The sequence below is a fragment of the Aythya ferina genome (genome assembly GCF_964211825.1).
Source record: "Aythya ferina genome assembly, chromosome: 7".
Taxonomy (NCBI): Eukaryota; Metazoa; Chordata; class Aves; order Anseriformes; family Anatidae; genus Aythya; species Aythya ferina.
Genome location: NC_140302.1, coordinates 18,637,889 through 18,691,949, shown reverse-complemented (window position 1 = coordinate 18,691,949; position 54,061 = coordinate 18,637,889). Strand labels below are relative to the sequence as shown.

At 41.5% G+C, this 54,061-nt stretch overlaps 2 protein-coding genes and 1 long non-coding RNA gene across 3 annotated transcripts; 2 read left to right on the top strand and 1 right to left on the bottom strand.

Annotated features, from left to right (window-relative positions):
* Positions 1–1,436: 1,436 nt before the first annotated feature.
* Positions 1,437–18,213, top strand: LOC311439867 (annexin A8-like). Its single transcript, XM_084526098.1, has 14 exons — positions 1,437–1,593; positions 5,185–5,269; positions 5,396–5,442; positions 9,043–9,133; positions 9,398–9,492; positions 10,698–10,811; positions 11,658–11,748; positions 12,336–12,415; positions 13,008–13,067; positions 13,600–13,693; positions 15,540–15,635; positions 15,868–15,926; positions 16,623–16,745; positions 17,933–18,213. The coding sequence occupies exons 3-14, from the start codon at positions 5,422–5,424 to the stop codon at positions 17,987–17,989; spliced, it is 981 nt and encodes a 326-aa protein (XP_084382224.1). The 5' UTR covers positions 1,437–1,593; positions 5,185–5,269; positions 5,396–5,421; the 3' UTR covers positions 17,990–18,213.
* Positions 18,214–20,895: 2,682 nt separating this feature from the next.
* Positions 20,896–25,780, top strand: LOC311439866. The gene is made up of 3 exons (XR_014695048.1): positions 20,896–21,308; positions 21,405–21,543; positions 25,135–25,780. It is a non-coding gene; the product is annotated as an uncharacterized lncRNA (long non-coding RNA).
* Positions 25,781–40,939: 15,159 nt separating this feature from the next.
* Positions 40,940–53,593, bottom strand: NPY4R2 (neuropeptide Y receptor Y4-2). The gene is made up of 2 exons (XM_084526092.1): positions 53,460–53,593; positions 40,940–46,039 (listed from the first exon to the last, which is right to left on the bottom strand). Exon 2 carries the CDS (start codon positions 45,913–45,915, stop codon positions 44,782–44,784), a length of 1,134 nt encoding a protein of 377 aa, XP_084382218.1. The 5' UTR covers positions 45,916–46,039; positions 53,460–53,593; the 3' UTR covers positions 40,940–44,781.
* Between the last annotated feature and the right edge of the window lie 468 nt (positions 53,594–54,061).

Sequence of the window (54,061 nt, the reverse complement as noted above, 5' to 3'; positions counted from 1 at the left end):
AAAAAGTAGTATTATGTCTAATTTTACCAACAAACCAGAAGTGACACTGTGTTCTCTTGTTTTCAAATTTAACCTCCCTTAACATAGATCACTCCAATCACTCCACAATGCTTGAACTCTGTGGCTCTTGAGCCATCCAGATGCAGCTGCTACTGATGGGAAAGCACCACATCATCAGCATCAGAGTGAGCCTGATGTGGGGCTGCTGGCTCAATCCCTGCTGCAGAGTGAAGCACGTCAGCAGGGGCATGGCAGGTGGCATCAAGGGGTTATCCTTAGGCAGCTCTGTGTACATCCTTCTCCATTGCAGGGCTGATTCAAACAGCAGGTCTGTCTTTAATTGTGTACAGGCCCCTGTACTTGTTCCATCAAGGACTCTGTAAAAAAATAATCCCTGTAGAGGTGACTGGGGATGTGCACAAAATATTTCACACACAAGCACCCGATGCATCCTGAATGCTGCCTCACACCCACTGCTGGCATTTGAACTCCTGGCATCTGTCATGTCCCCATCAGACCCAAATGAGCTGCCTTTGCCCGTTTTGATTCAGAGGGTGCTTTCTTTGTTGGCCTTTGGGGTTAAACATGAGCAGCAGTTGCCTGTTTTGTGTGGGGAATGGTTGTTAGGGCAACTGGGAAGAATTCCTTGGCACCAGCACTAGTGCAAGAAAGGAATGAGCAGAAAAATGCTCAGCCAGAGTCAGAGCAGAGCCAAAGCAAGCCAAGCTCTGCTCTGTTTGTGTCAGTGCCTCACCCTGGCTGTCCTACCAGTAGCCAAGGGGCCCTGTGTGGCAAAGGTGAAGCTGACACACCCTTTGCTAACCTGCAAACAGCTCTGTGCACTGTCCCCTGTGGCACTGGCTGCCCCAGTGACCCTGGGGCTAGTCCTCCTGGTGCAGACACAATCAGGTCCTGAGATTTTACACTGTCGCTGCTTGAACATCCCCTGAAACATATAGGCATGGGTTTTCTCTTATGATACTTGGCACAAAGCTGCTTGTGGTAATAAAGGAAACTTGGAAAATGAAGCTGAGCTAGTGAATTCCAAATGGAAATAATCCTATTTTGGGATCATTTTCACTTTGAAAGATGGTTCAAAGTCACAGGAGGAAAGGGCAGGGTGAGCAGTGAGCTGCCAGGTATGTGAGTATAATTTTTTTAGACTTTAGTGATTTTATTTTTGTATTGCAGATACTCTTCTTTTGAAAACTACTGCCTTTCCCATCTGCTCGTTTACCCCAGCTCACACCTCTTTCATAAACAGACAATAACTTTTTGCTTGGATTGGCCTGCTAGCAAATTTACACAGCCTTCCCGTATAATGATCTGATTTCAGGTGATAGTGAGCTGGTTAGTAGATGAAAGGGCATTTGCTCTTAACCCTGATGGTAGTCAGCTGATAGTATCTATTTAAATAGCAATACACAGAAGGGGAAAAAAGGAATGGAGTAGTAGAATCAAGACTTAGTGCTTGATTTGTGGAGTTGTTTGCACATTGATTTAAAATCTGCAGGATGAGACGGGTTATGTTTGTACAGTGAGGGAGTGTAACCTGGTCTGCAAACATGGCAGCTGTTAGGGCAAGAGACTGATGTAAGTCACTGGAAGGTAGGGCAAAGTGTTGTCAGTAATGGGTCTGGAGCTAGAAGACTAAAAAGTGAGGGGGTAATGACCTGTTCTGGAAAGCATAGGACTGGAAGAGATATTAAGAGATATTTGCTGAAATTAGTCCTCATCAGAGCTGTGATTCTATACAGTGTTACTTAAAAACTGGGCTGGAAAATGTTGTTTATCTTCTTTCTTTGCAGCAGAATACTTTTCTCCTGCTTGGTCTGAGGGGTGTGCTCTATCTTCCTCAAATTTTCGTAGTAAAATATTTCATGATTATGAAATTATTGGTTTGAATCAAGTATCAATGTGTTTTTGGTCTGCTGTTTCCAGAATGATTAAGCTCCTGGCTTTAAAAAAAAAAAAAATATATATATATATATATATATATATATATATTTAGGGGTGAAATTCCCAATAGGCTGTTCTGTTCTTGTCATGCTGCAGAAAGTTCTAGTAGCAGTGAAAAGCCATGGGGTAAGTAAAATTGCTGGACAGTTGAAGACCTGTTTTGCATGAGCTCTCATGTTCCAAAGCAGTCAGCTCCCGGCCTCAAACTTTCCAGGCACAGGGCCAGACTTTACTAACCTACAAATAGGGAAGGGGAGAAAGGGGCTACACTCTAAAAGTCTTCTGCTACCCTCCATCTATGTTAGAGCATCCTTTAAGCTTTTGTCCAACCTAAAACAGAGCAGTCAGAGCTTACTGGGTGGTACATTCTTGAAGCAATGTAAGTAATGAACCTTTTGAAGGCTATCAGCACTCTTTATTTTTTAATACTTCAGGTCTTTTATGGGCTTGAACAAGGTTGAGCAAAATCCAGTCCTGCTCATGAATTCTTTTATAGCATTCCTTACACTGGCTTGGTATGTACTGAGGTAGCTCCAATGTCCCCAGTTCAAGCTTGGAAAGTCCCAAGTGCGGTGTGAAGAAAAAGCTAAGTGCAGAGCACCTTCTTCGTTACGTCTAGCTGAAAATGGGTTTGGATTGAGTGGCCTAAAGACACACAAACCAAACCTAGTTATGGTGCTTGTGCTGCTTCTTCTGGAGGTTTCTGACCGCTTTTGGTGGCTGATAGCTGTGCCAACAGCTGACCTGGCCAGGCACACTGGCAGAAGCAGGGACTTGCTGAAAGCTTGGAGGTGTTCAGGGCTGAGGCTTGAGAGACCTTCACTGTGGAGACACTTTGTGGATGTCTGTACCCACAATATGACTGACCCACCACTCAGATGACACTCTTGCAGATGGCTTAGAGATGACTGTTTTGTGGTGGTACCACAGTGCAAACAAGCAGGATCATGAGGTCAAATTTTAACCACCTTAATGTATTGCTGGGCAGTGTTCTCCTGACAGTATTTCTAGTGAATTTGGAGTTCACTTTATCAGAGATGCAGAAATGACTTCTCTGTGTGTGTGTGAGACAGTGAGGCTTGGGGGAACCTGTGTATTGTCTTCTACCCCTTTTGGGAATTTTGCACGATCCTGTGGATAATCACTGCACTATGTGAGGTTCTACTGCTGCTGTAAAAGGTGTGTGTGTGTTCCTGGTACATAACAGTAAAGTACATGAACCACAGGCAAGTTCACTCACATGCACAACATGTATGGTATGGGAGGGCCAAGATGTGTAGATGAGTATGTAAACCTAAGCTGTTCAAAACAAAAACTCTGCCCAAGCAAAAAGGGCATTGGACTGCAGTGTGTGCCTCCTGCTGTGCTGGCCTGAGAGCATTGACTGCTCTCATGTGCATGAAGCTTGTGCAGCGCTGCTCTGAGCCTTACTGCATTGAAGCTGCATCCATCATGAACTGAGACAATACTGCAATAGAGTTCAACTCACAGCTGACAAAGTGATCAATTCTTACAGGATAAACCACAATGAATGAAGAGCAGGAATCAGTTCAGAGCAATAGCACCATACCTGAAGAGGGATTGCTCAGGGTTCAGTTTCTCCAGACCTTACCTAGCCCATTCATATTGATTTCTTAAAATCTGGCCACTGTTCCTCTGCGTTAAATTCCAATTCCCCTGTTAAAATCCCTTCTAATGTCCCTTTACAGCCTTTTTAGTTTGTGCTGGCAAAAATGACTGGTTGGACGTTTTCCCATTTTCTCTCTGGTTTGGTCTCTGCTCCCCTCTGTGACTTTCTGTCTAGAAGGGTTTCTTTGTCCATGGAGTCCTCAAGAAAGCTGACCTTCATGGCAAGCTGACCTAATTAAATCCCAACACAGGGAAAAGGCATATGTAAGCAGCCAGGCACAGCCCTGAGATCCAGCAAAAGCAAATCTATCCTGCTCTGACCACCCTTCCTGTGAAGGAGGGGGAATGAAGGACCACTCATGAACCCTCCTTGCTGTGTGCTGTTGATGACCCTGCCTCTTAAACATGACTGGAAACCAAGCTGGTGTGGACCCTAGTTGCACACTTTCTACGCCAAGGACAGTGCCTCCTCCTCCATGACTTGCCCTCCCTGTGTGATGGATGGGTTTGAGGCAGGAGGAGCTGGCAGAGCTCGTTCCAGTGGGAATAACCAGAGCAGCTTCCCAGGCCATGGGGACCCAGCTGGGTTAAGTGAAATAACAGCATGTGGGAAGGAAGTAAGAGGCCCATGGTTTGGTGTTTACCCAGGGTCCTGTGTGGGCTTGTAAATGTGAGAGGGGACAGAGTTCCTCTATAGCAAGGGTTAAGATATAGCTGATGGGAATGCTTCCATCAGGGCAGCTTTCCATTTAAAAACAAATAAATAATACGGGCGTGATGGGTTCTGACAAAAGTCTAGACAGGAAAATATTGCTACGGCCGTAAGATATTTCAGCTGGTTTCACAGAAACACTTCTCTAAATTTAAGTATTAAGAGCCTTTTGGCTCCTACTATGAACACAAAAAGGAAAAAATATTCACGTTGCACTAAGCGTTAACGTGTAATAGCAAGCCTTACGGTAACCTTGCTGGAACTGACATTGCTGAGAGCAGTTAGCCTGAAATGTGCTGGTTCTGTGTTAGCCTAGAGATGCTTCTTGCTCACGCTGTGTGAGTCCAGGTTACATGACAGGGAGAGACCTCCCGAGTCAGTATACAGTCTGCTGCTGTACTGAGCTTTGCTATGACATGTAGGGCATGTTTGGGTGTTGACTTAGTGTTTTTTTAATAGTTTTTTTTGAAAGAAGGGATGTAGGTGAGCATTTGTTAAGTTTTGAGAGTCCTGTTTTGCTGTCATCCAGATTGGTAGAAATAGAAAGAGTCCTTAATAACGTGAGAGTGGTTTATTTCATTGTAGCAGAACTCACTGGGTCTTAGTGGAGTTTAATGCCAAGAAACTACCTGGCTTTAATTTGCATGTCATGTCAGTGCCAGAGGCTAAAATGTTAGCGGGTTAGGGTGTGGGGGAGAAGCAGTGGAAAAATTACAATGAGCATTAGTCAACTGAGGTTGAATGTAGGGCTCCTCACAGGGGAAGCCTGGTTTATTAAGCAACTCGATCTCTCCCTGTGAGATCATACATGCAAAACAGGTTAAGCAGTGTCTGCGGGCGTTGCCCCATGGAATTTGTAGATAAGGATGGGTTATACCTGCCAGTTCTCAGCACAGACTCCAGTTACATTCTGCTGCTTCCAGAGGGAATAAGCCTCCTGAGGAACACAGTTATTCTAATTTTCTTGTGGTAAGTCTATTGAAAAAAATAATTATATATATATATATATATATTCCTCTTTTTTCCCCCCACCCTCTTCAAATCTCAGATTCCCTAACTGTGAGGTGTGATGCGTGTGGTTTTCTTCATCAACAGGCCCAGGTATCACTACTGACACTGCAATGGCATGGTGGAAGGCTTGGGTAAGTAGAGGAAATAGTGAAGTGAAACACCTTGACTTCTTTGGCAATATAATAAGTTAACTTGCTAGCTCTATCAGGCACTGTGTGGGAATGAAATGTTTCCCTTTAAAGATCATCCAAACTTGTTTACTGATTTTCTGACTATAAAATAGTTTTCAGCACTTCCATAACCTTAATTAAAGAAGGTGTTAATATGCATGCTGGCTTCAAGAAGACCAGACTCTCCCTGCCCCTTCAGTTGAGTGGTGCAGAGGGATAATTATGTGTACATGGGGATATGGTACCGGGGATCAGCAAAGCTGCACAGCAGAGGTCTGCATTAGGTATGAACGCTGCAGTCTCCTTGTCCCTTCCTTCACCTCTGGCAGTGGGTTCAGGGCACTGGCCTGTCCCCAGCGTGCTGGCAGGCTGTGGTCATGGAGGGAGGTATAGTTTGTCAAGCCACAGTGTCTTTCTTTTCTGGGTTTTGAATATTGCTGCAACGCTGTGGACTTGGACGCCCTGCCTGTCTGCTACAAGCCAGAAATGCTGTTTGTTCTCTTTTAAACTCTTGTGGCTTTGGGAGTTGTGGGGTGCCCTGAAGCAGCCTCCACATACAGTTCAGTGGCAGCTCTCCCATTAGCTTTTATGGAAGGCTAGGTTTCCCCAGGGACTTTATCTCTAGATATCTACAAGCTAAGGCCTAGAAGATAGCTGCTGGAGAATGGCATGTGTTGGAGTACTGGTGGAAAAGTCTCTCCCTGCCCGGTCACCACCCTTTTGGAAGTTAGTATAGTAAAATGGATTTTTTTTTTTCAAAGCTTGGAGGAACTCTCACTTTAATTTTTCCCTTTATGTTGATCTGTTGCCTCCACCCTCCAAGCTGGAAATCATTTAGAAACGTAGTGAGAAAAGGAGGAAAAGTCATTGAAAGCTCTAGAGGACTCTTATCTGTTGGTGTTGTAGGGGTGGAGGTATGAAGACAGGCAGGCAGTGGAGGAGTAGCTAAAAACAAATTGTTTTTCAAAATCCTCCATAAAAATACAACTCAAATGCAAACTATGAAAAATATGAAACACTCTCAGAAATTTTCCACTGAAAAACAATAACCCCACCTGTAACCCACATTTCAGGATTTTGATGAACTACTCCTTAGGTTAGAAAACACTTTGATAGGATATATATTTTGATACATTTTAAATCCCCTTACCCTTAATTTATAAGTAGAATGCTTTTCACATCATCAGCTGCAGGGTACACGGATTACATTGCTTTTGCACTAGTTATTCATCTTACCAGGAGATTTGCATGGATGCTTTGAGTAGTTTCAGTTAGGTAATTATAGCATCAATTCATCTGGAAAACAAGACCAAACTGAATAGTGTTTCTCTGGAAACTGACTGTGATTGTACCTGTGCTGGAACACAGAGAATCAAGCCTATGAGTGAGTCATGAGTAAGCTACTTGAAAGAGGATGGTCCGTGTTTCTTGGAATTAATACCAAAAAGGGCCATTGTTTGATTTGTTACTGCTGCCTCCAAATGAAAGCTGAGCACTGCCTCTTACCCTGAGTCACCAGGCATAGATCCAGAGCATTTCTTTCACATGAGCCTTTGAGTGCAGCTAGAGAGGACTGTCCATCTATTTCAGAGCAAAATCAGACAGATAAGTGTATCTTGCTTTCTGGGGAAGTTTTGCTGGTACTGGCTGACTTCACAGGGGAGCAGAAAAGGAGTGTTTGCTCTGATCCTGCCCAACAGCCCGGCCAGGCCTCCTGTTCCAGGCTGATGGCAAGCCTTTGGGGGTGGCTCTGCAGTGACAGCTTCACCACAGCCTTAAACTTGCTGCTCAGTAATCACTGGGACGTAATCGAAGTTGCATCTAGTGAGAAGTTTCCCATTGATTCAGTCCCTTCCTCAGCTGCTCTCCCTACCTGGAGCAGGGTGTGGTGGCACAGGATTCTGTTGCTGTACTGGCTGTGAAGCAAACTTCAGCAAACACGAGTTCTTCCAGATCTTGCTGTCTGCTGAACATACAGCTTCTGTTGAAGCTCATCATTTTTTGGTTGTTTGATACTGTTCCCAGAGCTTGGCTGGCATGAAAACACCTGCCAGCTATGTCTCCCAGTAGAGCACTGGACAAGAACACCTGAACGAGCTTGCCCTGAGCCAGCCTGAGTATCTGTGCAGCATGGCATGGCTATGCCTCAGCTGTGGTGCTGGGCTAGGCCTAGTGTTTCTTGGCTGTGTGCTCAGGAGCGTGACATTAATCTTCCAGACTCTTACTTAAAAATAAAAAATGCCAGCAATGCAGGTCCTGCAGGGAATTTCCACAAACCTTTCTACCTGGCAAAGATTGCTTGAAGGTTAGCTCTGGGAAGGATTTTTCTCTGGGGAGGGCATGAATGACCTGAGATGGTGCAATGAGAAGGGGGGGAAGATCCCTCTGTCACAAAGGAAAGAGGAGCAAAAGGAATTTACACCAGAGCAGGAGGCTGCTGGGTGGCACTTGGAGGTCTATATTATGCAAGTCATATGGGACAGCATTAGTGATTACTTATGCTCCATAAGCTCTGGATTGAAGGTGCTTTTTACCTGACTGTGAGGCCACCCCCTTAGAAAAAATCCATCAAGTCATGCTGATATCATTAGTTTGATATTAATCATATCCCTACAAGTCCATTTATGAGAATACAGCAGTTTCCTGGGAAAGCTTAAATCTCTCTGCTGCTAAGGAAAAGAAAATTGCAGTTATTGGAATAAAGTGGTGATGACTCTTTATGACTAACCATTCACAGACTTCCCTGTTGATAGGACATTATTGTTGGAAATGTCAGCGTGTTCAAGCCAATTCCCTTGCCTAACAGCTTTGGTTAAGCAGAAGCTCTTAAGCCTGTGTTCTGGTTGATGTCCTTACTATCTTAGGGTGACTGGAGTAAATCCCAGTGCGTCTTTCTGCCCTATTACTCTGATGCTGGCTGTGCCTTACGGGTCTGACTGGAGAATTGCTGTGTAGTTGGCTCTCAGCTCAGAGAAGAACATTGTAACTGCACTTCTCCAGATGGATCTGTTCCTTCAAAGTAGCCTCTTGGCCCAAATCCTTCCCAAGGAGGTGCTTCCTTATGTGAAACTAGTTGTACTTGAGTGAAGCAGCAGCAGAATAAAGCTGCTAACTAGAAACATGGTTTGTGAGAGCATATGTATTCCATGAAACTGAAATGCTATGTATAAAACCACTCTGTACCAAAGCACTGGAAACTGTGGCACTTAATAGCAGTATGATATGACAGCATACGTGCTCTTAAGCATTGTAGAAAGGCTTGAATGGGAAAGTCCAGGCTACTCAGCTTTTTCTGCCAGACCACCTGCACCTAATGACTTCTGCAACAGTGCTTGACCTCGTTTTTCTGCCTGGACCCAGAGGCTGGCACAGGCAAGTGGAGGGAAAAAAACTTGTGTTGTCTTCTGAGCTTTGCTCTGAAGAATGCCTTGAACCAATCCCTCAACTTTTCTGTCTTCCACATGTGTAAGCAGTGGATAATATTAATTTACTTTCCAAAATACCCTTTCTTGAGCTGACAAAATGCAGGAATGAAGTGTTGTATTTTTTCTTATTTTTCAGAGTGAAGCAGAGGGTGTGTCTGTGACAGGTGCTTTAAACTTTGACCCTGTACCTGATGCTCAAACTCTGTACAAGGCCATGAAGGGGCTTGGTGAGTTGACTCCATCCATATGTGTAAATTCTATGTTGCATTTATAGTTGCTCAGTTAAAAGCCATTCCTGAAGAAAATTGCAGCTAGAGATGGTTTTTTATTTATTTTAATGTGGATAATTCAAAATCCACATTTCTGCAAGACGTAATTGAATTTCTACATCATGAAGGCAATAAACTAGGGGAGGTTGTCTCATTACTTGAATTGCGATTATTATTATTATTCTGTGCACTGTGTTTATGGCTTTTTGTTGCTCTCCATAGGGACTGATGAACAAGCTATAATTGATGTCCTAACTAAGAGGAGCAATATGCAGCGTCAACTGATTGCCAAATCCTTCAAAGGACAGTTTGGAAAGGTTCTTCCAAAACAAAGCCATATTCAGTCACTGTTTCACTGCGTGTGGGATGTAGTTAATGGGTGTACAGTTCATCCTGCAAGCATGGTGTAAACAATATGCAGGTCTTTTGCAAACAGACAGGTTAATATTTGATAATAAGGCCTGGGGTGAATATGGGAAATTAATTTGTGGTGGGATAAACTGGTTTTTGTCTAGTGATTGTAATTTTCTTTCTAAAAGGCATTTTGACCAGAAATACTTTTTAAAAATCCATTTTGTCTTAAAGTGTAATTCCTTATTGTTTTTGAAGCTATAACAAAGTTATACTTTTCTAAGTAGCCTTTTGAGTAAATTATTGGGCTGGTGTGGGGCTCTTCTAAGTGATAAAGTTCAATTTAAATACTTATTTCATTACATTTATTTGGAAATTCTAAAAATGAAAACAAACTGCAATTGTTGACAATCATGTTTTTATGTGGCTATCTTTCTGTCTTTGATAAAATCTTACTCTCATTAGAAACACTTGTGCTGCAAACTCTTCCACCAGCCCAATGGTGTAGCCAGATGTGTGAGAGTAGCATCTAAAAGTGTGGGGGAAGGAAAGTTATTAGCAATGAGCAATATAGGCTCTTGGGTCAATATAGAAACAGGAAATCTTCAAAAAACCCTGATGGAACAGGAACTGCCTTGAAAGAACCTAAGAAAGGGAAGCAAATGTGTATGGGACAATGAATAGAATGGTTTCATTCCATATACCCACTGAAACAGGGCAAGGCATACCCTAAAAAAGCTATATGATAATGAGAGGAAGGTTTGAAGCCTGTCTTTAAACAGACTGCATGCCTGATTCTGCAGAAGTCCTATGTGTGTGTGCATGTGTAGGCTTTGGATATTGGTTGTATCCTTCACTTAGTTCAAGGCCTTCAGCTCCTGGTTCTGCTCCCTGTCTAAAACAGGTTGGAGGAAGATGTTTATCTTCCCTGCTCTGCTGCAAAATTATTACCTGGGGGAAGCTTGGTACTGGGGAACAAAGGAAGTGGAAGGACCTAGACAAAATCCATTTTGGAGTTAGGTGCCTTTTCCAGCCCCCAGGACCTTTTCTAATAAACTGTCAACACAATGATGTCACTCAGCTTCACGGCTGTAGGCCATGGGGATAGAAACTGGGCAGGAAAGAGAACCTTTGAGGCTTTGTATGTGATAAGCATGGTGATGTTCTACAGGATCTGATTGAAAGCCTGAAGTCTGAACTGAGTGGCGACTTTGAGAGGCTCATTGTGGCTCTTATGTATCCCCCGTACAAGTATGATGCAAAGGAGCTGTATGATGCCATGAAGGTAAGCAAACTGCATGTTGCTATTTTAGTAGCATAGGTCCAAAGTTCATTTCCTGTAACTTTGCCTATTAATGAAAAGTGATAGTAACTGGGCTAGTGGATGATTATTAAGTTCATTATTAACAGTACCCTTTGAGAAATATTTAGTTGTGCTATCAGCGTATGTTGGGGGGGAGGGGAATGCTGCTGTAATATTTATATGTAATATGTATATGAGTTTCTGTATGTATGTGTCTCAAAGCCTGGGGAAGGTAACAGTGGATCCAAAATTGCCTTTGGCAACAGATAAACATCCACAGATGAGTTTCTAATGTGTAGTTGTAGAATCTCTTCAATGCTTTCTGTAGTGCATCTTGTGAATGGAGCTCAATGACCTTGGGCCAAAGTTGCTGCTATGACACCCCACCTGAACAGTGAAACCTTTAAAAAAAATCAAAGAAATTAATGAGTGTTGGTGCAAGGCCCAATCTGGGGTTGACTGGCATCCTGCCTGTTGATATAGTATTTTTTTAATGGTACAAAGTACTGACTAGACAAACATTAGTGCCCCCACATCCCTCTGATACTGTCCACCAAAGATCCAGATCCAAAAATGCATTGCAGAAGTGCAGGGTTACACACAATCATCCTTTACAAATTGGGCATCTCAGTAAATGAATCCACACTCAAACCAAACATGCTTTGTGTCTACAGTTTTCATCTTGACAGTTTCTCACAGCTCAGCACACAGCCTCGCCCTTTGCTGCCGTAAGACTCCTCGTTTGACCATACTTTTCTAGCAGTAAATTTCACTGCATCATTAGATATCTTTCTCTACCTTTTTTTTCCACTATGTTTTCCATCAAAGGGTGTGGGAACAAGTGAAGGTGTTATCATAGAGATCCTGGCATCACGAACAAAGGCGCAGATCAGAGAGATAATCAAGGCGTACAAAGAAGGTAAAGTGCCTGGGGCTCTGGTTTGTGTGGTCAGAGCAATGTGCCACTGCATGACTGCACAGCGGAATGGTGTTACCAGCTAACACTGTCAGCAGGAAAAGGGGATTGTAGAAGCAAGAAGGTGCAGCCTAACTCCACCTGGCAAACAGAACTGAGTGAATTTGAAAAATCCCTCTCTAGCTTTCTTCCAGTCAGAGGAAAAGGCCAGCAAATCACAAATTTAGTCTGTGGTGCCCAGCACAACCATTGCCAGAAGGCAAATAAAGCTACAGCTGTACACTTGGCTTTTTCTCTCCCTTAAATGTGCTGTACATGGGAATCTGTCAAATATATTTGTAACTATTTCTTTGGTCCCTCAAACTACATCCCTAACATTAGCCATGGATTTATGCCTTTGTCATTGGAGCTAGTGGTACACTCGGTCAGATGGGAGTGCCTGTCTGGGTATCACTGAGAGGGTATGCTGACCTCAGCCCACCTTTTTTCACTAGTGACCTTGATTAGTGTATGTCCTCAGGTGACTTGTGATATCCTGATCATAACATCCAAATAAATACTCCCATTGTTCTTCTCTTTCTCTTGTGTAGAATACGGTTCTGATCTGGAAGAAGACATAAAATCAGAAACAAGTGGATATTTTGAACAGATTCTAGTTTGCCTTCTTCAGGTAATGTTAGAGAAAAGAGGATACAAAGATCTTCATTTTTCTATTACTTTTTGGAGAAGACGTGCGATAGAAGGGACAATGCAGTCACAATTACCACAAACTACAGTGACAAACACATCGCTTGAACTGGATTTCTGTTTTCAGCTTTGATGTGACTGAGGCAGGGAACCCTCCCTCAGCAGCAGTAAGAGAGCTGGGAACAGTCAGCTCTGCTGCACGGAAACATCTCACTTTTACATGCATGTGTCACTACACTGTATAGGAGTCTTTAAAAAAAATCTCAACAATGATTCAACCCTATTCTAGAGTCTGTCACCTAAATGCTGAGAGCACATTTGGATTTATTTATCCTACTGAATTTTCTCAATTTTCTTGCCAAGAAGCAGAATAACTTACCAACTTCTTGGCTCCACTTCACATTACTGATTTCAGTCAAGGAGTTAGTTCTTGTGTTGCCTGAAACATTACTGACTGAGTACTCTGCAAAAATAACTGAGGAGGAGAATTGTTCTTTGTCTAGCATGTACTCTGTGATCCCCGTGTGGAAAATAATTCATGAGAGCAAATGGTGTCTGTCTTTTTCTTCTCATAGGGTGAGAGGGACAATGCTACTCTCTACGTGGATACTGCATTGGCTCTCCAGGATGCACAGGTACTCTCAAATGCCCATGATCAGTGATATGCTTGCATCCTGCCTATCTTGAATTTCAGGATCCTTGGATAGGAGAGTCCAGGTCAGCATGGGGTTGGAGCCATAACAGTTTCAGGAGGGGCCTTCTTGAAGCAGAAGCAGCTTGGAGTTCTTCAGTTTTGCCTGCACTGCTGAGTCTTGCTGTTCCAAACAGGAAGGATGAGAAGTGGGCTCAGGCTCCACTGCTTTTTACATGTAGAAATATATAGACATTGTGGAGAGGTACACTGAAGAATAGGGAAGAAACCTCAGTAGCACTGTTGGCTGCTCCAGCTGCTTCAGGAGGGATAGAAAGGGTGGAGATAGTTACTGCCCCAATTTCACTAGAAGACACAATCAAGGGTCTACACAGTCAACTACTCCAGTAGAGTCTAGTTCATACAGTACTTTAGGTTACTTTGAGACCTGTTACCCAAGCAGTACCTCAAGCCAAATGCTGTTCCTTTACCAGCTGCATGCACAGAAAATCTAACAATAGTGTGTTAAATTTCAGACTCTCTATGCAGCTGGGGAGAAGATACGGGGCACCGATGAGATACAGTTCATCACCATCCTGTGCACGAGGAGTGCCACACACCTGATGAAAGGTATGAAGCAGTCCATGTTCGTAAGCATCTGAAATGAGAAATCATCCTACCAAAAAAGAAGAGGCAGGGATACAGATGTCAAAGCTCAGGTGATCAGAAATAAACATCAAAGTTTGCCTACTAATCCTTGCCCAATCAGTGCCCAAAAGCTGCCAGCAGCTTTGAAGCTTATGTAGATTCAGTGCAACTGAAAATCAGACTGCTTATACAGGAGTCCTGATACAGCAGTGATGGCTAGATGGTATAGCTATTTTTATAAGCCTAGGGGGAGAGAGTCCCTTCCTAACTGGATAGAAGTGTGCAGTCTACAGGCTCATGACTCCTTGGACATGGGTTTCTTTTGGAAAAAAATCACTGACAATGCCAGTGCTGGAGAACCACAGGGAGACTCTTCCAGTTTTGGCCTAGGTTCTTTTGAGAGCATTGGAGGCTGCTTGGGAGGGGAGATGATAACCCAGCTCCAGCTAAGGGTGCCCTCAGCTCCCCAAAGCATGAAGCAGCAGAGACCTGGCCTTGTCATCTCAAGACTTTTGAAGCAGTCCAAGGCTCTGACTAACAGATGTTATGTTGTCCCTGATCCAAGCACATCAAGTAGTGTGTGAATTCACTGGAGCTCAGTTGATAAATTTAGCTGTTGATGACCTAGGTGTGCCTGAACTTTTTCAAGCTGAAGTCTTTGGAGACTATTTTCAAGGCCCTTGGAGGCCAGCTCCCCCTTGTGTTTTTAAACTTAATCTCCCAACAGCACTTAGAAACAAACAAAACAAAACAAAAAAGCTGACTCTAGTCTTTGGCCATGTCTGTCTTTAAAAACTTAATTGCAGCAGTTGGTCTGGATGTAAACAATCTTTGGGACATACTAAATTATCAAGGAAATGAATCTGATTTCCTCTGCACTAAAGCAGATTGTAATAGTTTATTTTTAAAAAACTTACATGTATTTGTTGCAACTAATTTTTTTTAACATGGAGAATAGGTCTGAGTTGAGAAGGTTTGTATCCATTTGTCTGTTCTGTAGTAGTACCTTTCACCAAAATATCTGTGTGTTAATGTTTAGGGGTATGATCCTGAATGCTGTGCAAACTTCAGTATGATATACATTGTGTTACATAGCAAGTTTCCTTTTTTGTTAGTGTAAAAGCTAGGAATCAAAACAGGGATCTGTAGTTTGGAACCAGAATCTGTATCCAGAGTATATAAAGGGAACAATGACTCTGCTGATATTTTATGTGGGAGTTTATATAGCTTGCAATCTGCATCTGTTTACTATGGTTTTTTTGTTTGTTTGTTTGTTTGTTTGTTTGTTGTTTTGTTTTTGTTTTTCTGAGTTGTTTTTAAATTGTGGTTGAGATAAGTTTTCCCAAACTGTTGTCATCATTTAAATGTCCAAGGGCCATGAGCATAGTTCTAGACTTAATTTGATTCTATTTTGGCTCCTGAAGCTAGTGACAGCAACAGGACCAAATGATAGTTGTGCTTATCCTTCTGGAGCCTACTTCATTTGTGTGGTTAAATGCAGTGATGAAGACACAGATTTCCAAATGAATGTGAGGTTGACTGAACTTGCTCTTACAAATTAAGACAGGGAATTAAGCCCCTTCTGATCAATTAGTTGCTTTGTGTACATACAGATACTTCTTTCTTGGAGATAGGTTTTTGTGAAGCTGTTTTTTGTAGCTGATTTCTGGACTTGACTAATGCTTACTGAAGTTGTTTCAAATGTGGTCATTGCTTTAGTGGGATATTCATTTTCATATCACCACACAAGCAATACCTGTGAATGTTGGGTACAAAATGTCTGAGCAATTGCTTGGTGAAAATTCAAAGTGCTTTCTGTTTCAAACAGTGTTTGAAGAATACCAGAAACTTGCTGGTAAAAGCATAGAAGACAGCATCAGGAGTGAGACTAGTGGCTCACTAGAGGATGCTATGCTGGCTATTGGTAAGTGTCTCATTTCCCTTTCTTTTGCCTAAGTTTCTTGTCTTTCCTCCTGCAGCAGTTGACTGTCATGGGATGGATCTGCTTTATAAAGATCTCTGGTAGGAAGTAAAGGATACTTAGTTCATGTCCTAGGGGCAGACTTCTTGAGTGAATGGAAAAGCTGAATCTGTTGAGCCTGCTGCCCTGGACTGCAATTATCATTGATTCTTACTGAATCTTTTTATATGCCTAGTGAAATGCACGAGGAACATCCATTGCTACTTTGCAGAGAGGCTATACCATGCTTTAAAGGTAAGACATTTATTGCAGTGTATTTTTTTTTTTTTTTTGGAAGAAGCTTTTTGAGGAGGTTGGTCACAGTGGGATTTTGCCCATAATGTTAACTTAATGGACTGGGCCATGATATTTTCTTTTTAGGAAGCAATGCTCTTAATAAAACAGTTAAAACAAACAAACCAAAAAAAAAAAAAAAAAAAAAGTTCAAATGGCGATATGTAAGACAACCGCAGACAAATGTCCCTATAATTTTTAACTGATATATAAAATATGTCCGCTCTCCCAACTTGGTGGAAAACTGAGTTGATTGTTTATTTTCTTATTCCCCCAAAGGTTTTTGTTATTGAAGTGAATTTTATTTTCCTGTGACTGATTAAACAATACTGGTTGAAGGCAGGTGCCTTCACAATACTGGTTGTATGGGTGCTGCTGCAGAAGGGCAGTATGTATTCATTGCCCTCTTTCAGTCCTGGAAATGCTTTTGCATTTGACATGTGCAAAGGCTCATGGCACTCTGAGACAGAAGGCTTGTAGTAAGGACAGTGGCCCTTGGTGGTGGGGATGTTGCATCTTCAGAAGGAAAAGCAGATTGCTGCAGAATGTGTGCCAAGTGATGTCTGAAAGCTAATGTACCCAGTTCCAGACCAGTTCACAACAGCTTATCCCTTGAATGCCCACTAACACTGCAGACTGATATATCTGTTATTTCAGGGGGCTGGCACCCGTGATGGGACCCTTATAAGGGTGATTGTTTCTCGAAGTGAAGTTGACTTAAATCTTATCAAGGCTGAATTCAAGCGGATTGCAGGACAGTCTCTCTCCAGCATGATTGTGGTAAGCAGCATCTTGATATAATAGCTCTTAGTCATTATGTGCATTCCTAACCTGCCCAGAAAAATGTGACGTGGGCAAAACCAAACCTGATGAGAGACTGCTCTAGGCTTTTCATGTGTTCTTCGTGATCTCCTAAATGAATCTAGATGCATTAAATTATCCCTGTTACACATTTCCCATGCTGTGCCATCTTCTCTTTTCTGCTGTCCTTTACTACCTAGAACTAGTGCCATGTAAATCAAAGCAGTTGTGTTTTTATTTATTTATTTTAAACTGACTTATCCCAAATGAAGGCCTGGTCCATGCTGTGGTGAGTTAAGTTTATAAACTGAACCTTGTCAAATCTTACTGTATTTCTTGGTGCTTGAGTCTCAGCACTGGACAAAGGACCCTCCCCTAGCAAAAAGCCATGTTTTCTATTAGGTCTGAAAAGCTGGGTTTTATAATTTGTTGTTTAAGGTCTCTGGGGCATCCCTTTCCCCTAGTGCAAATGGCACAAAAGCCCTATGCTTATCAGTCCCCATGGGACGTCTCATTCTGTAATGAGGGCCCTTTCTTCTAATTGACACTGTCAGTGTCTGTCATGTTGATTAATGATCAGTCTTCGAGGGTCTGTATGGAATATTCATTCCTCTGAGAAGTGGAAATGCCTTTATACCTGTCATCACAAAATATTCAAAGGGAGTAAAATTTCTGTCTCAGGATGTTCTCTGTAGTTCTTCTCTAGACCAAAATGACCATATTTGTGGCTTTCTTAAAAACATCCTTTGTCAGGGCTAACTGCTCATTCCCTTCCTGTAAGGGAGGGAACACTACACAAATACTAGGGATGTAAAATCTGAACACAACAGTATTGGTTTCTCTTGTTCATGCTGACTTTTTGTGCCACTCTGTGGGATGGAGCCCTGATCAGTTACTCATTGGGATTCCAAAGAAAAGAATTGGACTTGATAAATTTTGTTTCAGGTGGAAGCTATGGGCTTTGTTTCTGTTCACTTTTGATGGTTTCAGCTGGCAGTGACCCTGCTGAAATCTGGCTTGATCTTTCCAAAGTGTTTTTGTTGTGGGGGTATATCCCATCCACTGACAAAGGCAGCAGCCAGTTTATAAAAACGGACTTCTATACTCACCTTTTTTTTTTTTTTTTTTTTTTTTTTTTTTTTTTTTTTTAATTTTCCCCCTATCAGGATGACACCAGCGGTGATTACAAGACAGCCTTGCTAAATCTCTGTGGCAGTGACTGACGAAATCTAGGAGGAAGATGCTGAAATGGATACAGAAAGCAAATTTGGAGAATAAGTGCCTGAAAATGCACACACAGAACATCCTTCCATTAATTCAAGGAGGGCGAGGGGGTGGAAGGGAGATGGGGTAGGTGAGATCAATTTAGTAAAAATTTCCAAAGCTCCCTGGGAAACATGGATGCTTAGTACACATTAAAAACTGTTTACTTCCATAATGGTTTTTAAAAAACTTCCGTTTGTGTTTGTTTTTTTGCTTCCATTTCATTTTTTGCAATTTCTCTTCTTTTAATGCATTGTGAAGGGCAGAAATCTCTGATTCTTTAAGTGCTTGTTTCTAGCAATTTCCCAATTTCTCACCTGGACTAAAAAGTGACTAAGAGGGGCTCTTTGCTCAGTCTTTGTGGGGTGTGGGAGAGCTGCACAGCTAGATGATGCCCCCCAGTCAGGGGAACGTCCTGCTGTGGTGGCATGCCATTGCCAGGTCCTCTGGACTTCCTGCAGTTCATGAGCCCCGGGCTTCTTCACCTGTCAAGAACTGATGAACACAATCTTAACACAGAAACTGAGGTTTAAGCAACCTTTAGGTGAGATACAAATCATAAGCTCCTGGGCATGTTTCTCAAATACCACCCAAACATCCTGAGGCACAGCAGAATCAAGACTTCGTAGTAGCATGTATCAGACTCACTACACTTGGTCTCGGCTCTTTTATCCACTTTCCACATTGTGCCTGAACAAGCAATTCTGGCACAGGGACAGATTTCTTTTATGAACTCTTGACAGTGCCTGGTACGATAATACCCTGATATCTGACTATTGGTCAGCCCTAAAGACATAGAGATGAGGAAAATCTTATTATGATTAATAAGGAGATTTCTGGGGACATAAATGTTTTTCTTTTAAATGGGGATGATGCATATCTTTCTAGTTGCAGGGAGGGATCTATTTTCAGTAAATAGAAAGGCTGTCTTTTCAAAACAAAAATGACTTCTAAAAATAACATTAAGTAAAATACAAAAGTTGTCACTGAAATATATTTTCAACCATACTTTTCAGTGGCCTGGGTTGCAGATTTCATGCTCTTTCTGCTAAGTCTCTTCCTCACCCCTAAAATCAGAAGCTTCTTATGCAAATGTTCTAAATGGAAAAACTGTGGGTTTGTTTTTTTCTTATTTTTTCCTGGGAAAATATTCACCCAAGTTGAGTCATAAATGTCCTGGTTGCTACTGGTGAATAACTAGATTTTCGGTTGTTTTTACAGACATTAGTGAGAGAGAAAATTGCCTTCATTACATATTTCTGAACTTCCTGATAGTTTCATATTGTGGTTGATTTTTTATTTTTAACCTCAGTTTATCTACGCTGAGTTTATCTATTCGTTCCCCCTGTAACTGCTAGGTCTATTAGTATGTATCACCTAACCTCTCACCAAAAATTTTTAATTCCCAGGCCTTTTAATATCTCCCACAGGCTCACTTTTTGGGGGGGTCTGTCCCAGTTCTTCTAACGGGACAGAGGTGCTGCAAGCACTCATGCAGCACCACTGAGGTGCTGCGGGTGGTGCAGAGCTGTAGCCTGGCTGCCACCCGCCTCTGCCCAGGCATGGTGGCCTGCTCCAGGCACCACAGCCCAGGGTCCTCCAGGTTTTCAGGACACCAGCTCCCAGCCGGCCCTGGCAGCACCCCCAAAGGAGCCGCTGCAGGGAAAGCCGTGCCGGCACCACCACCTGCTGGGGGCCGGCCGCGCTGCACCCCGCCGGGCGGGACCAGGCCTCAGCGCCCGGCGGCGGGAGGGATGCGGGGCGAGGAGGAGGACGAGGCCCTGCTCCACGTCGAGCATGGCGTGGTTGACCTCTCGGCTGGTCTAAATCCTGTGGTGTGTCCTCTGGCCGTGTCCCCCTCCTGACACTGCACTTCTGCTTCGGTCCGCTGACTCTCACCCTGCAGCTGCATGCCTCCATGTGGCACAGGGGCTCTGCAGAACTGCTGGCTTCTAACCAGATCCCTATGATGAGGCATTAGTAAAAATAGGAGCCAGAGCCTCTATGTTTTGGGTGTTTTGTAGGACAGGCCAGAAGGGAATTTGGAACTGCCAAAGCAGGGAGTGTGAATGATGTAAATAGTTTGTACCCACAATGTCTGCATTTCTGGAGGCTGGGCAGGCAGTAAAACCAGTGACCCCAGCTGCAAGGGATCATAGAATCATTAAAGTTGGAAACGGCCTTCAAGATCACCTGGTCCAGCCATCTCCCTACCACCAATATCACCCATTTTCCTTTCTGAGCAATGTACCTATAGAACTTGAACCATCCCTGCCCTACTAGCCATCTTCCTACATCCCCTTACCAACCAATCCACACAAACATAGCATTCACCCCTTGCCTTAACTCTCAGGAATCACAATCTATCCTCAATAACAACACAGAGGCCAGCTAGGATGTTGCCAGTTTCTTCTTCGTCACCTGAAAAGAGGAGTCACCCAGAGGCAGACCAATAGACCACTAAACAAAACAAAACAAAAAAAAACCATCCCTTTTCTGTGGGCTTCAGTGAAACTTTTGTACTTAAATCATCCTGAAGCCCCTGTACCTGGTTACTGAGGCCAGAGGCTGGCTTTCTGTGCTGATTGGCACGTGCCTAGTGCAGTGGTCTTGGGTGTGATGGTGGTGCCCACATACCTACAACAGGCCAGGAGGTGTTAGGTGAGGTGCCCCAGGGCTCACAGGTGATGGGATCAGCTGGGGAAGGAGGAACAACTGAGAGAAGCTGATTCTATCAACATAATTGCTGGGAAACAAAGCAATTGTAAAACATCAATAAAGATTTAATTACATATTGATTGCTGCTAAAATGTTCCCCGGGTGAACAGGTGCTTTAATAAAGCGGAATCAATTCCTAAGCTGTTCTAACCAGTCTTTTCCAAATGCAAATGTTGACTTAGGGCCTTTCTATTCATCCACAGTTTAATTAACATGATTTTATTGCACAAAAATCAAGATAAACTCTTGGCAAAGCAAAAGGCAACACAGACTCTGACGGGGGCACTGCAAGAAATGCTTGAGACTGGTGCATGCCTTCTGCCACCCATGCGCTAGCCCTTTTCCAGCCCTGCTGGTCCAGCCCTGCTGGCTGCCTGTGCTGCGGTCAGAGCTGTGCATGTGGTGCTGCGGAGCTGCCCTGCTGCACCTTGCTGTGCCCCCTGGCTGGCTGCAGGTACTGCATCTCTGCTCAGTTCATGACTGGGTGTATGTGGTGATGGTTGAATCTAGCTACTATCTCTGTTTGTGATCCAGAGGAAAACTCGCAAAAATCTGTTCAAGGTATGATGTCAATGCATGTAAATTAAAATACGTTTAACCCCAAAGGCTCCAGTTCCAGAGACAGGTGGTGAGGTAGGAATTGTTTGATTCTTCCAGCATCCCAGTGCAGACATTGCCTAGAACACCAAAGAATGACCACAGGATCCCTAGGCAGTGGCCAGCCATGGGCAAGAGAAGGACCTGCAGAAGAGGTGTCTCATTGCTGGTACTTCTGGAGAGCAGAGGAAAAAATTGGGTAGGCCTGGGTTCATTTGCATTTCTGTTTTGCAATAGTTTGCAGTCATCTGAGGGTAAAGTGTATTTAAGTGTGTAAATTGAGGTTAGTAAAGCCATTGATCCTGCTGGGAAGTGAAAGAAGACAACAGCAAATATCTGAGACAAAGCGGGAGGTCTCTTTCCCATCTCCCCACCCTTAAGAATTGTTTTTGTGGAAGAAAACATGAAAATGATGTTCAATCTTCCTGGCTCCCTGTGTTTTCCCCAGCTGTGCATGGAAGTACCCCTGGGTGGTGTATGGTGTTGAGCTGGAGCTGGGGGGTCTGGGGAAAGAGTTCCACGTGAGGCACGAGAGCTGGCACTGGGGGATCTGTGGGGCAGCCCAGACAGCAGTCCTCCTCTTCAGAGCAGAGGGTGGGTTTGCTAAAATGAAGGACAGCATGGTGTGCAGGGAGCTCCATAGGGAGGTGGGTTATGCTACTGTGTACAGTCCCATTGGTCACTCTGTGATGGGCAGAAGGGAGACCCAAGGGAGGAGCATCCTCCATGCTGGGCAGATGGAAGCCTTACTGGATGGAATTGTAGGCTTTTTTATTGTTAAATTCATAAATTAATGGTGAATTAGTGTCAATTTGTTATTGTAATGTGCTGTGGTGAGGAAGTACTGCCTGCCACAGGCATCCAGATGAAATAAGAGAGTCTTCCAGTGTTGAGGGTTATCATCTGGCTTTCTTGAAGGAGCCCATTTTTTGGCAAGGTCATAATCTCTTGCATCTGTTGACAAAACTGGAGGTCTTCCTTGTGGCCTATTGGATGGTGTCTTCCCTGCAAGGGAAGGCAGTAGAACCTGTGAGATGCAACGGTGTGATTATGCCAAAGACATAGCATGTTTTCCTTCAACTTCTGCCCTGAACCTGAATGCCCAAGCTGACTTCAAAACTTTTCAGTCTTGTAGTGGTCAGGGTCAGTAAGTGCAGCACTTCCCCGTGCCTGGGATACCACAGCAGCACAGAGATGTTTTGTTCAATGCAGTGCAGTGACCTCTTCTCATGACCACATGTAAACAAGGTCACTCCATCATTCCCATCACTGCAAACAATACTGGGCTTATAAGTAGTGGTCGTTCAGTCTTCTAGTGTCATATATTTGAACTCAAAGGACTCGTTCCTGAGTTTCCAAGAAGTTATCAGTAGAGAATTTGTTGTTTACTAAATAAACTTATGTTAAGCTGCAGAAAAATAATAAATAAAAAATCATAGTTTGGGATTTATATTCGACTGTCCTCCCAGAAGATGATAGAAACAGTCAGCCTTGGGGACCTGGGCTCCTGTCTATTTGGCAGAAAGTATGATATGTTCAAGCTGTGCTTCTGTTTTCCCAATATCCCTTCCTGTTCCAAATCTCAATTAGTCACAGTGCGTCTGCATCGTGCTTTGGACTGCTCACGTCTGTTGAAGGCTTAGGACTGGCATTTATGTCAGAAAGTCGTGTACCTGAGACCGAAGGGTGGTGTTGGTATGGGAGTTCAAGTCTCCTGGATACTATTCATTACGCTTAGAATTTCTTTGAAACTTGAAGAATGTATATGGTGGTATTTTTCTATGGTGTGTAAGGCATGTAGATACTCCCAATGGTTTTATAATCCTGAGAAACTTTTTCTGCATTACTGGCTAGATAAAAGTACTTACTACAAAAGAAATGCAGGCTTCTTTAGACTGTGCATGCAGGAATCTAACATTTGGAGAAATAAATAGCTCTGGATCCCACAGAGGAACCAGTACTGTTCTCTCTGTGGTAATGAAGAACAGGATATGTTGTAGGCACAATATTATTAATAAATAGTGAGCAATGCAATACAACTCTGTAATTCAATTAAGGATTTCAGCTGAAATTGCTCTTTGGAGTTATAGATGACAGTAAGCTTTGAAATTGAGTTACAGTCCAAGCAGGAACTGAGTCATGTGTGGCCATGTTCAAGAGTAGGATCACAATCAGGACTGGGCAAAATGTCACTGACAGTAGTGTATTCACTGAAAAATGGCATCTGGGGGACATAAATTAAATTAAACTAGGCTTATAAATAAATGTCAGACAGCAAAATAGGGAAAAATCAAAGTCAACATTTCTATGTATTGATTTTAAAATGGCAATTTTATTTAAAAAAAAAAAACATTTCATGTTGAAAAACAATTGTTTAAAGGTTTCATTAATCTGAACCCGAGACATGACATTTTGGAGGGGAAAATGCTTAATGTTTCAGTTTGCATCAGAATATATATTTTTTAACTTTCCTATATATCTCCTAAATTTGTATTTTAGTTTAAGCCAACCAACCTGTTTCCCCTTCAGTTTTGCGGTTCAGCCACTGAGCTGAAGATCCCTTTTTCTTTTAGCCATAATAAAAGCTGATGTCCTTTATAAGGGAGGAAAGACTGATTGCTTTAAACTTCACGAGCTGTCCTCTCTAACAGAAAAGACCGGTGTAGTGAGAGCTAAATTCTGCATGAGTTTAACAGGAAAAACAACTCACAGAAGAGCTAGACAAGAAGAGAAGAGTACAGCTGATGCCAACCTCTACTTTTGCCAGAGCTCTCAGATCAAAGGTTATGAAGCATATCATAAGCACCAAGCAGCTCTTCTGCCCTCGTCTGTTAGTTGGTTTTCCTTTACTTTCCAGGTTTTTTGCCCTAGCCTTCATTACTCTGCTAGGAAGCAACAGACAAGATGACAAATATTTTTTTAAGAAATACCAAGTCATGGTCAGCTTTCTAGTTTGCAGCAGGAAAGGAGCAAAAGGAAGGTGTAGAAATGTATTCACTCTCTGTGCCAAGCAACTACAAATGCAGCTTATTGTTCAGAAGCTATTCAGTGCCATTTTTTCCTAAGCTAAGATAATATTAGTTCAATACTCTGCTATCCTATAATCAAAAATAATAATAATAATTAAAAAAATCCTTCATAAATAAATAGAGATACCACTTTTCCTAAGATCAATCATTCCTATTAATTCAAGCAATTACTGCTTAGATACAACAAGATCTCATAGCTTTTTCCCATACCATCATCATCTCAGCCTTAGCTCTTTTCTTGCAGGCAAGGCAGACAAGGGTTTCGAGTCCCCACATCACACATTAGTGTCAGCGTCCAGGGCTGAAATGAAGAATGTTCTGCAGTGTTTGAAAATCATTATACAAATCCATTTACTTCTTACTGCTTCTCATGATTTTGGGACTGAAAAAAAATAAAAAATCCCTACACAAGGCAGTTTTTTGCTCTGCAGATTTGATAGCTCTGTATTTTTAAAGCACAGCTGTGTTGCCATGAGTAATGTGCTAACTGTAAAAGCCACATAGAGATACATCTTCTTGGAACTGCCTTTAACGAGGTTAAATCAATTAATTTCAGGAAAGTGTTCATATGCCATGATAAAAGCTGTTAAATAAATAGGATTTTCAAGCAGTAAAGAACAAGATCTGTTTCTTCTGAAGCACTGGATATTGCCTAGAGTAAGAAACTGGTGATCCAATAAGATACAGTTTGTAAGCACTGAATTAAGTCTCTAGTTCAGTTCTCTTCCTCTTTTTTTTTTTTTTTTTTTTTTTTTGACTAGATCATCCTGTAAGAAATCACAGCCACACTACTTACCTTTTTTCCTGCCAAGTAATCTGGAAAAGCTTGTCAGACAACATAGGACCCTGAAATTCAAGGCTAAATTCAAAGAGCTTGACAAGATCATCTATCTTCATGTACATAATCAACTGTCTTACAGCTGCTTCCCAAAGGAAATGAGACCTGGCAACAAGCTGGAAGAGCTGTGGGTGTGTTTTTGTTATTGTTGTTGTTGTTTTTGGTGAAGGATAGGGAGAGAAGTCTCTTCTTAAACGAGCCAAGCACCAAGTAGGCATTATTACTTTTTTCCGGTTCCCTAGTGAACTTTTCACATGTTCTAATGGCAGGTCATAGCCACTTCGTTAAATGTTTTAGTGACAGTAAATACAGCAAAAATAATTGTCATGAATGCATTATGCCTTAAAGCTCTCTCACTAGGTTAGGAAAATTGTGGTTAAAAACTGTGGCATTTGGATGACCTTCCTTTTGCTGTTCTTCCAGCTAATACTAATACTCAATTCTAATATAAATAGAGGCAAACATTTGTGATAATAAACTTTCAACCTCAGTCACTGACTTGTTTATAGTGAGGTTGGTACTTGAGGGATCCAGTGTAATTTAAAAGGCAATAAATTGAAACAAACTCACTCCGTTTTGGAGGCTGCTTATGAACTCTTTTAATTTGGTGTCATATTTATTTGGGGAGAATCAGATTATCCTATTCATTAGATGCAGTGGCTGGTGATGAATGGAACAACATTCCCCATCAATGGCATTAATTGAATCCTTGCAAGCACGGATAATATCCCTGCAGGAAACAGGAGAAGATGGAAAAGTTCTCCAAAGGTCTGCAAATACTACAGCAAAGAGGGAGCACTACTGGGCAGCTGTGGTTGTTGGCAGCAGTTGAATTCTTTTCATTTTTTGTGAGACTACTTAACAAGTAGTTATGATCTCTAGGCATACAACGAAGACCAGATCCCGTGCAGCGAGGCATTGCATGAGTGCATGTTAAGGGGAAGCTCCTGCTTCAAGGCTGAGTTTAAATAGAAAGATCCCCCAACGTATGGGACAGGTGGTAGAGTTAGCCACACAGAAAGTAAGGGGTTTAAGATGTGGTTTGATGATCCAGTTTAGCTGCTGTGGTAGCTTCCTTCACTCCGTCACTTCCCTGAGTTGGCGATGAGCTGGTTCTGGGGACAAACCAGCAGAGAACCTCTCTCAAGATCTGTAGCCAAAGGATGCAGATTTGTTCCAAGGGGCTGCTTGAACCACCTGAGGCAGAACCAAGGAGAGAGCACAGCTCTCCTGAGCTGCAGGTTAGTGCCATAGCTAAATCCTTTGCCTTGGGGGAAATGTACTTTATCTCAGAGGGAAGCCATAATCAGAAAGACTGGCAGACCTTCAATAAAAACACTTCAAACCTCATGTTTTGTAACCAGACCCAGACTATTTTCTCCTAGCTCATCAGTAATACATGCTTGGGTCTGTTGAAAATTTCTCAGAAATGTGTCATCCTTCCAGGGAGCATGTCCTATTGATGGAACCATTAGCCAGTGACAATCAATTAGGGCATAATTCAGTATTCAAAAATGAGCAGGAGCTATCTGATTCATGTCCTTGTTCAGATTAGAAGTTGTTTGTTACTAGCAAATTACTTTATTGTCAATGAAAGGTGAAAACCAGTCTGAAATATTGATGGGCTTAGGTGCAAAAAGGGAATCCAGACTTTACTAACTTGTGAGTTTCCTGGTTGCTTCCTATGGAAGAGATTCTGCTCCCTTACATCCCAATGGCACAAAGCAGTGAACAAAGGCAAAGTGAAAGAACTCTTCCCTGGGAGTATAGGACCCCCAGAGATCCCCGATGTGCCCCATGAAGCCTGTCCCTGTATTCTGGCCAGATCCTTGCCATCACTGGCATGCTTCCAGTTCTGGGGTCTGCAGGCAAAGGGCAGTGTGTGCCCTAAGCTGCGTGTGCACCAGAACGGTTCTCTTGGGGAATTCAGGGGCAGCAGGTGGAGGCATTTTTCCTGAATGATTTGAACACGTGCCCAAAACCCTCCTGGAGAGTAACTGAAAGGGGCAAGGAAGCACTTGTCAGGACAGATGAGTACTCATGCAAATAGGAGATGCCAGAGCTGGTCACCAGGATCACTGATGACACTGAGGTCTCCCATTGCATGTCCTCATCTAGGGACAGACATAGAAATGGAGACAAGTGACAGGAAGCAGTGGATTAGACCACAGATCATCAGAGCCCCAGGGAAATCATCCACCCAGGGATGTCACCTTTTCTCTCCACTTGCGCTGGACTGTATTTCTTTCTGACATGCTCCTTCAATAACACAGTCCTGAGAAGATTCTCTCAGCCAAGGTCTCGAAGAGGTTAAAGCAGTAATAGCCACAGAGGGAGCAACATAGGCATCTATAAAACTAACCATTTCAGAGCACTAATTTCATCAGCAAGCTAATTGCAAATATTGTATCTAAGAACATTTCCAGCCATCTGCAGGAAGGGAATGTCATAGTGCTTGGAAGGCATGATGTTTTTATGATTGTGTCTTGCTGATAAATAAATGTGGTGCAGTGAGTTTTGGATGTCACGATGATAATCATGTAGAGCAAACATCTCTTGCTGTTAGCTGGAGGTGTTTACATAACACCTTTACTGTGGTATCTGAATACTTCCTGGTGTGTGTTTGTCCTCCCAATACTTCTGTTACATTTTACTTCTGTTTTAGAGCATAGAACTAAGTGGATGTGGGGACTGTTGCTACTCCCTACATTAGGGCTTGGCTGTACCTGTTGTCACATGGGAAACCTGTGATACTGCTAGGAACAAAATCACAGGTTCCCAAGGCTAAAGGTACTTTGCCAACTGTTTCTCATACTTTTACTGTGGAACCAGCTAAATATTTGCAGTCTTTAAACAACTTCCATTATAATTAGTCCTAATCTGATATGAGGGGGGTGAAGAAAAGGTCTGTGTCCCTTCCCCAGAGTAAGAACAGCAGCAATGTCAGGACAGTGGAAGTTTGTGCTGTCCCTGTCCCTGTGATTCCTGCATTCTGGGTAAATCGAAATCCTCACTTGCTGAAGGTGGAGGTTTTGTCAGACATCAAGTCTGCTGGAAGGTAAGCGATGTTTACAAAGCATATAGGGCAGAACTTACCGTGGTTCAGCTTGGTTTAGTTTTTGGCTCTCTTTGACTGGGGCAATGGAGTTTGAACTCCAAAGAAAAATGCTGCAACGTTGGGTAGAGCTGTGGCAAGATTTGCCTTTCTGTCTACTTGGAATCTGCTCTTTAGGCTTGTTGCTCCCTGGGAACTGAGTTCTGATGTTTGGATTGAGCCTCACATACCTCTCAAATTATCTTGGTTCATAACCACCCCATTTCAAGGACTTGTGTATAACATATAAATAAAATTAGTTATGCACCGTTTTCTTCTCCAGTGCAAAGGTGATCTGTAGTGCCTTGATACGATGCCACCTGATGAAGTGGCAATGCAGCAAATAACCTGTAAAGCTCTGCAGACTCACCTCCTGCCTGCTCACCAGTGAAACAAAGCAGCTGCGACAGCACAACCTTGCAACAACAAATAACTCTGTCTGCATATAGCCTATGGCTTTTGTGGGTTGCCAGCCAAAGAACTGAGAGTTTAACACCACAGGCCCTACTTTGGGAGAGCCGACAGCCTTTCAAAGAGAAGCCAAAATTATTTAAAAAAATATTTGTTGTGAGTCATTTTAATGAATGAGGTTGTCAGCCTTTCCAAGATCTGCAGTAATGATCAATGGGACACTTCCCTCACCTGAAGACCACTGGAAACATTATACTCTGAAGTTTCATAAGTTTGTGCTGATGTGGACAGCCTGCCAAGCACAACAACATTTTTGCTTTGAGGACAGGGTGAAGTTACTACATCTAGGGTTAAGGCTAAGTAATCCCAGGGGTCAAGACATTCAGGACTTGCAACATAGCTCCTAAAATACTTATAATTTTCCTCTAGAATAAACTGGTTTTAAAAAAAAAAAAAAAAAAAAAAAGGCAGAAAACCTCATGTTTCTTGTTAATTTTAGCACGCAAACATCAATTAGACCTTGATGTTGTATGCAAAGGAAATAGAAACCTTACCACAGAAATAACTCACTTTAAAAGGACTCATTACCATCCCAGCTTGTCTGGGCTCTAGTCCTGGCAGGTGAATTTCTCCACACAGATTCAGCTCTAGGGCTGAGGACCATGGATTTTGTTGAAGTTAGGATACTGCAGTCCAGTCAACATCTTCTCAAGATCACGACGTATGGTCATATGCAGAGAGGTGCACGGGACTTTATTTTCTCATTGATTTTAATAGCAGGTGTGGAGGCTAAGCATCTTTATTAATAAAGTGTATGTATATAAAGTGCTTATCATAATAAATGAACAGAAGTAGATGCCGAATTACTGCAATATGAAGGGGCCCTCCAGAAGGATCTGCTAGTGCAACCTCTGGCAGATCACTAGCTGGTCCTGCTTTTCCTATAGCTCGTGTTATATGACTTCCCTATAAACACACACAATATGAGATTTTGACTTCTAACAGTCTAAATGCGGATACCAGGACATGTCCCTAAACGTGTTTTCCCACTCTGTGACTTTGTCCATGCACTGAGAGCTCAGATTCTCTTGTTCAAGGGTCCCATGGGTTATTGTGTGGGGACAAAGCCTTTATGGTTTCTCAAACACAGTGTGGAGCTTGCTTTAACTTCTAACGCACATCTTGGTTTGTCTGAGTACAGCACCAGACCTGCCAAAATCTGAACCCAGGTCAGTAGAAAATTCACATTAGAAGCATAGTTCATGCTGGCTGAAGTTTTGATTCAGAAGAAAAGCTTCTTCTAGTCTTTCATGTCTGTTCCCAAGATGACCACTGTACTAACAGTGTTTTTGTTGTGGCACATGGAGGAACGAGGCCCCATTTTGCCAAGGTGTGTAAGGCAGGCAGGAAACTTCACCTCAAATTTTGAAGCTCTTACAATGTAACAGAAGGCCTGTTGAAGAAAACAGGGCCTGCACAATGTCTTTTATAATATAATAACGGAAACATTAGCATTTGTCCATCCTACAAGACTGGTAGTATTACGAGGAGTCAACTTTGATCTTTAGACCATGAGACAAGAGGTTGTCAGGAGAAAAAATTCAGCAGGTTCACATGAATGGTGAAGGGTACTCTTAGGGTTACTCCCAAATTATGAGGTAGTTTCTTCCTTTGAAAATTAAATCCTGATTTAAAGAAAAAAAGTCATGATAGTTGTGGAATCACCTAGCAATACAAATTTGAGCAAAATTCAACTTCTGGCAGGTGGAAAATAATCACTATTTTGACAAAACAAAATAAGTTTGTAACACAGATACACTTGGTACGTATATGTATTAAAAATAACCGGTTTGTTCATGCCTGAGTTTCCAATTTAGGATGTCTCTGTGAAATGAAGAATGAAATAGCCTGCTAACTATGTGTGCTTCAGGATGGTTCAAAAACTGGTTAGGTCTGGGCCTAACCAGTATCTGAGCTCGAGCCTGGTTCCCCCTGTGGAAATGACATTGCAGAGCTGCAGAGGCCATTTCCACTTAACAGGAGTGAAATGTGTTTCACTGGCTCTGGTGGTGCTCTGCTGCTTTACAGCAGCTGAAGCTCTGCCTTTAATTCAGCCAAATGCTAATTCCCAAAGGCTGGGCAAGTTCTGAGTGCCTGGAAATAGGCTTTGGAAAATAAAATACTCTTCCAGCCTCCCCTACTGGGGTAGCTGCCACTTCATCTATCATAACCTTAGCCCTGCTTTCAAGACTGTTGTGAAGCTTTCTTCATGCTTCCAAAAATGCCTCACGCTTTGCAGAAAGTAGCTTTTAAAGTATGGTGCATTTTTTACTACTTTTTTAATGTAGAAAACAGTCATAAAATCAGAAAGCATATTAATTTCAATTTATTGGGAAGACCTGGGTATAAAATCATCACCTGAGACCTCAGGCCATGGAGAGGTGAGAAAAATCAAACTTTGTGTAACTCCAATCTAAGATAATTAAGCTTGAGTAGTAATTGCTAGGGAAGGTCCCAGAAGATTTGCCCTTTATTTGTGCTATTTCAGGGGCTGGGCTTTGGCTTCTTAGTTGAGTTGTTGAGGAAGGTGAGTCTGAAAAGAAGCAGGAAGCTAGTATAGTCTTTACTACAGAAGTTTAGTGTATTTCCCAATAAAGTAATTATTGTTGGAGATATAACTAAATCGTTTTTTTTTTTAATGTTTTTATTTCAAAGTCCTGTTCTCAGACACTGGTTGCATACAGCAATATTCATCTGATGGTCTGGAGACCTCGTATGGTTCTATCTAAAGGAATTTACTCTGAAGAAAAATCTTCTGCCCTTACTAGGAGTGAAAAGAGAGTGGTTATTGTGCTGCTGTTGAGAACTGCTAAAAGACTTACACTATCTTCTTAAAAAGGAGGATATCCCAAGCCATTGCTGTTCTGGGGAAGATTGGCCACAGGTGGCTTCTGCAAAATTAATATATTTATTGTCTGTGCATATTAGAAAGACTTAGGAAGGTATGGAGCTCTTAGTGACTTGTCAGGCTGGGTTGAAGGAAGGCAGGGCTGACTGTGAGACTGTGCCAGTCAGTCTGATATCCCAACCACTGGGCAGCAGAGCATAGGACTGTAAAGTCTTGTAGCCTTTTTTTTTTTTTTTTACATAGACTTGCTGTTTCTCTGATTTTAGTGATATTACTTTGCAGCTTGTACTGGTTTCTGTAGCTCTTTCTTCAGTGTCAAGAACTGTGTACTGCATTTTGCATAAAGTCCTAGCACAATGCCATTTTTGTCAACTATTTCACATTTTTTGCTTTATGTATCTTCAGATTGCATTTGCAATTCTCACAGCTGCCTTGTGTCATGACCCCACAGTAACGCTGAGATGGCAGTGTTTTCCTCATACGCTTGGCAAGGTCTGGCTGCTGAGCCTTCTGCCCTCCTTCACACAACTTATTTAAAAACAGCTCTAGGATCTTTGTTTAGGCTTTGTATTTTCTATTAAGTTTCGTGGTGTATCAGTTGTGCCTTTTCTCAGTATTGCCCTATCCTTTTCCATGTTGCTGATGTCTCTAACCTAACTGTCATCAGCAGGGCTTACTTACACTTTCCCCGGTCTAATGTCACAGTCACAGTAGAAAATCTTAAATAAGGTCCATCCAAAAGATCACTCCAGTGGGGGTGTGTGTCCAGCCTGTAGTTTTATTTCTACATAACCCCCGGCATCTTTAACTGTCCTTAATAGTTGTGCAGTATAGGGATTTGTTTGCTTTATTTTTTACTTAAATTCTCATCTTTCTCCATATTCCTATTAGTCGTTTCTCCTGTGAAACCCTATATAATGCTTCATGTACTTGCAAAGACACTAAATTTGCCACTCTGTCCTAATAAGGTTAGTAATATCGATTAGGCATGCCAGTTAATTTGGCATGTGTTCCCTGTGGTAAATTTGTGTTACGTTTTTGCCTCTTCACCTCCAGGATCAAACTTTACTTTTCTTCAATACTTGCTTAGAAATGCTATATAACACTGAAGCTAATTTTATAAATATTTGAATTGTTTGTGTCCCTGGTTTGGAAAGGATCTACGCACGTTTCATGTGCCAGCTCTTTTATTGCTGAGGGATGTAGACGGTCAGATTCTTCTCTCTTCTGAGCAATGCTAGGTTAGTTTTGTACGAGTTTCCAGACCACTTCTCTTGTGGTAATTTCTGGCTATCATAATAGGCAAAAAAATGAGATGGTTAATCTGTGCCGCACTGCTATTCATGATGAGAAATAAAGTAAAAGCCTTACTTTGTTTTTGGATCAGGAGATACATACATTTCTTTAGTTTCTGCATTTTCCATACTGGACAGCAGTCCTTGCATCTTATTCTGGGGTTTCTATTTGTATTTATTTATGGCAATAAAATGGTGTACAACATTTACGTGCTTGTGGGACAAATACTGTTGTTGTTTTCCCCTCCAGGATGCTACACAGATTCAGGGTATTGTTGTTCTTGTCTGATCTGTGTAAGGGCCATTTGTGCTGAGAAGTCTCCTGGGGATTTTTGACTTCTAAGCCCCTTCTGGTTAATGACAATCCAAATGGCTGGCGTTTCTGAGGATATTAAAAGGGTATGGATGGGTCAAGAGTTAGTGTAAACTACTGCAAGATCTTTGTTTTCCCACATACAAAGAAAGTGCTCTGAGGAAAGCATGTTTCTGCAGTACTTCAAGAACACTCTAAATCTATCTATGCTATGTATACAGGATGCATATTCCTATTGCATATTGCTATGTGTAAAGAAAGGGTTTTTTTTTTTGTTTTGTTTTGTTTTTGTTTTTTTTTTGTGGGAGACCAACAGCAAGCTTGGTACAGCATGAACAAGGAATTGAAGAATTGTTCTCTGGGAATTGCATTGTACTGATCTTATCTGAGGAGATGGCTTCAGTTCTCTAGCTTGGTGTTGTGGTCTGCAGCACCTCAAGGCACCTTGTGTGCTCACCAGTCCACAGAGGGGTCAGACTCTGCTTCTCATAGTTATGGTGCTAGCTTTAAGCCTCCAGGCCCACACAATTACAGCTTCAGAACCTAGCTGAAGCACTGGAACTGCTCTTGCGTAAAGGGATATGGCAGAATCGCTTGAGCATTGAGATGCTCAGACGTGATAATGGCAGTCCAGTTAGGAGAGTTGTAGAGAGTTGTTGGAGATACTCCTTGATTTGTTGTAGTCTTTTCTAATTTTCCTGTTTTCCGATAATTTACCAGCTGATGGCTGTTCATGTCTACATTAATTCAGTCTTCATCAGCTAACAGTTCTGAGCCTTTGAGCTTCGTATTGACTGTTTGTTTCTGCTCTTTTGTTACTGAGGCCAAAAAAGTAATTTTAATAACTACGAATGTTTGTTCAGATTTGTTTGTCTGGCTCTCATTACTTACTAAGGGTCACTTAACATCCCTGTAGTGTTATGTAGGACAAACTAAGAAATGAGGTTGTCCATAACAGAGCTGTGTGCCAGCAAAATACAACTATGCAAGCTGGATCATGAACAGCATTGAAAATACACAGTAGAAATTCTCCTTGGTACAGTAGCACTCAAAAAACATACATTTACAATAACTATAGAGGGTTGGGATCTTGGATTTACAGCTCATTGGTGAAAATGGACTTGCTAGTATTTTCACATTTGTACTTATTACGAGACTGTACCTGGCTTCTTGTATTGCTCTTTCAGTATTGTAAGCAGAGAAAAGTCCATGGTATTAACACAGGAACAGGATATCTTTTTTTGGATATTTGTAAACCAAAAGTTCAACATGAGGCACTTGTCCTCCATTTAATATGGAACTTAAACCTTTACGGTAGAGGCTTCTATAGATGCCACTTCTGGGTGCGCTTGTGGTCATATGCAGCATTCATAAATACTGCTACAATTTTGCTGAGAATAGCCAAAATACGTAGTCCCAACTGTTGGCTAAGTGCCTTCTGCCTTATCATAATATTCTCTGTGTTGTCAGTATGGTGCAGAATTGTTCATTTCCTGCCCTGAAAGACTGTTTAGTTCTACTGAACGTTATTAAGCAGATGTAGCATTTCACCCAAGAGCTGGTTGTGTTTCAATTCTGGATAAAGTGGTTCCTGTAAATAAGGCTTGCAAAATGCTTTCTGTCTGAACAAAACTATGGGCCAGTTTTTATTACACGCTATTATTATAATTATAGGATCTTCTGCTTAATCAGGATGTGCTTAATTAGGATAGCCATTTAATTGGGACATCTCCCAAGGAACCAATTTAGCTTAATGACATTAGTACTATCTAATCAGGGCAGCTTAGGAAAAATTTTGCTTTTAAAAAATAAGACCCCAGCAGAGGAAAAAATAAGCTGACATTTTGCTGGTCTGATGCATCTAGTCGATTTCCTAAAGTTTTGGGTTGCAGCACAGCACATGCAGCTGCAGGGATAATCTCCTTATTGTTGCAGAAGATGAGGAAGATTGTCCTCTTGTGAAAAGTACCCAACAACACATTCACTACTGCTGGCAGCTGCCATGTCCTTATAGCAGAATACTGTGGCAAATGAGGCTCAGGAACTCATCCTGTGCCCAACAAGAAGGAAAAAATAAAAATAAAAATAAAAATAAAAATGGTTGACAAATATTAATAGCAAAGTGGAAAATACCATGTTTTAATTGTGAAGCTTTTCATGTGAATCTGGAGTAAAGACACAAGTAACAGGTCTTAAACATGGAGTTGTTCAGAGATTCTGACTGAAACTATTGGTCACTGAACCTTCATCCATACCTCAGGATAGAAAACCTCTTTTCTTATTCTAGCTTAGCTTTTGAAATTAATCTTATTGTGGTTGTACATTCAGTATTGAGTGAGATATGACTATCAAGGAAACCCTGCTGCTGTAAAGAAGCAGGATTATGCAAGTTAGACCTAGATTTCAGGAAGTTTGAATGGACTATCTTCTGCCATCAGGCTGAAGACCCTGTCTCGGCCTGTGGACTAGCCACTGCAGTTCTATGAAGCATGGTTCTGGCCATGCTTCCCTCAGGACAGGTGAGGAACAAACCCCCAGACTGAGTGCAAGACACAAGGCTGACTTCAGTGGCGAAGCTGTCTTAAAATTCCAGTTCCTAACATTCTCCCTCCTCTGCTTGTTCCCACGCTGCAAGGTCACTGTCTCTAGTTTTGGTAATACAACTATTAAAGTATTAGCTGGATCAGTGATAAAACAAGGTTTAAAATAGATATTTTCCTTTTTTTTAGAATGTTTTTTTAATGTTATTTTTAATTGCCTATCAGTCCAGCTGTCCACTTGCCAGCTTTCCTGGGAGGTACTGTCATGTCTTGTCTCACAGAGTGATGAATGAGTGGATGGGGAGAAAGCTGGAAAGAGACCAGTATAATCCCTGAATCCAACATATTGGAAAACTGTATACTGACCTACCCTGTCTCACTGAAAGTAGGAATGGCTGTTACCTGATACTAATTAATTTAAAAACTCAGGTCTCTGTCTTCATCTGACTGTACCTCTTGGGTGCTCTTCATATATTGGCAGGCAGAACCAGGTATTCTTTTTTCAGTGCATCTGAGGAGGTCTAACAGTTAACCAAGTAAGAATTAAAATTGCATTAAAGTATATCCTGCAAGGTCTGTGCAGGTATGTGTTCCTCAGGGGCTGGATGCCTCATTAGAAGTACAGAGCCTGAAAGAAGTAAACTCATTCAAACTAAGTTAATTACAAAATCAAGAGACTCCCCGAGAAGGATGAATGTTCTAATTGTGTGACTGCCCATCCTTATTTGGGTCACCTTGTACAGCCTCATCTTCTTTTCAGTGCTCTTAATCCGTGTGTGCCTCTTCTTCACTGAAGATGCTGGGGCTGCAGTTTTCAGAGGTTGATGCATGTTTAAGGTAGAAGCTGGCTTATTAATAAGTCGTGGCAGGTTTGATGCCATGACTACTCCATTGGAGAGCCTGTCCCAGTGCCCGACCACCCTCTGGGTGCAGAGCCTTTCCCTAACCCCCAGCCTGACCCTCCCCTGTCCCAGCTCCATGCCGTTCCCTCGGGTCCTGTCGCTGTCCCCAGAGAGCAGAGCTCAGCGCCTGCCCCTCCACTCCCCTCATGAGGGAGCTGCAGGCCACCATGAGGCCTCCCCTCTGCCTGCTCTGCTCTGCGCTGAACAGATCAAGTAACCTCAGCTGTCCCTCATACATCTTGCTCTCTGGACCCTTCACCATCTTTGTAGCCCTCCTTTGGACGCTCTCTAATAGTTTTATGTCCTTATACTGTGGTGCCCAAAACTGCACACAGTGCTTAAGGTGAGGCCGCCCAGTGCAGCGGAAGACAATCCCTCCCCTTAGCTGGCAGGCCACACTGAGCCTGATACACCCTAGTGAACAGATGGCCCTTGTGGCTGCCAGGGCACACTTGTGACTCCTGTTCAAACCCCAGACAGCTTTCTGTGGGGCTGCTCTCCAGCCTCTCATCCCCTAGTCTGTATGTACAGCCATGGTTGTCCTGTCCACATGCAGAATCTGGTACTTGTTAAGTTCCATAATGTTGGTGATTGCCCAGCCCTCCCATTTGTCAAGATCTCTCTGCAAGGTTTCTCTACCCTCAAGGGAGTCAACAGCTCCTCACTAACATATTTAATTTGATAGTTCATTCTCTTCCTGGGAGTTAATTACCTGCACATCACTGATATTTCATATGGTGAAGAGCAAGAGCTCTGGAGCTGTGTCTGCAGCCCTGAATGCATGTGCATCTCCGTGTGTGTGCTTGTGGCATGTAGGAAAATGTCTAGTCCTGTCTGAGTTCATGTGCTCCTGCAGCTGGAAATTGAGTTCTCTGTAGCCATTTACACTTAATTTCTGTGTATCATGATGGCACAGAGGGGCTTGGAACTCATTGTGGGCAGGTGTTTTTGGTAGTTATTAACAATTAATACACACAGCACAGGATTCAACATAAGGGTTCTTTCCTAATAGGGAAGTGATTTGTAAACCTCTGTTAAAACACTTGATGGTGTTTTCCTTGATAGGTATTAAAACTGTTATTAAAAAAAAAAAAAAAAGTTTGATAAAGAGTAGGTATTCTTGGGTGTTGGTACTACTTAGTGGCCTTATACCTCTTATTAACTTATAGTTAGCTATAAAAGGAAATATTAAACATATTTTGCTCCTTAGTATAAAATGGGGGGATTGCCACTGAGTAACACACTTAGAATAAGCATCACACTGCTTATTTTCATTCCCTAAATATAATAACAGACTACTCAGACAAAAATGAGTACAATCAGTCTAGCTGATGGCTGAATCATAGCAACAGCATCAATTAATTTGTTTCCAGGTCTAAAAAACTAATAAAGACTTTACGTAATCTCCTAGATACAAGTCTTAATGATAACATCTTAAATCTGTTCTTTATGCTCAGATATTCTTTGTACACATAGATGTCTTCTACTACCGCTTTCATGTGAACTCTGTTTGTAAAAAGTGATATTGAGTTCAGATAGTTGAAATAAAAGTATGTCCCTTCTATATTATACTTAAGAGAAGCTTAATATCTGGTCTGTATTGCCCAAAATCATGCCACTTAATTATAGACCAGTCACAATAGTGCTTTCATGTGTGCTCTACAGTCTTCGATGCGGATTGTTTTATGAATGATTTTAAAATATGTATAGTGTACATTTATTATTCCATGCCCCCAGATCCTGAGAAATAATGTGGTAATTATATACATTAATCCTGGAATGCTTTGCATATTGTTGTTCTAACTATTTGTGTTTTGTGGAAAACAGATCAGTGACAATGTCTTGAACTGTAAAGCCTGCCATTGTCCTCACTTAAAGGTTAGCATTTGCAAATCTGGATTGTTCATTCATTTTGCAGTACAAATAATTGAGCATATACTGGATTAAGATTTTTGTTAGCAAATATATTGCCTTTTGCTCTGAGTACAGGTAAAATATTTCCTCTTGTTTCAGCCAAATAGTTCCATGACTCCTTCTCACAAATAGTAAGATGCTCTTTACTAGTACTTCTTTGCCCAGAAGTCTGTAAGCAACTCAGAGAATGCAATTAAACTGCTGTGAAGCTTGCCTTTGCAATGCATGGGGAATACATTCATCCTATTAATATCTATATTCATGGGCTATTTCTGAGATAGAGGAGCTATATTAGCAGTTTGTAGATTTAACAATCCATTTTGGTTTGCTAGTGACAATTAACTTGCTTGATGTGAAGCTATGCATGCCTGTGTGCATTGTTCCATGTGGGACTTCTGTGATGGCTTGTGAAAATGCAGATTATTGGGAAAGGACACTTTACAATCTGCAGTAGTTTAGCTGTATTTCTGACAAATGAAGTTAGATACATGCTGAATTTTAAATGGGAATGGTGTGGTTAGATGACTTCATCAGCTTTAAAAGTATTATCTGCAGTGCCAGCCAGCGTCTGCGGCCTTTGAATCCCATGAGCCTTCCCAAAAACACAGGGCAGACAGTATATCCACATTATGGTTCAGAAGCAGTCTGTGCATTTTGCAATTATTTTTTTTAACAAAACCCTATACTTGACTATATTTGCTGTGAGTTTAACATATGTGCTGAGGAGACCAGAACCTTCCAGTATTTTTCAGCTGTCTTCTCTGCTGTGAATGCAGTGTTTTTCAGAAATTGGTCTTTAGAACGTCAGGACCACTTCTAATGTCTGCATTGAAATGAAATAAATACTTGGTACACATAATTATTTTTAGCCATGAAATCAGCTTATCAAGCAGATGAATCAGTGGCTCCAACTCACTATGAGCATAACACAGGATAAATGCATTCTACTTGTAGTCCTGCTGTAATAAAATAGATTCAAGACAAATATTTATGAATGATGAAGTAGTGGTTGCCTGCTAGCTGTTGACAAGGAGGCTTTATACTCCCATAGTCCGGAGAGAGGACACAACAATTTATGAGCTACAATTATAGTATTCAAAAGACAGAGATTTTTACCTGAGAAAGGCCTGAAAGATAAAACAAAGCCCTATTTTTAGGGGGTAATGTGCAAATTTCATGTTCTGAATGTCAGCATAGCTTGCAATTAAAAAAAATTATCTTTCTACTGCCAGGGTTGCATCTTGAGCCTAATAAAATGAAGCTGCACTTGCACCTGTGATATTCTACAGAAAACATTTACTGTTATTATTATGTCACCATGTCTAATATAACCCACCATATTTTGCCAATTAGTAGGAAAAAAATGCAGTGCCATATTTTTCGTGTACCATGACTAAATCTCTTTTCAGTACTACGGCTGATAATCTGTACTATAGTTGCTACTGGACCAAGTATTTTCATGTATATGGGATGAATACTACAGCACTCTATAACTGAATGATTCTTACAAAAGTGGAGTAGAGTCTCATCAATTTAAGATCTAAATAAAGAAACCACTGGTGTTCAATTTCATCCTGGCTTTCCATCATATAATCTCTGTGCTGCTACTGGGCTTCATGTTTACTAAGCATTTATTGGAAGGATAACAAAACAATTCTGACTAAGGCCTAATGAGCATTGTCTGGCAGGAAAAGGCATTATACAAAAGTATAAATCTCGGGCTTATTCTACTTATGACTTCCTGAGTTCAAAGAAGTGACTTTGTTAAGCAAACTGCGATAGTGAGGGAAGGTCATAAAAGCTCTGTGGATGCTGCTGTTCATAAAATTTAAACTCAGGTTACTCATGATGCTAGGCAACAATTTCTATTGAAATCAATGTTCAATACATTCTGAATATCAGCCAGTATTCCATGGACTAGAAATTTAGAAGATAATAGCCTATAAAAGAAATATCAGGTTGAAGTGTGAGAAGACACATAGGTCAAAGTAAAAGCATCCCTTAATGGGTTCTTAGGATGCGATGTCTTAATTTACCATAAGCTGTGTTAGACTGCAACAGTTTGTATGGTTGTGTACAACTGCATTTGAAAATAGCAGACCTGCAGTGTCTACCCTTAGTGACATCGTTACCAACTGCTGCTGCTATCATTTTATGCCATATATCAATAACCCAGGCATGTAACAGGTAACGCTATCATACTTTTTTCCCTTGTGTGTGTATGTAATAAACTGTATGAGTCACTGATTATGTTTAACTTTTTTCTCTTGAAAAACACTATTTGAGAACCAAACATTATATGCTTCATATTATGATTAGTATTATGCTATTTTGTAGAAGCAGAGACAAAGTAACAGAGGTAATATTATTTTATTAGTTATTACAAGATTTCCCAAAGTGTGCCACTTATATTACACCAATAAGTTGTTTTCTTGCTCTGAAAAATCTTACTATCTCTTTACAGCATGTCACAAGAGGCAGGAACGTAAAAAGCATTTTTTTAAAAAACAAACAAACAGAAAATCTGGGAAAAGTCTTTGAAGTGTACGAACTTGTGGTTTACATAGCTCCAGCACGTTTCCCCAACATCATCTTTGTAACTCAGTAGCATGACTTTTTAAAGAGCATACTAAAAAACTGCCATAGTACAAGGAACACAGAAGTGCTTGATCCTTAAATCAAGTTACTAGTTATTTACAAGTGAGTAAAATGTATGTAATCTATTTGTGTCCTGTTACCCTCTTCCATGACTAAAGAAACAGATCCCTTCTTGGTTGTGTTAAAGCCTCAAAGCAACAAATGAAAAGGCTCTTTCAAGAGCCATGCAGGAATAGTTACATCCAGTCGGGTGCCTTTGCCTTCAGAGGGGACAGAGAACAGTTGCTAGAGCTCTTTGTGAAAGATAACAGTGTAATATTTTATACTGCTTTGTGCACAGCTACAATCTTTGCACCATTATGTCCAGAATGAAGATGTGGTGATAAAGGCACCTTTCCTGTTAGGGCTAATTGTGACAGCATTTTGCCCAGCAAGTAAATGAAGATAGAGCTTATATGTGGCATACATGGTTAGCCCCTTGGAACTTAGGTGTTTGTTTGTTTGTTTGTTTTCTTCTGGATTTACTTTATGTTTAGTTACCTAGGGAATTTTAGATGTGGAAGCATGTGCCTCGGGATGAATAGGCAGCAGCTGACTGGGAATTTTCAGGCTCTGCATTTTGTGCTTATATGTTTGAGTGGAGTTTAGTGGGTTTTAATGTCTAAACCCTTTAGTTTATCCAGCCCAAAGTCCATTAGCAGTAAACGGTACTTGACTCCAAGCTTGACACTTCCCTTCTTCACTAGAGAAAGATACATTCCTGTTTGTGTCAGTATGGGTTAATGTAAAATTGGATCTGCTTGCTCTGCATACTTACTTGTGACTGTGTACAAATGGCTACATAAATCACAGTTTAAGAAAGAGTCAGATACTTCTTGCCGTTGCAGGAAGAACTGTCACTTTATGAACAATGAAAATATGGTATGTCAGAGACCTGCCGTAAGAGCTATGCAAGTTTTCTATCAAAAAGTTTTCACTTAGAACTAGCGCCAAAGACATGCTCATGGAATTAAAAAACCTTAGGGTAATTGTGTTTCCATTTCAGAGTGGTGCTTGAAAAGCTGTACATTTAAGACTATAAGTCAGCTAATCTTCTATGTTCACGTTTAGCAGGGTAGTCTTACTATAACTTGACATGCACATTACTTAATTAAATGTTGAAATTACAAAAAAGAGCAGGAAACAGGCAGAATTACTTGAGTAATTGGGTGAAATGGACCCTGAATATAAAAACACCACAAAATTTAATCAGTATTTAAGCTCTCGAATAATACAATACGGTTTTGGTATAAATAAAATCTATTAGGAGAAATTAATATATTTTTACTACTCAGCATTGCATGGTTATGTCAGCTCTGGTTTCAGTTATAGTAGGAAACTTCAAACTGTGGTTGAGATAAAAATGAGTCCTCTTGTTCTGTGTTTCTAATGGGATCAATGTCCACTCTAGAAATGACACTGAATACAAAGAAATCAAGAGAAACTACTTCTCATACTGCAACAAGTAACAACAAAAAATACAATACAAAAGAAAGCAGAAGTCCATGTGAAAGGAGCAACCGTCTTGCCAGATAACTGAAGAAGATGCAGAAGGAAATCACACAAAAACTCTTACTGAGATATACAGGTCCTGCCCAGAATTAGAAGGGTGGCTGTGTCAGACCAGCTTCTTCCTTAAGACTCTGCATGCAAGAATTCAATGTCCAAACCTGAAGCTTTGCCACCAATTTCTGTGTCCCAGCTCATGGCAAGGGATTACTTGCTATCTCTGCCAGTTGCAGATATGAATTCATCTTTGTTGAAAGCTCTTGCTACCCCACAGCGTAAGAGTTTGATCTTGTTTTCAGATGCTTTGTCCATATTGCTTGTCAGACCACAGCATGGGAAGCTCACCTAATTGTTTACCAGTCATCTAATTGGAGAGCTTCCACCTAAGGGAAGCTTTCTGCATAACTGTACATTAGATAGCTTCAATTCCGCGCAATCCCATTGACTACAATAAGTAATGACTACTTAGAGTAACATAATTCGTGTTAGAAGTGACCTCAGTTGGTCACTTAGCCAGTCTTCTGCTAAGGTTAGTTTAACAACACAGGACAGAATATAGTTCCCTATTTCTTTACTATTAGCCTACAGCACCTTAAATTAACATGTTGATATCCTTTTATACAGTTGCCTTCTAATTTATTTATATATATATATATTTATTTCATTTTTGTTCCTCAGCATGGGTTTCTTGGGCATAACTACTTCTTGGTTTCTCAGCAGTTACTGAGACAGTTTGTGGACAAAGACTAAAAATACCACACATCTTAAAAAGCATGACCCTCGCTTCAGTAGAGCAATTAGACAAAATAGACAATACTATTTATTTACATGTAGCTTGGCTTTAAGATTTGTGTTTCCACCTGACCTGGATTCCACCTTGTGCTATTTTTACTGACCTTCTATTGATTTGTCGGAGCTTCAGCTCCATCTTTGTTGCTGATGCCAGCAAGTGGGACGGGTGTCTGATATCTGGTTTTATTTTAACAGGCAACAGAAAACCTCCATGTGTATGCTTATTTCTTTGGGAGTGTATACACTCAGAAAATACAGGGCTTCCACAAACAGTTTTCCATGATCATTCAGACTTTCTGAATGAGACACCCTGCAGTTAAAGTACCAAAGAGCTAATTAGTATTATGTTTCTGAAGCAGAATTGAGATCTTGCTATCGAGGTCTGGAACAGTTCCAGTAATCCAGCCACTTATCATCATGGCGTGTACTTTTAGCATTGTGGAGCTCTGTGACTGGCAGCAGCAGGAATTGCAAAATCAACCAGATATGTTTCCACATAGATCTGCAACTGTTTTTCATTTGCTTAAAAATAGTGCTCTGCATCATGTCTATGTGCTTCAGGAGTTTAATCCACAGAGTAATGTTTTTGTTTGCCACTATTCCTCTATAAGTAACTTTCTTCTTTATGTAATAGGATTGTTGTTCTGTGTCCCTACTTGGTATTGCCAAGTGGCTATTCCCAGGCCTGTATGATGAGAGAGAGAAGTTCCAGGCATCCAGCTTGATGTGAACTAGATCTGTTGATACATTACTGTTACCTAACAAGCTGTCAGAGTTGGTAAAGCACAAAAATGTATATATTTACATATCTCTGTTCCACTGGTGTGTCATCAGTGCATAAAAATCTTACTAATACTGAAAAATGAAGCCTTCACTAATGCGGCTTTTGGCAGCCTGTAGAACTGATATTGGAAGCCTGAGATTCTGTCTCGGTCGTGGTGGAGATGTGAGCTTAGCTGATGAACCCCACGTCAGTTTATGTGCAGCCGCAGCTTAGTTACTGAGCTGGTAGAGCAGCCTGCTATACATCAGCCCAGTCTTCTCAACGTCTGTACCGCCTCAATGATGTGAACAGCTTGGGCATCACAGGAACTACTGTATACGTTTATGAACTTCCTTTGCCTGTTCTTCCAAAAATCAGGCAGCAGTGGGCTCCTGTTTTCATCCCAGCTATAGCATCATCAGTTGCTTTTTATACTCACAGGTACTGTTGGTGTGTGGTGTCAATGCAACCCTCTGAAATGTTTTCTGCTAGCTAAATAGAATTATGTCTGCAGTTCAACATCAGTGAGCCCTTGGAGATTTCAGTCTGCATGGTGGATAAAGGTAAATGATCGTATTCTTCCATGGATGCAGTTACTGAATTATGCTGGCAGCTCAGAATCAGTGACTTCACTTCTTTTTTGAAGTTGCTGTTTAGGAAACCATAGATAACGGGGTTGACACAGGTGGAAGCCATGGCTACCAGGTGGCACAATGAGAAGATCAGATTGTGATGGCAAGGTGAAATGATTTTGTAATTCCAGTCCACAATGGTGTTGAACACATGCAGTGGTAACCAGCAAACAGCAAAAGCAGCAACCATGGATGCTAACAAAATATTTATCCTTCTCAGCTGAACTGCTCGGTTGCTGTATTCGCTCTTCTCAAACATGTCTTTTCTTTTCTGTAGGCGTAAGTAGATACGCAGGTAGCAAAGTATAATGAAGAACAGTGGGATGCAGTATTGCAGGAGTAGTAAGGTGGTGGTGTAGATAAGTCTGTGTTGCTCAGAAGGCCACGAGTCAATGCATATGGCCTTGTCATTGGAAAAATTCATGATGTGTGAAAGTTGCTGGTACACATCATTAGACAAGACAGACGTGGTCAAAAAGGGCAAGGACATGAGACATGCTAAAGTCCAAATGACTCCAATTCCTAGGTAGGCTTGGGAGATACTTGGCCTCCAGCCAGTTGGGTTTATGATGAGCTGGTGTCTTTCCAGAGCAATAAGGACAAGGGAAAGTATTGACACTGTCACAGATGTGCACTGAGTGAAAGAGGTCATTTTACACATGACCTCCCCAAATATCCAGTAGTCCATCATGGTGTAAACAATGGTGGAAGGCAGGCAGACAAGACACATAAACAAGTCTGAAATTATTAAGTTGGAAATTAGGATGTTGGTGACGTTGGTCTTTTCCTTCTGCCTGGCTATGACAGCAATCAGGCAGATGTTTCCCACGATGCCTAGGACTGTCTCCAAGCTATAAGAGGTGGCCAGAAAAACAGTGAGGTCAGTGACATTCCTGCACTGATTAGAAAGGTGTGAGGGGAAGCTTCGGTTTGAGCTCAAGTTCTTACTGTTCAGGAAAGGAAAACCATCATGAACAGACCTTGTCTTATTCATCCTGGACCCCAAAATGTTTATCCAAAAAGGCGATAATCAAATACAGTCTGGGTCTTCTAAAAAGGTTTTATCTTCTAAAAAAGGTTGTATCTGTTCTGTTTGGCTGCAGAAGCTCTGGATATGCCTGCAAAGGAAAGGAAAAAGATTACTTAGTTATGCCACAAAAGACTAGTCAAAAGGGTAGTGGAGGGCAGTGGGACAGAGAAGCAAACTCCAATGACTCCGTGTATCTTCAGCTCCTTTTCATATGGCTTATCAGATCATGACATGGAACAATTTGCTAGAGTGTGATATAGAAGTCTGTGGGAATCTATAGAAATAGATTAACTGTGTTTGCTGGTTATGAGGTTACCCTAGGGATTTAATAATATTTTTACTTCATCACTTAACTCAATGCAGTATCCTAAACATGACAAATGTAGTAGAAAGTTGGATCAAAACACATCTGAGAATAAAAGTCATGTGTGATTCTGGATTTGCGAAGTTCTGATCCCAAACTGAGTGGAAGGCCCTTTGTTAGGGCTGCATTTTCCTTCAGTCAAGCTAAACATCAATGCAAAAACTAAGGCACATTAGCTGCATAAAGTTAACACTATCATATTTTAATGTGAGTTAATTTGTGCACTGAAATCATAATTGCAGCCAGAAACCACATTTGCTTGAGACAGGATCACCATGCGAAAATTCAGGCTCATATCCTCAGGAAGGATAACATGGGACAATTTTGAAAGAGTCTGAAGGAATTCAAAATTCATTATTTTCCAGCTTCTGTGCGGCTGCAATAGGTCATGGGAACTGCGGTCCAAATTCTCTGCTTTCCCTTTCTGGATGAACCCCAGTGTCCACAGGGCACTGATACCTTCTTCTGGGTGGCCAATGTGGCCATCGCAGGGCTTATCAGGGATATATTCCAATCTCCTGATTTTGGCTTTAAGAATGGGTGGTTTTGACGACTTCTCTTACTTTCCTGCAAGAAGCTTCCTTCCTCAGCAGAACTATTCACTTTTTATCTAGGACAGTTCAAGTGTTGTAGCAGCATGTGCTATCTACTGGATGCTGTTTCTGCATAGGCATTTGGAACTGCTGCTTAGCCATGGCTGCAACCCCTGAGCTGAGATTTTCAGCGGGCTTGGGGAACCAACCGCACAGAGTTAATTGGGGCTGTATGTGTTTGGAAATCTCCACCACAGGAATGCCTGGACTCTACCAGAGGGCTTCTGGGAGGCTGCCATGATCACCTGGCACCACCTGTCCTTCCCAGCTCCCTTTCCCACTCTGCATGGGGGATAATATCCCCTTTCGTCTTTGTTACTAGCTCCTTCCCTTCAGCCAGGCATTGGGGTACATTGATGTGACTACCCCTTGCCATAGCTCTATAATCCTGACTTTCAAGTCCACATCTTCCTTTTCCAGGATTAGAAGAAAAAATCTGACCCTGCCCTTCTCAGGTCAGAGGCAGTTACATGCTGTACGAAGGCTTGTAATGTGAAAAGTAAATAAATACACAGGGAATGACACTATTTACCCATTGCACAAGCCTTTCCTCAGCAATAAAATGCTACTCAAACAAGTTTGTGAGGCTGTGATAAATTTCTCAGAGCTTCAGAAAAACAAGTGGTCAGAAAATTAATACATAAATAAAATGGTATAGAGAGCTTATCACTGTTTGAGTAGCATTAACTGCTGAGCAACTACATGCATAAAGGTAACTAACACTCTAGAAAAAAGTCTCTGCCTGCCATGCTAGCCTCTTTTGTTTGCCTTGGTTTTCTCTTTACGAAGCATTGCATCTCCAGAACTGACAACAAAGGCATAGTGTACAGTAAATATAAAGGTGTTTTGTGATGTTGTTCTGTTTGATCAGCAAAAATTAGTAGAGGCAATCCCCCTCCCCCCTTTTTTTTAGACTTGCTGATTTATCTTTCTTTCTGTCATCTATCTGTATCTACCTGTCAGAGATGGTTGACGGAGTAAGATATTCTAACCTTTTCTTACACTTGCTCCTTTATTTTCTCAGCAGTTTAAATTGTAATTAAAAAGGATGAAGGATCTTTTCCAGATTGTGGGTATAGCTGTGACTCTTCCTATCCACTTACTTTTGTGCTGTTACTCAAGCCCTGTGAACAGGCTGATTAATTTTCTGAAACTAAAAGCAGCAGTGGTGATGTGTAGATTGCATAGTTGCATATGCGGAGGGTTAGTGAGAATCTGTCTCAGCATGAAGATGGTGACCAAATGAAAAACCAGTATCCAGGCCCTTAGTTTTTAGTGACTGCTGGCCAGTGGAGATGCTGCATACGAAACAGAGCAGAGGGATCAGCAGCCTGCAATATGGTTTGGTACCAGTTGAAGGAGCTCAGTCTTGGCATTTGGACAGTACAAACAGACTGTGCTGTAAGTGAACACATGGGCCTTTTACTACAGTCCCAGCCCAGTATCCTTAGCTACAGTATCCCAGACAACAAATACATGGTTCTCATGTTGCTTGAAAAATGTGTGCTGTTATTACAAACATCTGTGCCCCACAGAGTAAGCCCTCTCAGGGGTGCCAGACAGCTTTGGACACGCTGAGGGGTCAGTAAGGAGAACTAATAAAGTTTAAACAAGGAAATGAAGTATTGGAGCAACCTGAAAAGTGGAAACTAGATCCCACAGCTTTAAGGGGCGTATTCCCAAGAGGAACACCAAGGAGAGAGTGGCTGTGCATTCATTGCAGATGGCACTCCCATGTCTCTGAAGGCTCTGTGATGCATTTTGTTGGCTTAGGAATTCCCTCTTTAGTACTTTGCGTTCTGTGGTGTCTCTCACAAAGTGACTGGCAAACATTTCCTGGTCATGCATTCTCATGGTATTGCCCACAGGTATATAAGGAATTATCACCCTCTTATCACAGACCAGGGGACTGATACAGGGAGGTGAGACCCGAGTGTCTCAAGGAAATCTTTGGTACAATGTGCAGGGCTTAAAACTGCCTGTCAAACCTTGTGTATTTGGAAAAGTCAGAGCCTAGATCACCTACATGCAGAGCTCTCTATATCTCTTGTTCTGGCAACCATGATGTAAAAAAACATTTATAGAAAAACAGGAAAAAGAAGTATTGTGGTGACTTATGTGTCCTGTTACAGTATCCTTAAATGACAGGTTCTTGGAGTCAGTTGTTGCAAAATTGCTTGTCATCTCAAAATGCTTGATTGCCATTTGGTTTGGTCTAAATTAAGAGCTAATAATAATCAATACAGACCTACTCTGTTTAGACAATTCAGTCAAATGTTAGCTAATAAACTAAATCACCAATGCACGTGGAAAAGAGTGTTAGCTTCCCTTGCTGTATTAAATGCTTGTCAATTACCCACTGAAATACAGAAAAAAAAATTTACAAAGACAACATTTTTTTTCTCCAGAACCTTAGAAATACTGAATTGGATTGTAGGAGTAACAAACCTCGTAAATCAGTTTGGAGAGGGAGTTGGAGAAAGAGTTAGTTTTTTTGTTTGTTTGTTTGTTTTTTAAAGAAGGGAGGGTATAAATATGAATGAATATATATATTCAGAGCCTTTGAACTTCAGGAAAGAGGTCAGTTATAACAGCTAACATGCTCCAAAAGCAAGGTTTTCTAACTGATGCAGCAAGAGGGACATCTCAGAAAGGTGGGCATGACAAAAGTTTGCAGCAACTTGACTGTATGCAAAAACAGAAAAAGGACTTTCCAATTTAATCGTTTTGTAAGTTAGATTCTCCATTTCTGTCTTTTACAAACATTCATCATCCTGTTGGAAGCAAGGAAATAGAGCAGCCAAGGTATGAAGGATTTGCCTTACCGAATAGCACAGCCCTCTAAAGGTAACAAATATAATTCAAAAGGTAACAAATAAAGGTAACAATATAATCAGGCTATATTTAAAACAAACAAACAAACAAAAAAAAAAAAAAAAAACACTATAATTACTCAGTTTGAAAGTTAAAGGATAAAGGGATATCCTATATGTCCAAGAAAAATTCATCAAAAGAATGGGAGTTCTGCAGAAATGGCTCAGAGAAGAAAATGAACTCCCCAGTGGGTTTTAAAGAGAGATTACTAGACAGTAAGTGATCCCAGGCAGTTAATACATGACTGCCCTTTAGAAAGACCCATGGACTTGAAGACATGCCATTTAAATCTCTATAAAAACTTCTCCTGGAGGCAGGATGAAGCATGGCACTACTGCTAACATTGCGTTCTGTTGCTAACTGGGAGTAGGTCCTTCTTGCAAAGCTAATCAGCATCAGCCCCTCCCTGCAATCAAAAGTCAGTCTCCATATAGCTGTGATGGACAGAGTGGGTTGATTTCCACATTAGATATAGGCAGAAGGAAAAAAAAATATACTTGCAGTGTTTGGCATCATTATTTGGTACTCAGAAGGAATTAATTGTCAAGGGCTCGGTGCTGGGGCCGGTCCTCTTTAATATCTTCATCGATGATCTGGACGAGGGCATCGAGTGCACCCTCAGTAAGTTCGCAGATGACACCAAGTTAGGTGCGTGTGTCGATCTGCTCGAGGGTAGGAAAGCTCTGCAGGAGGATCTGGATAGGCTGCACCGATGGGCTGAGGTCAACTGCATGAAGTTCAACAAGGCCAAGTGCCGGGTCCTGCACCTGGGGCGCAATAACCCCAAGCAGAGCTACAGGCTGGGAGAGGAATGGTTGGAGAGCTGCCAGGCAGAGAAGGACCTGGGAGTGATGGTGGATAGTCGGCTGAATATGAGCCAGCAGTGTGCTCAGGCGGCCAAGAAGGCCAACGGCATCCTGGCTTGTATCAGGAACAGTGTGACCAGCAGGGCTAGGGAGGTGATCGTCCCCCTGTACTCAGCTCTGGTGAGGCCGCACCTCGAGTACTGTGTTCAGTTTTGGGCCCCTCGCTACAAGAAGGACATCGAGGTGCTTGAGCGGGTGCAGAGAAGGGCGACGAAGCTGCTGAGGGGCCTGGAGAACAAGTCCTACGAGGAGCGGCTGAGGGAGCTGGGCTTGTTCAGCCTGGAGAAGAGGAGGCTCAGGGGTGACCTTATCGCTCTTTTTAGGTACCTCAAGGGAGGCTGTAGTGAGGTGGGGGTTGGCCTGTTCTCCCACGTGCCTGGTGACAGGACGAGGGGGAATGGGCTTAAGTTGAGCCAGGGGAGTTTTAGGTTAGATATTAGGAAGAACTTCTTCACTGAAAGGGTTGTGAGGCACTGGAACAGGCTGCCCAGGGAAGTGGTGGAGTCACCATCCCTGGAAGTCTTCAAAAGACGTTTAGATGTAGAGCTTAGGGATATGGTTTAGTGGGGACTGTTAGCGTTAGGTCAGAGGTTGGACTCGATGACCTTGAGGTCTCTTCCAACCTAGAAGATTCTGTGATTCTGTTCAGAACTTGATCAGTAGCTCAAGCACTATTTGCTGCTTTCAGTCCAGAAGTCTTCATGAGAGAAGTGATTCTTACAGCCAAGTCGTTATATTACTTATTTACAAAGTTATGCAAATTATCCCGAATAAAGTAGCTATGGACTGTCTCTTATAAAGTAGAAACAAATATGCAGGTTTGGAAATATGCATATGGAAAGGTTTACCAGAACTTTGAAATCCGTATTGCAGATATTAATGGAGATGGTGGTAACTAACAGTGGTACCCCATTTTTGTCTGCAGTTATGTTATCTCAGTAAAACGGAATTGCCCTGTTTAACCTTATATCTTGGAGAGGGGTTAAAAATCAGGTGGATTTCGTTATAGGCTCACTTGAAGGCAACACTTAACTAGAAAAGGGAACCTGTCACTGAGTATGTACAGACAGGTCCTACAGCAATGTAAAGTGTGTAAGGGATTTGATATAATGAGATTTAGTGGTGAACATTTTGTTAATCTTCATCTTTGTTAAATTCTGTTCCAAAAGTCTTGGGATTAATGATAACCAGAAAGTTTTTTTGGCACACTGCAAGGTGTCAGGGAGCACACCCAAGCCTCAAAGATCTCCCAAGAAGTTGCCATCTCCTTCTTTGACCTTGAAAGTTTGCAAAAGTCCCAGTGTACAGGGGCTGGACCTTTCATGATAAATAAGACTGGATCAATCTGTCAGAAATAGTCACCTGCTTGGTGGCACATGGTGGTTGTGTACCCATACTCTTTGAACTCAAATCCACAGAATAATGCCAGGGTAATTTAAAAAAGTTGTAGTGTAGGTAGGAACTCTAAAACCAGTAAGACATACCACAAAACAATGGGAAAGGAACATTTCATGGAGCTGACAGATGTCCATTCAAATGCTTTTTTTTCTGAATGGGATGGAGGAGAGAGAACTCAGAGGATCACCAGCTCCACTGGGTTAAATACCAGGTTTGGTATCACCATATCCTGTACCAAGCTCAAGTTCTTTAGTTTATTTAAATTAAAAAAAAAAAAAAAAAAAAAAAGGAGAAGTTCACAAGTTGATTAAAATTTTATTGCCAATGAAATAAAAGTAACATTCATACCAAAATAACCTTTTTTTTTTTTTTTTTTTTTTTTTTTTTTTTTTTAATTGCATATGAAAATGTCTTCTTTCCTTTCAAAATTATGCTTTTAATGTTTTGGTTCAGGCACTGACTGATAAAAACAATTGTTTGCACAACCTTAATCAAAGCTGAATGATAAAGTTAAGTATTTATTAAGGACTCCCTCACTTTTATAAACCTTGCTAAATTATTACCATTAATAATGATATTAATGTTTACTGTGGTGGTGTTGAAAAAACTAATTGAGAATAGGTCATTTTGTGCTTGGTGCTATACAGGTCTAGGGGAGGAGACAAGTCTATCTCTTGACAACAGATGTGGACAAGAGTTGGGGAAAGAGCTTAAAAATATGCAAACAGAGCAAAGTATTTATTACTGTTTTTCCTTACCTTGTGACTGAATTCAGAGCGCATTGATCCCAGTGGACTTTGGATCAAGTTCACTTCATATTTCTGCCCTTGTTTCTGTATGGGTTTAAAACCATCAAGAAATCCACAACTTTTTGTGGAACTGGACTATGTAAGAATCTTTTGCTTTTAGGAATTCAGTCTGGGCAAAGCCTCTGAATCCACAGCTTCTGCTAAATTTAAACTTTACATCTCTGTCAGTTCCAATGGCTCAATTTTAAAATTCAAATGCAAATTGAATGCTTTTCATTCTTTCCTGTTTACCCTTATAGTTAAATGAATGAACAATCATGTCAAAACTGGTTTTAATTCATATTCTCACATTCTTGTAAAACTTGTTTATTTAAATTATATTAATGTAATAAGTACTCAGCAACTCTCCTGTAAAAATTTCTGATATACAGTTCATGCCTCACATCCTAGGTTAAATTTTCAGGTGAATCCTTAGTTAACTGACTGATTTCTGACCAGAAAATGTCCTCTAAAACAGAGCAAGATCTGAGCACAAAGGGAATTAATAATGATGGCATCATCTGTCAGCCACTCAAGTGACAGTTGAACAATTTTTGACAATCAAAATTGATAAAGAAATCTGAGCTCTTACAATGCTGAAATAAATACTTTATGAAACTCTTACCTCTCACTGATGGAGAAAATGACTACTGCTGCCCATTTCTGTCTTGGAAGAAGAGAGGACTGTTGTAGCAGCAAAACAAGATCTTCTGTGTTTTAGCAATCCAGAGGAGACGCTCTACTCGCTGTTTCTGTAGGTAATTTGGATGGTAGTTCTCTCCCTCCCCCCCTTCCCTCTGTTCAGTTTAGCCAATGAATCCCGTTTCATGGTGTTGGTCTGACTTAAAAGTTCTGGCTCCCTCTGCTGTTCCAGAAATGTAGAAATTCTACAGATACGAGAGATGAAATGCAGCTCCAGGAAAGAGCTATGAAACGATGTGAAACACTGTGTGGACCCATGCTGCACACAAGCATGTATGTGAGTGGAAGGAGAGGGATGAAGTACAGGAATAAATCCTCATTCTGTTCTCCTTCCTGAGGCAAGATTTCTATAGGTTTCAAAGACAGTTTATCCTCATACATATAGAAAAAAGTTGACAGTATCATTTTTTTCCCCTCTCCCCACCCCAGCCCCCATGCCCCCAGTCCACCAAAGACCAGAATTGAAATTTTATTTTAGAATGATCCAGGCTTCAAGTCTTTAAATATCCAGCTTGTGGAAGGGGA

What these genes read in the sequence shown, in the direction of transcription:
- NPY4R2 (XM_084526092.1), bottom strand. Translation starts at nt 45,915, where the DNA reads ATGAATAAGACAAGGTCTGTTCATGATGGTTTTCCTTTCCTGAACAGT.
- LOC311439867 (XM_084526098.1), top strand. Translation starts at nt 5,422, where the DNA reads ATGGCATGGTGGAAGGCTTGG. An exon ending in AATCAAGGCGTACAAAGAAG is followed by an intron (nt 11,749 to 12,335) that starts GTAAAGTGCCTG and finishes TCTCTTGTGTAG; the next exon opens with AATACGGTTCTGATCTGGAA. An exon ending in GGCTATACCATGCTTTAAAG is followed by an intron (nt 15,927 to 16,622) that starts GTAAGACATTTA and finishes CTGTTATTTCAG; the next exon opens with GGGGCTGGCACCCGTGATGG.